General features: G+C 36.1%; 1 protein-coding gene across 1 annotated transcript; it reads right to left on the reverse strand.

The window, feature by feature from the left end:
- Positions 1 to 34,541: 34,541 nt before the first annotated feature.
- LOC135839045 (Kv channel-interacting protein 1-like) lies at positions 34,542 to 60,569 on the reverse strand. The gene is made up of 7 exons (XM_065354895.1): positions 59,891 to 60,569; positions 48,782 to 49,142; positions 47,075 to 47,199; positions 45,918 to 45,987; positions 45,583 to 45,653; positions 39,441 to 39,653; positions 34,542 to 38,435 (listed from the first exon to the last, which is right to left on the reverse strand). Exons 2-7 carry the CDS (start codon positions 49,056 to 49,058, stop codon positions 38,325 to 38,327), a joined length of 867 nt encoding a protein of 288 aa, XP_065210967.1. The 5' UTR covers positions 49,059 to 49,142; positions 59,891 to 60,569; the 3' UTR covers positions 34,542 to 38,324.
- Between the last annotated feature and the right edge of the window lie 2,887 nt (positions 60,570 to 63,456).

A 63,456-nucleotide genomic window follows, 5' to 3' on the forward strand; every position in this document is an offset into this window, starting at 1 on the left:
CCATATAACAGGTGAATATAGAGGTGCAGCTCATAGTCTTTGCAACTTGAATTACAATGTACCTAGTTTCATACCCGTCTTGTTTCACAACTTTTCTGGTTATGATTCCCACTTATTAGTCAAAGAATTTGCTGGAACTACAGATAATTTAAAACTAATTCCAAATAATGAGGAATCTTACATCAGCTTCTCAAAAGTTGTAAAGTTTCAATACTATTCAGGAAAAGAGGGTAAAATAGAACTTAGATTTTTAGATTCATACAAATTTCTATCTGAACCACTTTCTAAATTGGCTAAAAACTTGGAAATGTGTCATTTCAAAAATTTAAAGAAATGGTTTGATAATACAGTACCACCTGGAAATGATTCATTGTTCAATTTGTTGACTGAAAAATTGGCTTACCCTTACGATTATATGGACTCATTAGAAAAATATGATGAGGAAGAGTTACCATCTAGGGGAAATTTCTACAACTCCTTGAATGATGAACATGTAGATGAACAGGAATTTTTACGTGCTCAAAAAATTTGGGAACATTTCAACATTAAAAATCTAAAAGAGTTTACAATGTTGTACAATAAAATTGATGTACTCTTGCTAGCAGATGTGATTGAAAATTTCAGAAAAACTGCACTTGAAATTTACAAGTTAGATCCACTTTGGTATTATACTACCCCCGGATTTGCTTGGGATTGCATGTTGAAAACAACAAAACAAAAATTGGAATTGATAACTGATGTAGACATGTTGTACATGTTTGAAAATGCCAAGCGTGGTGGAATTTCCCAATGTTCAAATAGATATGAAAAAGCCAATCATAAGTACATGGGTGAAAAATTTGATAAAAATAAAGAATCAACATTCATTCAGTATTTGGATGCAAATAATTTATATGGATGGGCTATGAGTAAACATTTACCATATGGAGGGTTTTGGTGGGCAAATCCAAACGATTTTACTTACAGTAGAATTTTGAAAATGAGAGATAACCAAAGCAAAGGATATCTGTTTGAAGTTGATTTAAGCTATCCAGAAACATTACATGATTATCATTCTGATCTACCTTATTGTGCAGAAAATATTATTGATGAAAATAGACTTCCTAAATTATTCACAACATTATATGATAAGAAGAAATATGTTTTACATTATTTGAATCTTAGACAGGCTCTTGAAGCAGGTTTGAAATTGGAAAAAATTCACAGAGTTATTCAATTCAACCAATCAGATTGGATGAAAGTATATATTGATAAAAATACAAAGCATAGACAAAATGCAAAAAATGAATTTGAAAAAGACTTTTTTAAATTGATGAATAACTCGGTGTTTGGTAGAACAATGATGAATGTGCGAAATCATGTGGATATAAAATTGATTAGTGAAGGTAAAAAATATACAAAGTATGTTTCAAAACCAAATTTTGTAAAATCAACATTTTTTGCAGAAGATCTTGCAGCTGTTCACATGAAAAAAACTCACATCAATTTCAATCAACCAATTTATGTGGGTGTTTCTATTTTAGATATTTCAAAAACATTGATGTATGATTTCTATTATAGGTTGAAGAGAGAATATAAAAATGATGTTAAACTTTTGTATACTGATACAGACTCATTAATTTTGTCAATAAAAACGCCAGACTTTTACAGTGATATGAAAGGAATGATTGATGAATTTGACACATCAGACTATCCTGAGAATAATATATATGGTATTCCTCAAGTTAATAAAAAAGTTATTGGTAAATTCAAAGATGAAATGAAAGGAAAAAGTATTGAAGAATTCATAGGGTTAGCTTCTAAATTGTACTCCATCAAAGTATTTGAAGAAGATGAAAAGAAAAGAGCAAAAGGAGTGAAGAAACATGTAATCAAAAATCAAATCACCCATAATGATTATAAAGAATGCTTAGAGAAGAAAATAACAAAGAGTTTCAAGCAGAAAATTATACAAAGTAAAAATCATAATATTTACACATTTGAACAAGATAAAAGAGGTTTATCTCCATTTGATGACAAGAGATGTATATTTGACAATGAAACTTTACCTTGGGGACATTATAAACTAGAAGTAGAAAGACAGAATTTTATCACACATTTGAAAACTCTCTCTTCACTAATATAAATAACTTTGGTTAAAATTTTTTTTTCCTTATTATAAAATAATAATATGATCAATAATGAAAAGGGGCATCTTAAATTATTACTCTCTCATGTAAATTGGTATGATGTTTCAAGTAATCAGGAACTATCAGAAAATTTAATCAGAGAATTCAAAGACAAAGTATATTGGTTTGCAATTTCAGTTCATCAAAAACTGTCAGAAGATTTCATTAGGGAATTCAAAGACAAAGTATATTGGTTTGCAATTTCAGTTCATCAAAAACTGTCAGAAGATTTCATTAGGGAATTCAAAGACAAAGTAAATTGGGAAGAAATTTCACGTTATCAAAAACTATCAGAAAATTTCATAAGGGAATTCAAAGGCAAAGTAAATTGGGAAGAAATTTCACGTTATCAAAAACTATCAGAAGATTTCATCATGGAATTTAAAGATTGTGTAAATTGGCATTGGATTTCAGGTCATCAAAAACTGTCTGAACATTTCATTAGAGAATTCAAAGATCAAGTAAATTGGCATTGGATTTCATGCCATCAAAAACTGGCTGAAGATTTCATTAAAGAATTTAAAGACCAAGTATGCTGGGAATGTATTTCATGGAGTCAAAAACTGTCTGAACATTTCATTAGAGAATTCAAAGACAAAGTAGATTGGAAAGAAATCTTAGAAAATCAAGAACTATCAGAAGATTTCATATGTGAATTGAAAGATTGGGTATCTAGGAAAAAAATGCATTAGTTAAAAGAATTGTTTTCTATAATAAAATGAGTTCTATTATAGAATTGGATGAATTTATAACAAATACTTTAAGGAACAATATTCAATTATTTCAAGAATCTAAGCAAAGAGTGAAAACATACAACATTGAGGATGGAAATCTTTCTCCAGAAGTTGTGAATGATTTTAAAAACATGGACAAGTTTCAATTTTCAGAAAGCATATTGATGTTATATTTGAGAATGAGAGAAAACTTGATGAAAACAAATGTGAATACATATTTGAATGAAATGAAAAAAATCATTCCTTATGAGATTATGAAGGAAGCTTCACAGAGATTTGGTCTCATATGCAATGTATCAAAAAAAGAGTATTATCCATCCAAAAGGTGTCAAAACTGTGGAAGTACTCGAGAATTTTTCAAAGATCGAGATAATATTTTAATATGCAAAAAATGTTTTGCCGAGGTAATTCACTACAAACATAATTCTAAACCTCATTGCTTCAAGAAACAAAATTCAAACTACAATAGGTTAAGTAATTTCAAAAAGTGTTTGGAGAAATATCAAGGAAAACAAACTGATTTTATAAGTCCAGAGGTTTATATACATTTACAAGAAGCTTTATCTACATTTGGACAAGTGAAAAAATCAACTGTTTTTTATTTCTTGAAAGAACTAGGTTATCATAAACACTATGACGATTATATTCTAATTCATTCTAATTTAACAGGGCAGAAACCAAGTGATATTTCCCATTTAGAACAACAACTTCTAAATGATTTTGAAAAATTTTCCAATCAATTTGATTTGATAAATAGCCATAGAAAAAACTTTATAAATATGAAATTTCTTTTACATAAATTAATGTTGAAAGATGGTCACAATTTTGATCCAGAAGATTTCATTTCACTTGGCAACAAGAGGGAATGTGATGAAATATGCAGAAAAATATTCCTTTCTTTAGGATGGAAATATTCATCTAATTAACTGCTTTGTTCTTTTAGAACACTGTTCTAAAAGATATTACCACTTTTTATAATTTTTTGTAACCACTAAAGCTGTATAAAACTCATTGTTTGGACTCACACATCTGTACGCATTTTGATCTGTAAAAGTTAGATTTTTGATTTCAATAAACAAGTCTGTGGTACGAATTCGCTCATTAGAAATGATGGATTCATTGTTATAATTGAACCACTTATTATTTGACTGAAATTTCTCAAAATTATAAACACATTCAATTTTTGTATTGACTCCCTCTGTTTCCATAAGCAATTTTACCCAAGTTTTTGTCACCAAATGCTGTTGACTCTTTAAATTTTGCTGCGACACTACCAAATAATCATAGTAATAGTTACTTGAAGATTCACCAAATTTTTTTGTTCTAATTCGACACATGTATTGTCCTTCATTTATAACTTTCAAAAATGATACAACCTCAACCTTTTTCTTCGATGTTGAATTCAAATATTCAAATTTATTGATACTTAAACGTTCTGGAATGTCAAAAGGAACATCTTTAAGCCATTCCAGCTGATACACAAATTCTTGTTCTGAAAATGTAACGTTACAAAATAGTGTAACTCCCTCATTGTTGACTATTTTTTGAGATCTAAAGAATAAATCATGTTCTTGTAAAGTTGATACAAAAAGGGTAAACAGAATAATACCAGCACACTTCATTTTATAATAGGAAAAAAAATTTTTCTACTATAAATGAGCAATAATTACAATTTAGTAAATGAAAATGTTAATATAAGAAAGGAATTGAAGGCAATGTATCAGGCAAGTAAAGCAGGTAAAATTTATAAGCAAGAAGTATTAGAAGAACAGTTTAAACCAATCATTACACCACTAGAAAAAATTAGAAACCAAATAACTCAAAATGTTCCAGAAACCATCCAAATACCTTCCCAAAATCTTCCAGAAACCTTCCCACAACCTACCCAAAATATGCTTGAGTGGAATAGTTCTCATGAAAATGTTCTTGGCGAAATAGCAAAACAATATTTACAATTTTATGCTGCTGATGATAAAAAAGAAATTTGTGATACTACTTTTGGGATTCGATATGATCCAGACATTAATAAATGGATGATTGGCAATGAAGAAATTACTTTTAATGGTAATAACATCAAGTTTAAAGGTGGTATTGAATTTAAAGGAACTCATGGTTTATGGCAGTTGTTGACATTGAAAAATCCAGATCCAAATCAGTATGATTCTGAAGATTTAAAGGATTTTTGGGAAATTATTGATAAAACCAGTAGTTATAAACAAAATAATAATCCATCTTCCAGAGTGAAATCAAGTTGTGGAATCAAATACATTTCTGTAATAAAACCTTTGCTAGATAAATATCTGAAAAAGGGAGGAGGGTTGTATCAAATTGATGATATCATAGATAAATATCTGAAAAAGGGAGGAGGGTTGTATCAAATTGATGATATCATAGATATTTATCTAGAAAAATTTGTTACAACTTACTTAAAGATTCGAAATGGATCTTTAGATGCTAGTGCAATAGTACCAATTTTATATCTTCTCAAAAAAATTAATTTGTATGCCAACACATCTGGGGATAAATGTATTTATTGGGATAACTTGCCTGAATTGTTTGATAAATTAGTTGTTTTGTATGGTGAAAAGAAAGCTGGAAATTCCAACCCTCATATAAGAAATGAAATTGTTAGGATTTTGCAAGAACTTAAAGAACTTTGAAAAAAAAAAATTCCTATTATAAAATGAATAGTGACTCTCCATGTAGTAGTGAAGGAAATAATTCTAATACACAAAGTGGGAGAACAAGCTCCCAGCATCAAAATATGAAAACATGTATTTTCTTGATGAGGATTCTCTTGAAAAGTATTTGGAAATTTAGAAAAAAAGTGATTAGACGCAAAAAGAAGAAATGATATTTTTTTTTCTGTAATAAACATGAATAGTAACAACTTTAAAACTATATTGAATGACAAAATTCGACAAAGAATTCCCAAGGTGATGTTTGATGGTGAAGTGAAAGAAGGTAGTGGTATGTTGGGTACAGTTGCAAATTGGGCAATAAAGAAGCTTCCATTACCTCCCATGCATTTAGAAGATCATAATTTTACTGGACCCTGGACAAATCCAACTTTACAAATATTGAAAGGAGTTGAACCAAGAAATAAACTGGATTATGCATCTAGGAGACATGATGTTGCTTATGAATTGATGGAAGATCCTGCTGAACTTCATGAAGCTGATTATATATTACAGAGAGAAGCTTCAAATATTGCACGTGATAAAGATACAAGTAAAAAATTGGAAAAACAAGCTCAGCTTGTGGATGCTGCCATGGGTGTAAAAAGGTACTTTGGTACAGGTATGAAAAAGGAAAATTATGAAAAAATTCCTGTCAATTTAGATGAAAAAGAGCAACTGTTAATTCTAGAGGGAATAAAGTTAGGGAAACCAATTACTTTAAACTTGGATCACAAACAATTGATTCGAACAAAAAACAGTGTGATGAAAGAGACTTATTTACCAGTGACAACATATCAAAAGAAGGAAATCAGTAAAGCGCGTACTAAAAAGAAATCAGTCAAGATAAAGTTGTCTGCAAAACAATTGGAATTTATCAACACAAATAATAAAACTGGAGGTTTCTTACCTGCTCTAGTTGCTGCATTACCAGCTATAGCTGCAGCATCATCCATAATTAAAAATGGTTTTGATGCCTATAGCAATCATAGAGCAAACAATCAGTTAGTTGAAGAAGTTAAAAAAAGATATAAAGAAGAAAAACCTCTTCACAAACAACTAACTGATATACTAGAGGAACCAGTAAAGTCTGGTACAGGTTTGGAAAACAACGAAAAGGTTTTGCAATTTATAAATAATTCTAAAGATATCAAATTAGCTATGAAGAAAGTAGGAAAAGGATTATATTTGAATCCAGCTTCTCATCGAAAACCTGTTGAAGGTGAGGGGTTATATTTAAATCCAGCTTCTCATCGAAAACCTGTTGAAGGTGCTGGGGTTAATGTGAAAGCAAAAAAAAAAAAAGAGGAAGGGAGGTTAATAAAAATTCCTATTAAACCCTTATCCAATATGGAACTAGAATTATATGCAAAGGAATTGTGTATACCTTATTTTAGGGGAGTGTTTATGAAAGATCAACTACCAAAACAAATTGGAAGAAATGAAAGCATGATTATCAATTTAGATGATTCTATTGGACCTGGATCTCATTGGGTTTGTTTTTTCAAGAAAGATGATTATATAATTTATTTTGATTCTTTTGGTGAAAGACCTCCTAGTGAAGTACTAAACTATTTTCAAAAGAATGTATATTATAATGTTGACCAAAAGCAAAATTTCAATCAAGTTATTTGTGGACATCTTTGTTTGAAATTTTTAGCTGAGTTCTAAGTATTTTAAGAGAAATTCTCTTAAAATTACATTTCTCTAATATCCAATGCTACATAAATTTTTTCATCACCAAAATCCAACAGATTACCATCTTGATCTACAATCTGAACTACAATTTCCCTGAAAGAATGTGTATTTATTTCATAGTATAAGTAGTGATACGGGATTATCCAATATTTTTCACCTGTTGGAGCTGACCAGGGGTGGGAGTATATTACACCACCTCCTCCTTCTCCATTTTCATAATTTGTATTCACTAAATTACATTTTACTTGAATAGCAGTAAGAGGAAAAATGTCAATCATTCTATCTGAATGATGTGTTACATCTTTTTCTAAAACCCTTTCACTATAACCCAAAACTCTACAAATAGAGTTGGGTACACTAAAGTCAACTTTTTTACCTTCAGATATTATCTTTACTTTATGAGTATATGGTGTTAAATTCATTTTCAATTTATCTGCTGCACACCTTCTCTCTTTAATTGCTTGTAAGATATCTTCTACTTTGTACTTATCTCCAGGAATGTGAATGTAATGACGACACTCTTTATCTAATAACTTATCTAGATGTAAATCTTCCCTTTTTTGTATTATTGTACTTAGTTTATCAAATTCCTTTGCTTTGATTGTACTCTCTAGATTATCTACATCATAAATTCCTTCTGGAACTGGAATCATCTTCTTTTCATCTTCTGAAAGATCAAATCGTATATTTTTTCTCTCAACATTATATAAAGAGTTGAATTTTTTATCTCTTATAGCGTTGATAATATCCGTAACTTCGTAGGCACCTTCTGGAATATAAATTTCCTCGTGATTTCCTTGATCATCTACAAGATCAAGCCTGTTGTTATGTTTTCTTACATTCATTAAAGAATTAAAGAGACTAAGAATGAGTAAACAAACTCCATAGAGTTTATTAGAACACAGATTAACTCTATTTTTAAATATTGTGTGAATGTAAGAAGATAAAGTTTCTCCTTTACGTTCGCCTATTAAATCAAATCTCATATTTATAATACAAAAAAAAAAATCCTAATATAAATGAAGAAAAAACGTATTATAAAAGTAGTTAAAAGTGATATACCTATTGAAATTGAAAATTATGATTACAAGGAGGTGGGTCCACGATATAATAGAAATTTTCCAAATGTAATTCGAGCTGGTATATTTGGTCCATCAGGTTGTGGTAAAACCAATCTTTTAATTCAAATTCTAATGGAAATAAATACATATACCCATATTTATCTTTGCTCAAAAACATCTCATCAAGAAAAATATATTCGATTGAAAAACATAATAGATATTATCAACAGAACATCGCCAGAACAGAACATTGGTTTTAGTACTATATTACCTCAAGATTTGAAAGAACCTGAAGAAATGAAACCAAATTCAGTTATAATTTTTGACGATGTTTTGACAGACCCTCAAGATAAAATAGCAAATTTCTATCTGAGAGGAAGACATTACAATATTTCTTGCTTTTATCTAGCTCAATCCTATTCAAAATGTCCAAAACAATGTATAAGAGATAATTTTAATTTACTGGCAATTTTTATGCAAGATCTTAGAAATTCGAGACACATTTACGATAATCATGTCTCGCATTTAGTAACATTTGATGAATATTTGGAAATGTGCAATATTTGTTGGAAAACTAAGTATGGCTTTCTAGTAATTGATAAAGATTGTGATAATGTGAATGAAATTTTTAAACAAAGTTTTAAAGGATTTTTTTTATATACAATAAATAAATGGAAGAAGCTAAAGAATTACATGCACCTATTAGGAAAAAATTTTGTAAAAGAAGTATTGTAACCAAAGGTATTGACGATTTATGGGCAGCTGATTTATTAATTATGGACAAATATTCCAAAGAAAATGATGGTTTTAAATATATGCTCAATGTTGAAGATACATTTTCTAAATTTGTATGGATTGAACCTTTGAAGAATAAGTCAGGCAAAGCAGCTACAGATGCTTTTGAAAATATTTTGAAAATCTCGAAAAGAAAACCCAATTTACTTCATGTGGACAAAGGTGGGGAATTTGTAAATCAAACTTTCAAGACAATGTTGAAAAAACACAACATTAAAATGTATCATACCAATAATGAGGAAAAGTCTGCAATAATTGAACGTTTCAACAGAACATTAAATCAAAAGTTGAAAATTTATTTTGAGATGAGGAAGAATTTCAGATGGATTGATATTTTACCTAAAATACTAGAAGAATATAACACAAAAGATGTTCATAGAACTATTGGTATGCCACCTATTAAAGTTGATAAGGATAATGCAGAAGAAATTTTGATGAAATTTAACAAAAATAAACCCAAATGTAAATCGAATCAGAAATTTAAGCAGGGAGATAGAGTTAGAATTTTTGCATATAAAAAAGTTTTTGATAACAAGTACAAGAATAACTGGACTAAAGAAATTTTTGTAGTTGATGAAATATTTCACACAACTCCTGTAACTTATTCTATTAAAGATACTGATGGTGAAGAAATTGAAGGGAAATTCTATAATGAAGAACTTTTAAAATCCAAGTTTTAATAAAAAAAAATTTTTCCTATTATAAATATGATACAAAATTACATTGAAAGTGAAGACTTTGTAGTCTACAGACCCTCTCCACAAGATGATATAAATAAACCAAACAGTAAAATTCGTATAAGAACATACAATGAAGATGTCATTACCCATCCACATAGAAGTGGATTACTTGTGAAAGGAATTGTTACAGTGACTAAAAATTCTGACAAGAGTGCTGTAGCAGAACTTGATTTGAAAAAAATATCATTTGTTACTAATCCACTACCACATTTATTTTCAAAAATTGAATATTTGGAATGTGATAAAATAATAGATTCAGTTGAAGAGCCAGGTGTGGTTACTACTATGAAAGGAATTGTTTCATTTGGTTCTGATTCGATTTACAATGATGGAGGCTGGAATATCTCCTCTCCAAACTCAAATGTTCTGAACAAATCTGGGTATTTTACTTTGTATGATTCTTTAGAAACACTATTTGGTTATCATGAGGATCACAAGATTATGTATTTCACGTCCCACATGAATTAAGGTTAACAAAAACCCATCTCAATAATTATAATAATATGTTTCAAGTTGATAGTACTTTTGCAAATGAACATACTATTACTATAAAATTTACAGATGTTGCACTAATAATGTCACAGGTAAAATTGAGAAGAGAAATGGAAAACAAATGTCTAAAACAAATACTGGCTTCAAAAGATTTACCACAAATTTTTAGACATTGGGGATATGAGTTTAAAACTGGTATAACAACAAAAAAGTATACATGTGAATATACTTGTGATGGGAATCCAATATTTATTCTTATTGGGATGCAAAAAAATAGAAATGATAACATCAAAGTGGATAATAGTCAATTTGATTTATGTGGCCTTGAAAACGTTCAAGCTGTTCTCAACAATAATGAACATTATCCTAAAACTGAACTAAATATAAATAGTTCAGAAAATGATTATAATAAAATTTATCAAATGTTTAAAAATTTCAAACTAGCTTATTATGGTAATGAAGGGAAACCAATTTGTTCTATAAATGATTATGCCAACAAATATCCCATAATAGCTATTGATTGTACCTGCCAACCTGAAAGCATAAAGGAGAGTACCACAAACGTAAAATTAAAATTTAGATTCAAGGAAGCTCTTTCTGCTGATACAGTAATACACATTGTAACTATTTATAATGTTGTTTCTACTTATAACCCTTTCACAAATAGAGCTGTTGTAAATTAATCTTACATCTTTTATGAAAAATTTTTTTCATAAAAAAGTTTTTTATTCACATCATTAAAGTCTGACAATATGAATATTACTTGAGTCTAAGTTACATAAAATATGTTCAATTAAGCCTTTTGAAATATTGCGATTTACTATGTCTTTAAGTTCTTTTGGTAGTTTTTCATTTTCTGAAATTGCGCACTAATTTACTTTGTCTTTGAACTCTATTATGAAATTTCCTGATAAATATTGATACCTTGAAATTCTATACCAATCTACTTTGTCTTTAAATTCTCTTATGAAATCTTCAGATAGCATCTCATGCCATGAAATTCCTCTCCAATCTACTTTGTCTTTGAATTCCCTTATGAAATCTTCTGATAGTGCTTGATTTCCTGAAATCCTTTCCCCAATCAACTTGATCTTTGAATTCTCTTATAAAGTTTTCTGATAGTGTTTGATGTTTTGAAATCCATTTAAAATCTACTTTGTCTTTAAATTCTCTTATGAAATCTTCAGATAGCATCTCATACCATGAAATTCCTCTCCAATCTACTTTGTCTTTGAATTCCCTTATGAAATCTTCTGACAGTTTTTGATGAACTGAAATCCTTTCCCAATTTACTTGATCTTTGAATTCTCTTATGAAATACTCAGATAGATCTTGATATCTTGAAATCTTTTTCCAATGTACTTGATCTTTGAATTCTCTTATAAAGTTTTCTGATAGTGTTTGATATTTTGAAATTGCACTCCAATTTACTTTGCCTTTGAATTCCCTTATGAAATTTTCTGATAGTTTTTGATATTCTGAAATTCCCTCCCAATCAACATAATCTTTTATTAATTCAAGGTGGCTCTTTTCAATAGTGTTCATTATTTATTTTATAATAGAAAGAAAAAAAAATGTCAATTTGTTTTAATCAAATGCAAAAATTTCTCTTCAATAACAACCTCCACATCTGGTGGGTGCATTAGTTAAAAGAATCAGTTTCTATGATAAAGGTGTTGGTGTTTGTGTTACCGCTTTATTAGAGATAATGTTTTCTTTAACTAGTGGTATAATGGTAATGTTGTGATGAAATTTTTGCATTTGTTTGAAATGTTTAAGTTTTGAATGAATTTTTGCATTTCATTGAAATGTTTAAGTTTTGAATGAATTTTTGCATTTGTTTGAAATGTTTAAGTTTTGAAAGAATTTTTGCATTTGTTTGAAATGTTCAAGTTTTGATGAAATTTTTGCATTTCATTGAAATGTTTAAGTTTTGAATGAATTTTTGCATTTGTTTGAAATGTTTAGGTTTTGATGAAATTTTTGCATTTGTTTGAAATGTTTAAGTATTGCAAAAAATTTTGCATTTCATTTCAATATCTAAGTTTTGTAAATATTTTTGCATTTGATTGAATGAAAAACTATGTGAAGGTTTATGTGAAATTTTTCACATAAGTTTCCACATACTTTTGAATTTAAAAAGTATTGTAAGAATTCTTACTCCAGTGCCAGGAAATACATTTTATATCTACTCACGTATACTTTAGTCGCGTTTACAGTCATTTTTTTAAGTAGGTGAACAGCAAGATCAAACTTCAAGATTCCCTCGTTCCACTCAATACCATGAAGGTTATTCTTTAACCATTGGTTATATATCTGTACATCTTCATCCAGTTTCTCGAATTCGTAGGGTGGTAAAATGGTTATGTTTGTTACACTCTCTTTAGGGTTTCTGGACACAATCGCGATTTCTTTAATCACAAAATTGGAGTGATTGTCACGAAATGTCTACAAGTGAAAAAAAAACAGATTGAAATATTTCGTAGCTGATAGCAATTTGTATGTATGTAGATATGTTTTAATTAAAAATTATTTACCTGCATATCGACGATAAATTCCCTCTGTAGGATACTTGTAGGTGGTACAAATATTCTTGGCTTTGCTACTGGTCTGCTGTATGGAAGTACTGATGAATTGTCAGATGAACCAAAGCCTCTGGACCCTCTTTCAGTAGGTGGCAATTTCTATTTCAAAAAACATTAAAAATTTTAATTTTTCAAAAATGGGTAGGTAGGTACCTACTTATTTTGTTAATTTACAAAATAGATAAATTAAGTTTAACCAGTGTTGTCAGTTTAAAACAGTACCGTATGTTTAAAACGTTTAAAACACTGTTTTAAACGTCGAGAAAAAAACAGACAGTGTTTAAAACAAAATTCTGTTTAAAATGGTTTTTTTTGTTTTAAACAAGTTTTTTTTTCAACTCCAATTTCCTAAAAAAAAACACGTTTTTTTTCGATTTCTCGTTGAAAAAGTAGTGAAATTGAAGAAACTGAATTTTTAGATTTTCATTCTTCTTCCTAAACTTTTTTTAAAGGCAAATTTTGTTTTTTGATTTCAATTTTTTAATATTTCTTGAGCCTTATAGCTATTTTATGACGTCACATTTTGAAAGTTGATGACTGGATAACGTAAATTTGAAAAACTGAATCCAAAACAAATGAATTTCTGTTAAAAACGTGTTTAAAACACATTTTAAACATGTTTAAAACACATTTTAAACATGTTTAAAACACGTTTAAAACACATGAGAATCTAGCAGTTTAAAACCCTGTTTTAAACAAAAAAAAACGTTTTAAACAAAAAAACCGTTTGTTTTGTCTTTTTTTAAAAAAACCGTTTTTTTTCCAACACTGAGTTTAACTTACAATTGCCTGACATAATATCGGATGATAAATCCGTTCAACAATAAGTTGTGCTATTTTATCTCCCTTGTAAAAGGTAAGCAATTGATTGGAAAAATTAAACATGATGATGCAAACATTTCCTCGAAAGTCTGCGTCAATTACACCTCCTGTGTAAAAAAAAACAAAATTGATTTCTCAGATTTTCACGACAATTTTTTTTATATTTGAGTGAATTGGTGAAAAATTGTAGGGAAAAAAATTTAAGATTAAAAAAAAAATTGAATAACTCACCACCAACACCTATGAATTTATTCAGTGCGATACTAGATCACATAGCTATGCGACCATAGCTCCCCGCTGGAAGTTGGAGCTGAAGATCTGTTTTCACACAGACCTTATCTTGTAAAGGGAGGAATTGCGCCATTTTCCGTCGCTTAGGTGAGGGAAAATTGTTCTCCTTCTACCTTTCGCTCAGTTCTCTTACGTAACCACGCTATCTAGCGGTTTAGTTCGCGTCAGTGAAGTGTTTCACGTTATCCGATCACAACTTCAGTCAACCACGGACTCACTAAGCGAGAGCTTAGTTTCCATTCAATAGATAGGTCGAGGTGCGGAGCCCTATCAGTACGTTCGACGTATGGAGCATGTACTTTCCACCTAATAATTACTGGGATATGGAATATCTTTTACGTAATGGACTATTGGATCGGATCGTGGTTACTCAAGAGATGAACTGCAGCATCTTTAAATTCTCTTCTTAGAGTCATTTATGTCAGACCTGCCCTATCCGGCATAAATGCCCTTCTTCCCTGGGTGGTGTTTTTAACACACATTTGCGACTACTTGTACTCGCTTCCTTTATTCAAATCGTAATTCTATTTACGTAATATAATCAGACTATGTACAATACAGTGCTTAATTAACAATAAAGCTAATGTAACGTTATAGTCGACCGAGTATTCATTTTATTCATATTTCTCTATATGCATAATTTATATTTCATATTATCTCCGAAGAGTAGGTATACGAGGCGGTAAATCGCCAGTGCCTATCTGTGCTTAGCACTAGGTATAGGTCTAACTAGGTCGTTAGGGTGAAGTTAGACCATGTAAGACTTTAGCACATAGGTGCGAAGTAATAGAACAATACTGTCTTTACAATCTCTTGCAGGAATTTGGAAATCATGTGCACTAAAAAAAATATCAGTGGATAAATTTTTAGAAAAATTACAAAAAAAAATCTTCAGGTCAGATAGCTACACAAGTAGGTTGGTAGGTGTCAAAATGAATAAAAATCTTTGCTTACCTTCGTAAATCATACCCGGCGGAATACGGTGTTGCCTTTTCAGGCGGAAAAGCGTTTTCACTTAATTTTACGTATCTCAAAATTGTTGACATTTTTTATTGTTGAAAAAAAATGATCAAAGAATTTAAAAAAAAAATTGAAAATCACACAAAAAAGCACACGTTTTTTCACTTTTCAAGTTGATGTAGGTATAGGTATGTACGTACGTATTTGCAACTAGTTCACTGATGACACTGTGTTGCATTTGTATCTTATGGTTTTATTTATATTATGATTATTTTAGGGCAGAAGTATCTATTAGCGTAGGATGTAGGTATAAAATTTCTGCATTTTGTGATAATTTGTGGATGACGAGAAAAAAAGCATACTCAAATCACGCTAATTAATACAATCACAAGTGCAATAATACATTGTATGCATGTAATTATTGACGATTTTACTGGTTGCAAGATAAATGAAGGTAGATAAAATTCATCAGGAAATGAGCTGCTGTAAATTTTTTTTGGCAAACTTGTAGGTATGAGTACGTAGATACATTGTATTTAAAACTTGAAACGGAAATTCATCGGATGGGTTAGCTCAACAAGTTGATAGTGATAATAGTACCATTAAAAAATCAATGATCCCATTCCCCCCAATTTTGCGAATTGAAAAAAAAAAATAAATCAACTCATGTCAGTTGGACATCCCATCTCCTGTACCTGGAATAAATTTTAGAACTTTTTTTTCACTTCAACTATTTTTTTTTCCATCTATCGTAGATTCACTCATTGTTCGTTTATTCAGTATCAATTTTATCGCGACAGTACATACATTTGTTTGGTACTTACTTACCAAAAATGGAAAATTCAAACATTACATTCGTCGAGAACATCTTTAATACTTATCTTTGTCGACTCTTTGACACTGATGAGTTAGTATCGAAATTATTGTTACATATTCCCTTCTTTTCATCGGAGGTTGATGGAATAATTACTCGCTTCAACAATTTGCTTGCTGCGGATCAGATACCGTGGTGCATGGAGAGTGTGTTGGAAAACTGTCTGCTAAATATTATAAGAGATATGATCGGTAAGTTTTTTTGATTTTTTTCTTTCAAATAATCATTATTTTGATCGCATTTTTTCTTTAAAATTTTTCACCCAAAAAAAAACGTTCATTTTGATTACTTAGTCATTTTTTAAAAATTGATATTGACGATTAATTTACAATTTTTTTTTAAAGATGACGATCATGGAATCGAATTTCAGCTTAATCAAAGCTCTGAAGTTTTAATGTGTCAAGAAAACCGGACAGCATCGTTGGAAAACGATCATCAATATGAAATGGGTAAGTACTTACTTCAATATTTTATTTTTTGAATCACTTATTTTGTTTGTGTATTAAGAAAGAGTGTTTTTTCTTCAATTTGATTCGCATACCTATTTCAACATTTTTAGATTTTTTTTTGACGTGAATATTGAAATTTCATGCAATATTGATGAATATGTTTTTTTTATTTTATTTGTTTAGTGACTGTTGATTACGACGACGACGAAGATGAAATCAATGTTGATAAGGTGGAAAATGATGAAAATCAAAATGACGCGGAAAAACAAAATGATGAAGCTTTGGATTTATCTCGTACTGGCAAGAAATTTTAATGATCTCACTCGATATGTTTTTTTAATCACTATAAAGAAATTGAAAAATTTTCAATGATCTCACTCAAGATGTTTTTTTTTATCACTAGAAAAAAAAATGCAATTATTTATTGTAATTTATTTAATTTATTTTGTACACTTTTTTTTCACATTATACTTAATAAAAAAATCAAACTTCCTCGTATACAGTTGAATTCACTACTTGATGATTTTGCTGCTCTCTTAGATACGTTGCAGTTCTCGATTCGTCATATCCATAAATATTTTTGGTGAAATTATTCTGGAAAATTAATGATTTTTTGGTACCACGTCCTCGTCGTCTTCTTATGGTACTTGTATTTAAAATTGACAATGTTTGCGAAATAATTGTTGATGTGCTCGTAAAATTGGATGAATCAAAAGTTGACAATGTGGAGTAAGTACTTGAATAAATTGGTGTAGTGGCGGCGGTTTCATTGGTGGTGTTCATGACGGGTAAAAATGTCGTTGAAGATGGCGTCGATGTTTCGGGCATTAAAATTTTTGAGATGAAAAGAGTATTGTTGTTGGTGACCATAAAGGTTGAGGCGGAGGTGGTGTTCATGATGGGTAAAAATGTTGATGAAGATGACGTTGATTTTTCGGGTAAAAATTTCGATGAAGATGACGTTGATTTTTCAGGGTAAAAATTTCGATGAAGATGACGTTGATTTTTCGGGTATTGAAATTTTAGAGGTAGAGGTTGAGCCGGAGGTGGTAACAATATTCATTTTGTCGGACGTTGATAATGCTTGAGTTGATTTGGTAGATTGATCGGTGCTGGTTTTCGGTGTTGATAAGTTGAAATTATTGAAAACTTTTCGGGATTCGGTGGAGTAATTTTGATTGGTTGAAACATTATTTGACGGAACTTCTAACGTAAATTTGGTCACTAATAACATTATAATTAAACTAAAACCGCCGAACAAGATCTTCATAAAATTGATAAAATCACTCCCGATCATTTTTTTTTTTTAGTTAGATGATACGCGAACGAGTTTTAGATTTATGACTGATGTAGGTAGGTACTTGATTGTACATTTATATACACGTTCAAATGAATAGAAAAAAAATAATCAATCAATAATGTAAGTAATCGTGTTTATTAATTGGTTATCAATTCTGAAAAAAAATCATCGTGAAAAACAGTCCTGAGAAAGTTGACAAACTTATGAAATGAATCGTTATCAATTCTGAAGAAAAAAATCATCGTGAAAAATAGTCCTGAGAAAGTTGACAAACTTATAAAATGAATCATTGCAAACGAACACGATAAGAGAGAAATAAAACGTTATCTGAAATATCTATTAACTATCCGATGTACTTCCTTCGAATTTTCATTCAGTTTAATTAAAAATTTCAGACACATATGGCCACAATTAACAGAATTGATTCGTTGACTTGCCGTGTGATTAAAGATAATTTTTTTATTTCGAAAATAATTCAAAATTTCCAAGGGGGGTGGTACATTTCCTATAGGATCGTGCCATATAATAATGTTTCTATGTTTGAAATAGGCACACCAATGAGTACCTACACTTCGATAATTATCAAAATTAACAATTCCACACTCGATAAGTTTTGATTTTTTTGGTAACCGATCTCGACAAAAAATCCCTCTAAAGTTCTTGATTTTATGTTTTTTCACCAGATTCAGTAATTGATTCGAATCGAGTGGTTTATTAGAGGGGGGTAAATTTAGCTTTTTTAAACATTTTGATTTACGTATATTTTTTTTCATTTTGTAACTGATAACCCGTAACCTTTCTTATGAGGCTGAATTATTAAACCTTCACCAATGCTGTAAGGCCTAATGATACCAGATCCTTGCTGCGCTTTGTAATTATCACGAACTGATTTTATTGATTTGACTGCGTTCACAATGGATTTAACTCCACCTACGAGACTTCCAACGTGAGATAATGCGGTGAGTATGGGTATCAGTGGTATGAAGCCTCCTGTTTTGGGTATTCGAATGATCCGTTTTTTTCGGTTGGTTTTAACTTTGTATTTTTTCACAGCCGACAACGATTTTGATACCAATTCTCCGATATTTTTATTTCTATTATTGCCGCGAATGGCACGTCTGGCTTTTGAAACAAGTTGATTAAATGATATACCCTGACCTTTTAATTTTTGTTGCCTGAGAGTGGTGCGATGACGATTTTGACGTTTTTGCTTATAGGAGGACTTTTTTATACCAGCACCGAGTTTTCTCTTAGCTTTCATTCCGAGTACGGTGAGATAGGCAGGTAGCTTCTCTGAAAATTTTGCGTCACTACTTTTAACCCTGTCCCAAGCTTTGTGCTCCAATATTTTATCAGCAATGTGTCGATTTTTCAAGTCACTGTACTTTGAGTAGGCAATGTCGTGTTCTTTAGCAGCCTCGTCTAATTTATTTTTAGGCTGAATATTTTTTTCCAAATGATCCTCTAGCGGCGTTCCAGGCCCCAGATATTTATAACCACCAGGGAAATGAAGGGGAAAAGGTAATTTATCGATAACTGTATTAAGTAGTCCTTTACCAAGACAAGACTTAACGCGCCGTCGTCGTCGTCGCCCCTGCTGCTGCTGCTGTATGTTTCTACTTTTATTATTACTAGGAATCATGGACATTGAGCTCGAATTTGTGTATATAAATGAACAAAATACTCATTCATCCACTTGTATTTATAGTTTTTTCCAGTTAAATAAGTATTTCCTATCTTTCAAATAACCAACCAACCATCTAATCAACCAATCAAGAAATTTTGAATGGTGAAAGAAAAAAAATGTCCTCCGAAACGAATTTCAAAATAATTGAACAACCTACCAAACTACCTGTAGACAAAGCTGTCTTCGAAAATATCACCTCATCTGATTGTTCGCTGGAATCTAGGAAAATTCACGGACCATTATTTCCAAATTCTATCCGCGGACTGATTGTAGGCAGGTCAGGATGTGGAAAAACCAACCTGATAATTACCCTACTGCACCATAAAAATGGACTAAAATTTGAAAATGTCTACTTGATCAGTAAGAGTCTGTATCAAACTAAGTATGAAAAAATGAAAAAAGTCTTCAAGTTACTTCCAAAAATCAGATTTTATTCTTATTCAAATTGTGAAAATTTACCTAGTCCTGAAAATTGTAAAAGTTTCAGTGTAGTGATTTTTGATGATGTAAGTTCAACTTGTGAAGCCAATGAAAAATTGAGAGAATATTTTTCAATGGGTCGCCATAAACAGATTTCAACTTTTTTGCTTTGTCAAAGTTATTCTCGCATCAGTAAATCATTGATTCGAGATAATGCAAATTTTCTCATCATTTTCAAACAAGACGCATTAAATTTAAAGCATGTATTCGATGATCATCTCAGCACTGACAACATAACGTTCGAAAAATTTCATCAAATTTGCAAACATGCTTGGAATAAAATGTTCGGTTTTATAATTATTGATTCGGCCGATGGCAAAAATCTATATAATGGTAAATTACGCTCGTCATTTCATCATTTAATTATTTTACCTCGCTGAATTCGGACTAAGTTCTCAGTTTTTCATTTTTGTAAGTACGTACTTACTTACTCACTCACCTACCTACCTAACTACCTACCTATCTCCACATTTTGATATGGAGCCAAAAGATACCATGTCAAACATAAACCGTGAAATGAAAGAAAAAACTGAAATTTTAAGCGTTGCAAAAGATATTAAAGAAAAATTTGACGAGTTAAAATCCATCAAGGAGCAGTCAGCTCGACAAATTGATGAAAATCTTCAGCCAATTGTTAAACCGCTGACAAGTATTCATTCGCAGTTGAAAAATGTATTAGACAAGTCAACCTCTTTGAAAAAACAAAAAAAGTTGTCAATTTCAACCAATTCCGCTTTAACTGCTACAAGTAAAAAAAAATCAGTTGCTAGGCTCTTATCGATGCAAGAAAATGATAATGAGAATGAAAATGACTCGTCTATTGTGACCATTTCATCGCCACCACTCTCCCCTCAACCTCCCATTGTGGTTGAAGGATTACCAGCTCTCGCAGATACCGTTTATGGTTTAAAATACATCCCTGAAACTGAAGAATATTCTATTGGCAGAAATTTGGTGGCAGTAGTCGATGAGTTTCTAATCACTCATTATAACGAAGCATATTCACTCACACCAGGGTTGAAATATTTACTTACTTGCAGAACAGTCGATGAACAGAAGCAACTGTACACTGAAGATGATTTGAAAAAATATAGGCAAATAATGTATGCAACCAATGCTGCTAAAAAATCAACAGGAGCTTGGAAAAATGTACCCAACCGAGGCGAAAAATTTCAATTTATCAAGCACCTTGTTGAACACTAACCACACCACAGACATTACCTGTGCACCATTTGATGTACTATCCTCAAACAGATCAATATTTTGAAATGAGTGACACAGAAGAAGAAATCCCAATGAACATTCAAGCTCTTAACATAATAACTGACATATTGAAAAATCCTAATGCGGACCCCTTGGAAATGAACATGCTTACAGGGGCAATTATGGATTTTTCAAAGGCTAATAATCTGGCGGGAAACGAGAGTCATTAGGGGGCCGAGGGGCACCTCCTAATGAAATTGAAGCCCCACAGAATATGTTCACAGACTATATCTGGGCAGGCGATGGGATTGTACACTTTTTAAAGCGAGGCCAATCAATACTGACTGATATAATGCCAACATACTTACGTGATCAGCTGGGATTCGAAGACATGTATGAATGTCTTAAAAACACACAATTTCCGAAAAGGAAAAAATTCATTCTTGGAGCTGCACAACTTGAAATAAATTATTCGAAACGCTTATACGGGGTTTCGGAAGCAGACCTACGTAAAATAATAAATCTACTTTTAAATGAGAAGCAAGCTGAGTGCGTGATATTGGTATTTCCACTAGTAAAACCGAGAGCCCGCGGGGAAAGAGAAGTACCCATGGAAAAATACATAGCATTTAGAAAGCTATATGCACACCTAGAAGAAGATTGCGTAATTGTCTGGGAAACACCTTCATATAGGTACTTAAAAATGGAAAATTATGTAACCTTACAAGGTGAAAATCGCCAAATACCAAAAGCAAGCGATACACAATTAATACCAATTGCTGAAAAATTTCATTACGTGGAACCTTTGAACAGATACTTCCCCTTAATTTCAACATACCATGAAATGTTCGTATTAATGGCTTTAGAAATTCAAAAATTCGAGGAAAACAGAAGACAAAAAATGACAAATTAGATCGGAATCATGTCTTTGATACAACAAATAAATATGCCAACACGCAAAAGAAAACATCCAGTGCCATTAAATTTACCACGAACTACAACACAGAAAAAATGAACCCAGCGCAATAATCGAAATGGTTTTTCCAACTGCCAACGATCCAACGTGCATAATAGCAGCAACCATAGGCTCGGCAGATTTCACACTCCAACTGGATTCTGGAGCACTACCCAATGCGGTCTCGAGGAAAGTGTTAGAAATAATAATACAAAACGCTCATAATGCTGTGAGATTTGTTCCTTTGCAATAGAAAGCTGAATTAAAATTAGCTGACAATTCAGTAATTCAGTCAGAAAAACAACTCGCAGTCATTAGAATGAAATTTGGACCAGGAATAATTGAAATACCTTTCCATATACTGGAATCTCCAGGGAACACCTTTCTCATGGGAAGAACAACAATGGCCTTTTTAAGAATTAAATTGAATATACATGAAAGAGTAGCAGAATGCACTCCAGATTACGGTGAAAAATTCTTCATCCCATTCTTAAGCGTACAAGATGGGTATGGAACGTCGTCAATATGCTACTTAAAAGCAAAGGAAAATGCTTAAGAAATAGCTAAAGACATAATTGCGCATTCGACAACATGGAAAATGAGGACAAAATCGAAAAATGAACCAACAGCAGTCCTCACACACGATGATCAACTAAAACAAAACATCAAAGATGCGATTAAAAAATGCAAAAGAACAAGGGATGAAGCCAAAGTAGGCCCAATCAAAATTGGAGATTTCAAAGACATTTTCAAGGGAAATGAGAAAAAATTAAAAGCGGCTGAAACACAAAAAATACAACCTACAATAGACAAAGCTGCTCAAGAACTGGTAAACATGGAGAAAATAGTTCAAGAAAACAAAGTAACAAACATTCATAATGCTGAAAATTTTGAAAGAGAAAAATGGAATTTAAAACTTGATAAAGAACAGCCAAAAATTAATGCTTTCCAAGTAAAGGGGCAAATATATCAATTCTCAAGACTACCGTATGAGGTAAACAAACATCAAAAACAATCTATGAGCGAAACAACTGAAAGCTCAAAAACTCCAAGCAGTTCTGAATCTAAAACATCGTCAGAAGAAAAAGATGGAAAAATAACATTTTAAAAAAGAAAAAGAGGACGACCTAAAAGACTAATAGAGGATTTAGAAGATTCAGAAAATACTCAAACTCAAAAGTCTGAAGAAAACAATGATGAAATCTGTTGAAAACGAAAGAAAGAATCAATTGAAAAAACCCAAGATGATTCAGAAAATAATTCAAAAATTACAGGGGCATCTGAAGAACCCATAGTTATTCTGAATTGAAAAAGAAAAAATCTGAATGTAAAAATTGAAAATCAAAAAACAACAAAATGGGTACATTGGTTCTTCAAACAGAACGTTGCAATTAGAAAAGACATCGAAATAATATGAAAACAGAATCTAAGCATTCTAAAAAATACTCAAAAAACAAAATTTGTAAAGATTCTGCAAAAAAAAAAAAAGAGAGAGAGAAAAAATATAAAAAATCAAGAAAAACAGAAAAAGATTTTGATGAAAATCTTTTCTGATCCAATACAATAAAAATTTTATTTCTTGGACAAGAATTTCTCGAATGGAATTGTGCAGCAATCAACAACTCAAATTCTGATATGTGAAACCATTTCAAAAAGAAAAAATTGGGCTTAGAAAAAGATCAAAAATTGAAGACTCATGGAACCGCCTAATTAAGGACAAACAGGCAACCAGTTTCACATACGATAATTTATAAATGCGTTCCTGATTAGATAGGAAACATATTAAAAAATCTGCAAACCTTTCGGTTTTACGACTTTGTGAGGGTGACTATTACAATGTTATCACCTAGTCGAGGCAAGATTCAGAGAAAGTCGACAACAAAATTACGACCTATTTCATCATAATAAAAAAAACTAGACAGCTGCGCCTGGTGCAGCTGTAACAGTGTGCATAGCTTTTTTAGTTAGGAAAGCACAACGCAATTTTGGAAAAGAAGCACAACAAAATTTCAAAAAAAGGCGTAACTTCGAAAAAAGCACAATGAGATTTAGAAAAAAAGCACAACGCAACTTTAAAAAAAAGCACAATGCAACTTTTAAAAAAAGCGATTGGGATTTTGAAAGCAGAACGCAATCATGATTTTAAAAAAGAGCACAACGCAATTCGGGAAAAAAGCACAACGCAATTTTGGAAAAAAAACAACGCAATTTCAAAAAAAAGCACAACGCGATTTTGAAAAAAAAGGCACAACGCAAATTTTAGTAAAAAAAAGCACAACGCGAATTTTAGTAAAAAAAAAAGCACAACACAAATTTTAGTAAGAAAAAGCACAACGTGAATTTTAGTAAAAAAAAGCACAACACAATTTTGAAAAAAAGCACAATGCGAACTTTGAAAAAAGCTCAATGCGAATTCCGAAAAAAGCACAAGGCCAACTTTGAAAAAAAAGCACAACGTGATCTTCGAAAAAACACAATGCGAATTTTAGAAAAAAAATGACAACGTGATTTCAAAAAAAAAAGCACAACGTGATTTTAAAAAAAAAAGCGCAATGGGTACTTTGAATAAAAAGCACAACACGATTTCCAAAAAAACAACTCGATTATGAAAAAAAGCACAATGTGATTTCAAAAAAAAGCACAACACAATTTTGAAAAAAAAAGCACAACGTTATTCCAAATACACTATGCTATTCTGAAAGCTCCAGAGCACAATGCGATATATCAGGAAAGCATAAGCACTGCAGTACTGAGAGAGTGAGAGAACCTCTTGGGAGCACAGCAAAATCACAAATGACTGGAGGGTTTTGATTCAGAAAGGGTAACCACCTGCTTTCAGCGTCTACGTGTGTAAATGTAACACCTGCAGGTGTTTCACAAATGACTGGTAGGTTTTGATTCAGAAAGGGTAACCACCTGCTTTCGGTGTCTAGGTACTGAACGTGTGTAAATGAAACACCTGCAGGTGTTCTAAAATTGAACAATGGGAAAGATAACACTGTACATAAGAATATTTTGGGACCCCTGCAGTGTTACATTTTAAAACCGAAGTCGGCTTCGCTTTTGATACCTTTCTCATTGTTCAATTTTGAAAATTTAAAGTTTAGCTCCATGTGGAGCCCCAACATGCTCTTCAAAATTAAATTTTTACCACCTGTTGTGTTCGCTCAATTCAATAAAAACCGGCAGATAAGCGAACACAAAGGGAAAGGCCATATCAAAAGGGAAGCCAACCAAAGCGAAGCCGACTTTAAATTTTCAAAATTGAACAATGAGAAAGGTATCAAAAGTGGCGCCAACAGTCAGTTAAATTTCTAAATTTATGTACTACCACAGGGGTGATTTTTCAGAAATTAAACAATGGGAAATGTTCTTACAACCCCATGTGGTGTTACATAAATTTGGAAATTTAACTGACTGTCGGCGTCGCTTTTGATACCTTTCTCATTGTTCAACTTTGAAAATTTAAAGTTGGCTTCGCTTTTGTCGGCTTCCCTTTTGATATGGCCCTTTTCCCCTTTTTATTCTTTTTTTGGTACAAATTTTTGTAAATTAATTGCAATTACTCAAGAAGCTAATTGAGTAATTGCAATTATAATTATGGCGTTGAATGCCTCATGATGGAACACATCTAGGTATGGAAATTTCAAAAAAAATCGGCCCATCCATCTAAGAGAACATTTGTTCCAAAGAATTTTTTCACTTTCAGACCGAAACTAATAGTGTGCTACAAACACTAAAAAAAAGAACCAGACCAAGAGTTTGGAGTTGTGACGTGATATCGAACTAAAACCGATAAGCATCTGAGACAGTATTTCGACAAGAGACTATCGGGTTACAGTTAAAAGTGATAGAAATTAGAAAAATCTTCCTCATGATAGAAATTAGAAAAATCTTCCTCATACGGAGTATAATTTGGATCAGAAAATACAGATTTCGGTCAGCAGAAAAGAAGAAAAGTGAGTGAATTTATACATTTACACGCTATAAGATTATTGCATGGCCTAATAAATATTTCGTGAAAATGTGTGCTGAAGATACAACAAGACATATGTACAACGTAAAAAACAGGTACCTATATCAATTTTTTGGAAAACTCAACATGTCAAAAACAAACAGGTACCTAGAACAGGTACCTATATCAAGTTTTTGGAAAACTCAACATGTCAAAAACAAACAGGTACCTAGACAAGATGAAAAAGCAAACTTCAGCAGACATTTATACATGTAAACAAAAACCCTAACAACATTCTGTTTTGTGTTTCTTGAAAAATAGATGGAAAACAGCGGAGATGATCGAAACCAAAAATTCCAGCGACTCGAAGGATTCATCAGAGCTCTTGGTGGAATAAATGGTAAGAATCGGAGAAGCTATTAACATTTGAACTTATACATGAAAATTAACAAAATGGAATTTTCAGTAACAGTGGAGCCGGCAGAAGATTGGAATTTACCTGTAAAAATAAAAGCCAACACATTCGTTTCGCATGCAATATGGATACCGATTGCGCTGAGAATGCTGCGGAAAATGAAACGCTGAGAAGAAACTATTGTAAATAATTATTCTTAAATTTATTGATAAAATTTTCCACATCTTCCCATTCTGAAACCATCCCGTAAATACCACCAACGTAATTTTCCTACCATATACAAAATCCATAGTTTTCATTCAAAAGATCAACGTAGGCTGACTCAGGAAAAATTTAGTTACAGATCAGAACAAAATTTATAAATTTGTGAAAATCTCTGAAATTGTAGTTATAACTACTGAACTCGGGGTAATAGATGACCCAGCTAGCGACGTAGCTACAACATACCGAATTGCAATTACAGTAAAAGCTCGTTATAACGCTCTTCAAGGGACCGGAAAAAAAGAGCGTTATAAGCTGAAGCGTGTTATAACCCGAAAGTCTCGTTTTAATGCTGATTAGCGTTATACCGCGAATTCTCGTTTTAAAGTGACAAAAGCGTTATAAAGGAAGTCAAAACGATGTACACATAGGTAAACTTGTAATTAATATTTCGAATTCAAATGCACATCTACACGTATCAAAGTTTTGAGCTCACTAGTGATTCAAGGAGATGATCGGAGGTCCTCAAAGTGTAGGGTCATTTTTGGAAGAAACGTATTTTTTTTTTGCCATGTTATGGTAGTTTAACTTGTGCAGTCCTTCGGTCATCCTCCCTCAAAAGTTGCAATTTGAGCTAAATTTGAATTCTGGTGTTATTTTTTTGATTTGATTGAAGTTAGAGATGAGTGTTGATGTCGATTTGCGAATTCACGCAAAGTTTGTGATAAGACATTTTTATATTGTGAATATTTTTCAACTCAAATTTTTCATTCATTATTTTTCACATAAAAACATGTAAAAACTAGTCGTTGAATGCCTTAAATCAACGAAATTTAACGATAATTGTCGAAATTGTGATAAGTCATTTTTATATTGTAAATATTTTTCAATTCAAATTTTCCATTCGTTATTTTTTGCATAAAAACACGTAAGAAGTAGTCGTTGAATGCCTTAAATCAACAAAATTGAACGATAATTATCGAAATTTCGGAGCGTTAAAACGCGATTTTTAGATGCTCAAGAGCGTTACATCGCGATTAATTTTACATTGATTTAAATGGGGATGTCAAGGGACCGGAAGAAATCAGTGTTATAACGAAATCAGCGTTATATCCGAAAGCGTTATAACGAGCTTTTACTGTACGATGAAAATTGCAATTAATTCAGAGAAATACCTATATGAATCGTTGAACTCAGGGTTATGAATCACCCGGCTAGAGATACGAGGCAATATAGGAACCAAAATTTACTTTGAACAATAAAAATTAAAAATTTTAACTATCGTCAGCCCACTGTGAGAACTCAATAGTTAAAATAGAACGATGTAAATACTTCAAAGTCACGAAACAAAACAATAGAAAAAACCAGCGATAACACCTATCTTATAAGATCAGACTGAACTAAAAAGTCTGAATTTTTCAAGTTTTTATTTTTTTTCTTCTTGTTGTTAAAGTTAAGGTTACGTTTGTGTTATATTGAATTTCCTAATAAGAAGTTTTCCATTTATTTATAAAATGAGTCGAATAGTTTATTGCTGAATCCATGAATGAGGCAAGAACAGTAGAAGGGGATGAGAACATTCTTTTGTCTTTTCGTCTCACTTTCAAAACAATCAATCAATAGGGGTTTTTAAATTAAAAAAAAAAAATGATGAAACTGTCATCTGCTCGCCAACACACATCTCTTAATTCGACCACTGGTTTCTCTCAATACTCAGCCAAAAAAATGAACTAAACATATAACGATAACCTAACACATTTAACTAACTTAACAAGATTACGACTTTTCATGCCCAATTACTTAACGAACATTGAATTTAACATAACATAAAACAATACGATTAACAAAAATGAGAGTATTAAGAGAACAGTTAGGGGTAAAATTCGCGAAAACCACCAAAGATGCTTTAAAAAGTTGGAAAAAGGGGCTAGGGGGTAAAAAGGTGAGAAAAGCAAAATTAAAATGATGAGATTGAAAATGAAGATTCAGTTGACAATTTGTTCGCGACTAGAACGGTACTTCAAAAAGTAAATGATCAAAGGTGATGAAAAATTTATTGGATACTAATATACTTTAAACAGTTGTCAGTATACAGTGAAATAACTCGAGATCTAACGTGATGTTTTTTGGTATTAAATTACACAGAAGAAACCTTACAAGCAAGTGATGATATCAAGACTACAAACTGTAAGTACAAATTTGGAATTAATTCAAGATCCAGTGAAAAAGTGAAAATAATAGAAAAATTTTGGCCTTAAAAAGCACGAAACACAGTGATGAAATTTTTTTGATAAAAAATCCTTCTTTTGGCATAATGAAAACATCGATGCATGTAATAAAATTCATATCATCTAGAAGTACAATCGCTCTAAATTTTTAACAAAATTCCTGATTTCTGAAATTAAATGAGTCCAATGCGACAACAGATTTTTTTGGACAAATCCATTCGACCACAATGCTGGGGCACGTGTTAAACATCAACAAAAAATTACTCTAGAGTAAATTTCGAAATTTTATAAATTACAGATGGAAGTCAAAATCATATTATGCAGCAAATGCCTCCGACCATTAATGAATCCAGGTCAACACGCAAAAAAAGAGGATGACCCTCCATATGCCATGACATGCAGACATGTCTATCACTACTACTGTATTTTAAAAATGATGCAGGAATCAAGAAGAGCTGAAGATTTAGCATGTGTGTACTCAAAATGTAATCGAAAATTAACGATTTATGATTTTGCAAAATCAGACGTACCCATCTGTGTACAAACATTTCACCCAGTACCGATAAACGCGACCATGTTAAAAACTGAACTTCAGGAAAGTGAGAGAAAAATTTGTATGCAAGATGAGGTGATAGAAAGGATACAAAAGAAACTACATGAGATAAATAAGGTATTGACAAAAAGCAATGAAATGATAATAGAAAAAGACCACGAGCTGAAAGAACTTCAAGGATGGTACAATACCCTAATTGATCAAAAATTGGGAACCTTTATAAAGGGTCCTAAATAATCACCACAATCTCTAACTCCAAATTTGCCAGAAATTCAAATTACGAAAATTGAAACTCCGAAATTCGATATTAGCGATGATAACCGTTGTATGAAATTTGACCAACCTGCCATATTTTGTGAAAACAGCCCTGAACCAAAAAGGCAGAAGAAAACGGAGTATAGATCGCCTCTCAGTAACCTATATGATCAACACTCGGAATATGAAAATAGATACCATCCTGAAAACCATACCTATCGTACATACCGAGGGGGCAAACGCAGCCCAAGTGAAAAATATCACTACAAAACAATTGAGAGAAATACGAGACAATCTAGAAGCCATATGAGAAAACCATATCTGGAAAGATCGCCTAGAAGGGACAGGGCTCCTTCAAGGATGATAGACACGTTACAAGTACAAGAAAGACCAGCAATTGAATTAAGCAAATATCATCGGAGATATAAACAGAGAACCAGTGAACTGGTTTCAAAATATTGAACCAGTTTCAAAAAATTCATATCACGTTTTTGTCCCCTTGGGGTGTAGAATACATTGCGCCAATAAAAACCAATTTGAATTTTTTGACCAAACTGGTTTTTCAATTTGTGAACACCCTGAGTATAGGCCTGAAAATTTAAAGGTCACTTTTGAAAGCCCTTATTTTTTCCTACCCAACGCCGCTTCATTTGTCTCGCTAGCTCTTTCCACTTAGAAATAAAAGCCACCGGGCACTACTTCTGTGTCATACTGTATTAAAAAAAAAAAAAAATCAAATTGAAAAAAACAAAAATTCATATAAAATAAGGTGTACACATTGAAATGTAAAGGAAATCTGATAAGGGATATGGACTAGCAGCCTACATCCAGTAGACCTTGTTGGCCAAAAAGGTGGCTCACATCCAACAACCCGGATGTCCTCAAAAGCGGCCCACATCCAGTGACCCTAGTGGCCAAAAAGGTGGCATACATCCAACAACCCGGATGTCCTCAAAAGCGGCTCACATCCAGTGGACCCTGGTGGCAAAAAAGGTGGCTTACATCCACCAACCTGACAATCTCCAATGCGGCCTACATCCAGTAAACACTGCTAGCACCAACGCGGCCCACATCCATTAGCTTGGATGTCCTCTAAATTGGCCCACATCCAATGGACCCTGTTGGGCAAAGAAAAAGAAACCAGCCTACATTCACCAATCCAAGTTTTTTCCAAAGGTTATTCAAAATGGAATGACAAAATGACATGTCATAAAATTTGACTACACTTCACAGTTGGCCACAGAACCCCCTCCCCCCTTCAAAAACCCAATGATAAGTCAGATTCAACACTCATCGATGTGCAATACGTTGAATAATATGTTTTCGAGGTCGCAGAATTCGAATCTGCACTTATTTTTTTTGTAGGGGTGGGAGGTGAGGTGTGGGGAGCGGAAAAATTTCAAATGTTGCTTATATTATCTTGTAATATATCGATTAATTTATGTTTTCGAGGTCGTAGAGTTCGGATCTGGAGTTATTTTTTGGTAGGGGTGGACTTTGAGGCGTGGGGTGGTGGGAATTTCAAATTTTACTTATATTATTCTGTAATATGTCGATTGATATGTTTTCGAGGTCATAAAATTTGTATCTGCACTCATTTTTTAGTGGTGGGGGTGAGGCATGGGGAAGTGAAAAATTCCAAATTTACTTCTTGATCTTTTCTTATATCACTGGTTTTCACAGTTTACAGATTTTTACACAAAATCAGAACACATTTTGGAACAAAACTCATATAATTGCGCAAATTGTGTGTTCTCTTCTGCATAGTGATGTGTATTTGGGAGTAGTGTATACTACTATGTTTTAGCGATTTTTCACCCGAAATTGCCCCAGGTTCATTTTTTCATTAAAAATACATCAATTTTCTTCACAATTGCGGATATATCGCAATTTTAAGATCGAAACATTGAATTTTGATTGAAATACATTATTTGAGTTTTGAGATATAAAATGATTTTTTCAAATCAACGATGTAAACAAGCTTTTTTTTGGCTCACCGTAGTAACGCACCTTGTTTTATTTTCAATCGTTAACTATGGATCATCGCCACTCTTCTTAATTACAACTTAACTTTAATTAACATAAACAAAACATTCTTCTTCATAACTTAAAAACTAAAGGTAACTTCTTCTGTCTGGTTGGTTGGCAGCTCGGTTTCCTCTTCTTCCACTCCGCTGCCAGCATCCTCTTCGCTGGTGTCTGACTCATCCGGTGGTGTTGTCTTGATCGGGGTTTATGCAAGCTCCGCTTCCTATAACAAACTGCATATTACACAATATTAGATGCAAAATTTGAAATTCCCCCCCCTCTCCATGCCTCACCCCCCCACCACTACCAAAAAAATAACTCCAGATTCGAACTCTACGACCTCGAAAACCTATTAATCGATATATTACGCGATAATATAAGCAACATTTGAAATTTTCCCGCTCCCCACGCCTCACCCATACACCCGTACAAAAAAAATAAAAGCAGATTCGAATTCTACGACCTCGAAAACGTATTATTCGATGTACTGCACATCGATGAGGGTTGAATCCGAATTATCACCAGTTTTGGGGGGGGGGTCTGTGGCCCACTGTGTGCTTGCGCACAGTAGTAAATGTCGCCTCTGGTATTCATTTGATGACATTTTGTGGAAATAGGTACCTACATATGTAGGTATTGTATCAAGTTTCAAAAAATCGCCTGAGGGCTCCAGAACTGCTCAAAATGGTTTGAAACAGTTTCCAACTGGTTTGGCAGGTCTGTAGGAGACAGTTTGGTAAAATTTTGATGTTTCTTTCATTTTTGGTTTAAATTTACTTACCTATGTGTCATAAAATTACCAAAACTTGAAATATGCGCTTAAGCACTTGTGAAATTTTTGCAGATGATAAATTTCTGCATGTTCTTTGATTTGTCTTTTTGCGGTTAAAAAAATTGTGTGCGAGTCCTTGTATGTTGGAAAGCAAAATCTGCATGGCCACTATTTTGTAAGAAACCCATTACAAGCACAAATTTTACAAATATTTGGATTAGAGCTATATTGTTCTTTAAAACGATTCGATTCTTTTTATCAAAACAAATGATTAAAAGTGTTTCACAAATTACTTGATAAATATGTACTAGTAAATTATGCGTGGAAGAAAGGGGTAATTTTTGAGTAAGAATGATGTCATGTCGAATAAACTGCATAACTAGATTTGGAAGGAGTTTTTTTTAATGAACTGAAAATTTTTCATGAAATGACAATTCTTGAATTTTTACCTACACAAGAAAGTGCCTAAAAGATAAATGAAAATAAAATAGCGATTCAAATTTTAAATCAATTTTTTATGGTTGGAAAATATTTAAAAAATTAAAGTTTTCTGATCGTGAATAATTGATTTGAAACCCGAGTTTGTCAATTTGAAATATGTATACTTGATACAAAAATATCTCAAATCCAACAACCTACTGTTACAAAAAAATAAATCACGTTTCACTAATTATTTCATTTTTCTTCATTCTTTTCACGCAGCCCTTGGCTTGTTTCTAAAAATAAAAATTTTCTACAAAGAAAATTGAAATTCTATCGCTTGATGCATAAATTTTATACAATTCTCGAAGAAATCGAGACAGAGTGAGGGAGCGTTACTCTTAACATCTAGTAGGTAGGTGTATGTACTAAATTTCAGGAATGTCGAATGAGAATAAATGAAGTTACCTAGGTATTTTTCAATGCGGTCTCTTTCGAAAAAGTACAAGTTCAAGATCTACGAATTATTGCAACTGAAAGAATGAGATTACGGACAATTAAGGTGCAATTTCGATATTTTTTTTTTTTGCATTTTTATGACAAATTGGAAGGCTTTTAGGATCTTATTTTGAAAATTATTTTGTTGAGAAGAAAGTAGAGAATAGTTTATTTTTTTCCTTTATTACGAATAGTACAGCTATCACCTTGAAGGTTAAGTTTTGAGGTTTTCAAATTATAATTTTTGATTCGGAATCTTCTATTTTCATATTCGAAGGCCTGTTAACAGGCAGTGGGTATTGAGATAGAGCAGGAGTCTTCATATTTTGATGATTCGAACGGAACTCGTGAAAAAAAATCGATAGAAATCGGAGAACGTGTTTCCTGATTGATGGTTCAGTTCAATTTCAATTTTTTTGATTTTTTTGCTCTGTCAAATACCTATTGTGGCATCTGAAATCGATTGAAAGCGATTTCACGCCACGAAGTCGTTTTTCGTGCAATTACGAGAAATACACTTCTTCATTATCTATTACGAACTACATACCTATTAGGATCAAATTAAAAAATTTATCGGAGTTTTCCAAAACAGTTGAATAGGTACGTAAAAAATATGTGCATATTATGTGCCTTGAACTTGGAATGATTCTCGAGCACCTATAGATCACTTTTAATATTCACGTACCTACCTAGGTACCATGTAATATCTATCTGTTATGCGTGAGGTACCTATTCCTTAACAAGTGGCGTTTTTATCGATTTTAATCGAGTTTATTGCAAATTCGTGTACCATATTATTGATTTTTCGTCGATTAATGTTCGAATTTTTAGGGAAATTATCATGAATCTGGCTCACGAAGTAAATTTTACGTAAGTGGCCACCTATCGAGTAGGTACCTACTTTTCAAATTAAAATTACATGTTAGGTTCCCATATAAAGTGAAATGCATTTCTGAAAAATGTTTTCAGTTTTTTTTTTTGTTTTTTTATATATAAACACGTGGTGATTTTAATCGAGAATAAAACAAAAACGGCAATTAATCTGAAAAATATAGGTAGGTACATTATGCGAGCACTTATACCTAACTCTGATAATTAAATAATTAGCGTATCGCAGCTTTGAATTCTCAATTCGATACTTCATTACTTTTATAGGTACCTACCTATCTTACACACACTGCTCCTTTCTTCTGCGATCACATGCTGTACATTTGCGAAAGCATGAAATGATCTTTTCTAAAAAAAAAAGGAAAAACAAAACAATATATTTCAATATGTGGGTAAGAAATAAACAGGTAGTACATAAGTAATAACACGAATAAAAGAGCTACATTTACATGTTAACAGCATATAACTCACATTTTTTTTCTACATTTAATTCTAATAACAGCCAACTTTGCAAAGTTTACATGAGGAAAAAAATGAGGTGAAAAAGATATGTATACTTAGGTATAAATGAAAAAAACACTAAAATACATTGGTCAGAGATAATGTCTGGTAGAAAGAAGCAAACAATGAGAAAAGATGTTTATGGAGGATTCTCAGCCAGTAATCATCAAGCTACTGCGGACATCAACTATAGATTTTTCTTTTATGTACTCGTCATTTTTCATCTTCTTCAGTAGATAACAAAACAATTATTACCTAATTGGTCTCCACTCGAATGCCGCCCCCCCCCCACTGTTTATTCTCTGAAAACAACGGATTGTGATCCTACATTCCATAAGCAAAGCATCGCATTTACATGCTGCCAACTAGCAGTTCTTGTGAAATTTCCCAGAGTAGGACCACATTAAAATTGAGGCCACAGATGAAATCCATTTCAACGAGATTATGGAGAAAATGAGAGTGATATTCGTATACCTGTTGATCTACCTGTTTAGAAAAACATGAAGATGAAAATTTTGTACGTTGGTGTACCTACACTAACTTCAAAAACTCGTATGAAATACATGACATAGGTGTACCTACATATAAAATTGAATTTTGGAAAATGTGCAATTACACACTAGACACAGGCAGTATAGTGCTAAGGTAGGTAGCTAAATGATCCTCATTCTTCACTCCTTCTCTACCAATAATTACACTAAAAACAAGCCATCAGCTATTCGCTGATTACAAGAGAGTTTTTGCTGTTTTCAAATTTATTTAAATGGATTTAATCGGAAATTCACAAAACAAAATACGAACTATAGACATCAATACGGTTCAAACTTTAAAATTTTTACACTTCCAATTTTTGTCGATTCATCAACATTTTCTTCTTTGTCCTCAAGTAACTCGTCCTCATCCACCGTTCCAGCCATTATAACATCGTAAATTTTTCGCTTATATGTATACGTTTTCTTTTTGTTGCTAGCATTGCACTGTTCTCGTAAGAATTTAAACATAGCTCCAGTATTTCCATTTTCTATATCCATTTTTTTTTATTATGTCTAAGAAAGTGTTGCGCAGCTTCGTTTTTAAAGTAAAATCGGTTATCTGGTTGTAATGAGACTTCAACAATTCAAACAGTGGATCGTCGTCACCTGAAAGTGGTTCTTTATGAACCACTGACAATAATTGAGTCATTATTGGCGACTTTTGGGTCTCTTCGACGTCATTTTGGAAAGTGGTTTCCAAAAATTCGAAGAACCCGGCATCAGAATTTTTTGCATATTGCTTAGCATTTTAATAATTAAAATGCTACGACGACGACGACGACGTTGACGACTATGAAAAAGTGATTACAATAGAGTTTTTTCGCGCTTCGCGCAAAAACTCTAATGAGTATGTAGTTTTACCAGTAGAAAAAAAATTAAATAATGTCTAGATCTTCGAATCGCTTGTTTACCTACATAGCATGTTTAGATTGCAGAGTTGCAAGTATGTAAGTAATTTTTATACTAGCTAAACTACACACATAGTGTAGCTTAGGTAGGTACTACTGAAATATTTTTTTAACAACGAAAGCGGTAAAGAAATAATTGCAACGGAAAAAGTGTTTGGCTGAGTTTGATAAAACCAATATCTACCCGAGTCAAAGTTAGACATAACAATTCTTGGTAATGTAATGTAAAGATACACACATTGACAATATAAATAAGTAAATAAAGAAAAAAATAACAATCATGACACAATTAGTAGATAAGAAGTAATCAATTAGGCAAGTATGTCTTCGAAAGAGAAAGAAAGAAATGATACATTCAAATTAGGTAAAAATGTTGTAGTAAGTAGTAGGTAAGTACCAAAGCTCAAACCAATAAGAGTGTCAACTGTCAAGTACCTATTTATAATACTCTCGATAAGTTTTGGAAAAAATATAATTATCTCACGTCACTCCTACGCCTACCAGAAACATGTATACTGTACTCAACTGTACCTATTAGCATTTTTTGCAACAAACTCGTATCAACAGACTTCTTGATTCTACATTTCATAAATTACTCATTCATCGCACTCTGAATATCGTGTTTAGCAATGAGGTTACCACATACAGGGTGCCCAAAAATATCGAGTAGCTCGAAGAAAGTTTTACATTAAAAATATAGGTTGGCAACGTGAAATAGATGCCATCGGTCATTGGTAGAATGTTATCTCTCCAGTCCATCAACCAATCATATGCTATCATTATTACTCGTATCATTCACTGTGACCACTGACCAACCAAAGTATTTTAAAAGAAAACTTTTTTAGGGGTACCTACTCGATATTTCTGGGCATAGGTAATGATGAAACAGATAGGCAAGTAAAATCATAAAACAATGGAGGAGGTGAGAAATTGAAAAACAAATAAAAACACATTTACATAGAATAAAAGAAATAAAGTAGGAAAGGGATGAAAGAATGAATAAAATGTAAGTAAATGATAAACAAATAGATTGAAAAATAAATAGGTAAGCACGGACATTTCAGTAATTTCATACATTGATAGGTAAGTAATAGGTAAATAGATAGATAGGTAGGTAGACAAATATATGAAAAATAATAAATAGATAGATAGATAGATGATAGGTAGGTAGGTAAATAGATAGATAGACTCATAATTGATGTACTTGTGGCACCATTTTATATACTTTACACACGTTCAGGCACCAAAATTTACGTTGTGGCACCACCAAATGGTGCCACAACGTATTTTATTTAAAATCGTGTGGAATGTCATCAGGGCACTGCCAGGGGTCGTTAGGCAAATTTTCGTAATGGTGCCACAACGACATTTAAAAGTCCCTTTTAATATACTGGTAAAATTATATAGTCAACAGACGTTGTGGCACCATTTTCAGGTCTCATTGGTTTTCGATGTATTTTTTTGTAAAAATTCGTTGTAAAATGTTTCGATTAGATGGCGCTGTTGCTTATACCCGTAATCATCACTCTATACTCATATAATATAGAGGCACCAGTTGGTTTTTATTAATGAATAAACCGTTGCCAGAAAAACGCTCGCGTAAATGACTAAGTTTTCTTCACTTGCTACCTGGTGCCACAACGACGTTCAACTAAATGGTGCCATAACGTTACAAAAGTAGATATTGATATATATCATAGAGTAGAGATGCATATAAATATATTAGTAGGTACCTGGATAGAACTTGGTGTAAGGTACATTGTACAAGTAAATAAGCGAATGAAGGAAAAAATAAATTAACAAAACAAACGAACAAATTATTTAACAAGTCGATGAATCGGATAAAATCTGGTAACAATGAAAAAGCACGCTATCCCTCCAGGAACTACTTCAGGTGAAAATGGAGTACCAAATCAGAGAATCTCCGCAAGTACGCAATGATGATAACTCTCACACAGACCCTGCAAGTAGGTATACAAAGACAAACAAAACAAGTTTCACATACATATACGCTGCTCCGCGTAGGAAGAGTGCATTGTGGTCATGTACCACATGTTGGTAAAGATGTTAAACGTAGGTAGTGTTTCTGGTGGCAGGAAGGTAGGTACATTGGCATTTACAGCACAGGCAGTAGGGACCAGGCACCCATCCTCCATTCATCAACAGCTTGGTGTTGATAACAGTGATGAAAAAGCCCTCATAACACAGTGTCTAGAGTTTCTAGAGATCTAATGATTTGTTCATCTCGCAAACACCAATCAACCAATTCTTCAATAGTCACCACGCCATCGTTGTTCAGATCAATCAACTGAAAGCATACGTAAAAGTTTATTTCGACTTGTAAGACCTACTTATACCTACACTTCAGCCAAGTGTACAGGGGTACCCATAAGTCATCTAGCTGGCACCCTCAAAAACGGCGCATGCGTCAGTTCTCCTGTTCTCCTTTCGCTTTACTCTATACTACCTAGCAACACAACCAGCTGGGCATAAGTTAGCATGTCAGCAGACTTACAGACAGCAGTTTGCCACGTTTTTTGGCACTTGTTGCGTTTTTTTTTTTCACATTAACAAAGGTGTAGAGAATCGAATTTAATGTCGTTAGTTTTTTTCTGGAAAGCTTAGTTTTCGAGTTTTTCTCAAAAAACTGAAATTTTATGAAATGTGCAAATTCCATTTTACCGAAGTGTTCCATTTTTACCCGAGGACCACGTGATGCTCGCTCGTATCGTTAAATCCATCCGAATTTTGAAAAACGTTGTTGAAAGTGTATCGAGATCAACGGTGATCATTTCAAGCACTTGATCTACGAATTTTCGCGTTACAATCGAATAAAAGTTGAATTTTATAAACTCGCTTTTTCAAATTTTGAAATTTTTGAAAATTTGCCAGGTGACTTATGGGCAATTGGGCACCTCTGTATTTAGGTGGTATGTGCATGTGCTATAGTTACAAATGTACTTATTGTCCCTTAAATTTACCTAGTTGCACTAGTACATCATCAATCGATGTACATATATGTAGGTATAGACCAGCTGCTCATACCCATACATACGTAGGTATGTATATTATACGCCTGCTACATATATTGACCCGTCCATAAGTAAATTTTTATAACACTGACACGGCATACCTAGTATTACTTGAAAAGTTGGCACCAAGACCAAGCACCTTAGTGGCGCCCCATAGTGTGACCCAAGTGCACAATCTGAGAATTTGTAAACAATTTCCAAACTCCGAACTCTTATTCTGCGAGGAAAAGATTTTCCCACATTTCTGGCTTCGTCATTACATATTCCAAATGACAACTTACGTGAAATAATTTATCGACATGTTCCGTGGCCGAATGCTCATCTACTAGTGGTTGGGTGTGCCTGCCCAACATTTCATATATGGAATTCGCAACATCCACCATTTCTTTTTTAGTTATATGGCCATCTTTGTTGATGTCATAAAGGCCAAAGATCCACTGCAATTTTTCTTGAACACTCCCTCGTGATACCTTGGATAAGATTCCGAGAAAATCCTGCAACATACGCGCACTCTCAAAATGTGATAGAATAAGGTACCTAGTTACTTATATCTGTCTTCGTATGTATAGCAGACTCCGGATTATCTGTTATCTGAACGAAAAAATGTATTTCAACGAGGAGACCAAAAAAATCAGATCGCGTAGATACATTTATCATTATTAGAATAATGCTGAATTTTTGATCAAATCGACCTTATCATACTTGAGACTTTTTAATAAGGTTCCGATTATTTTTAGATAAAAGTTATCAACTTTTAGTCATTTTCAGCAATTTAATTTTCAATACCTATTCGACACATTTTTAAGGCCTCTCCTTTCAATTTTATAATATACCTACGTATTTTACCTTTTTTGGAAAGGCTATAGGTGGATAAGTATGGCGAATTTGCCCCCGAGAGCTTCAGGGTTGATATTTGCATGGAAGGTGGGTACCCTTGAGCACCCTCCGTCACGAAAGTTTCAGACCCCCAGACCCCCCAGCTTTTGAGAAACCCCCCTTTTATGAAATTACAATAGAAATTTTTTCCTCAGCCCCATATCAACCGATTTTTTCAATTTTTTGGTATGTTGTAAACATCTATAAGAGGTATCCCCACAAAAATTTTCACCCCCCCTCCCCCCATATTTACCCCCCAAAATGACGTTTTTTAGCTTTGTTTGCCCGTTTTAGCAATGATCATGATTCTGCACAAAAATGGGAATAGCATTTTTAAATTGTGTTTTCGACCCCCAAAAAACAAATATTTTTTTCAAAAAAAATTTTTTGGTGGGTCGTGGTCAAAAATTGAAAAAAAGTCGTAGCAGTCTGCCGCTACGTAAGAGCCAAATTTTTGTGCCAGAAACATTGAGGGCTCTTGAACTACTCGCAACCTCGCTTCGCTCCTGTGCTTCGCCTGTATTTGGGGGGACCTTGTCCCCCCTGCACCCCCCTTGGGCTTCGCCCAATTACCTCCTACTAATGTCTTTTTTTCGTGTTCTGCGCTTCGCTTGAACTACTCGCACCCTCGCTTCGCTCCTGTGCTTCGCTTGCATTTGGGGGGGACGTTGTACCCCCTGCACCCCCCATGGGCTTCGCCCAAATCACTCCTTCCGCGATTTCTTTCTTGTGTTAGCGGGGGGGACTTTGTCCCCCCTGCACCCCCCTTGGGCTTCGCCGAATTACCTCCTGCTGCTGTCTTTTTTTCGTGTTCTGCGCTTCGCTTGAAGGCACCTTGAACTACTCGCACCCTCGCTTCGCTCCTGTGCTTCGCCTGCGTTTGGGGGGACGTTGTCCCCCCTACCCCCCATGGGCTTCGCCCAAATCACTCCTTCCGCAATTTCTTTCTTATGTTAGCGGGAGGACTCTGTCCCCCCTGCACCCCCCCTTGGGCTTCGCCCAATTACCTCCTACTAATGTCTTTTTTTCGTGTTCTGCGCTTCGCTTGAACTACTCGCACCCTCGCTTCGCTCCTGTGCTTCGCTTGCATTTGGGGGGACGTTGTCCCCCCTGCACCCCCCATGGGCTTCGCCCAAATCACTCCTTCCGCGATTTCTTTCTTGTGTTAGCGGGGGGGACTTTGTCCCCCTGCACCCCCCTTGGGCTTCGCCTAATTACCTCCTGCTGCTGTCTTTTTTTCGTGTTCTGCGCTTCGCTTGAAGGCACCTTGAATTACTCGCACCCTCGCTTCGCTCCTGTGCTTCGCCTGCGTTTGGGGGGACGTTGTCCCCCCTACCCCCATGGGCTTCGCCCAAATCACTCCTTCCGCAATTTCTTTCTTATGTTAGCGGGAGGACTCTGTCCCCCCTGCACCCCCCTTGGGCTTCGCCCAACTCTGTCCTTCCACTGTTTCTTTCCTATATTCGCGGGGGGACTCCGTCCCCCCTGCACCCCCCTCGGGCTTCGCCCAACTCTCTCTTCTTCCTATCTTCCTCCTTCAAAAAATGTGGTAACAAACCTGTCTTGACCCTGAAACAGGTCAAATGGGGGTGGAAGGTTGAAACTGGCAAAAAGAACTTCGGGTACATCCTCCAACTGTACTGTGAAAATTTGAGCCATCTAGGTCAATTTGGAGGGGCTATAGGCTTTCCTAAATGTCAAAAAAACACATTTGACCCTAGAAAGAGGTCAAATGGGGTTGGAAGGTTGAAACCTGCAAAAGGCACTTCCGATACATCCTCCCAATGTACTGTGAAAATTTGGACCCTCTAGGTCAATTTGGAGGGGCTGTAGGCTTGGCTAAAGGTCAAAATTTTCAAAAAACACGTAAAATCGATGAAAAAATCCACTTTTTTGACCCTGGAGAGGAGTCAAATTGGGTTGGAAGGTTCAAACCAGCAAAAGGCACTTCAGGTACACCCTCCCAATGTACTGTGAAAATTTGGACCCTCTAGGTCAATTTGGAGGGGCTGTAGGTCTGGCTAAACGTCAAAAAACACGCAAAAGTCCACTTTTTTGACCCTGGAGAGGGGTCAAATGGGGTTGGAAGGTTGAATCCTGCAAAAAGCATTCAAGGGGCACCCTCTTATTGTATGCTGAGAATTTGGACCCCCTAGCTCAATTTTAGGGGTGAGGGGGTCAAAAATAGGGGTAAAATGTGGTTTTTCCCAACTAAAATGGAGTGGGGATGACCTAGGAAGCTGAAATTTGGATATGTTGATTACAATGGAGGTAGTGACCTATGGTATGATTTTGGACCCTTTTCGTTCATTTGGGGCCTTTTTATGCCCCTCCAAAAAAATGACCTTTCTGTAATTTTCAACTTTGACCCTTGAAACTTCGGGGGTCAATTCTAGGTCTTAAATGAACCCCATTTCCCAAGTTTGACCTTATTTGATCAATTAGAACAGGTTCCAGGTCATAAAATGTAAAAATTCAAGTTTCGGTGAAACTTATATCTATATAAATATATATCTATATATATATATATAAAAACTGACACACCGGGAATCGTCTAGTTTGAGCTCAAAACGTCGAGAACTATCAAAATTTTTGACCCCCGACCTTTTTATCCAAAGTTGGGCCTACCGCAATAGCCATCATTTTTTACAAAAATTTGGCTAAAAACTAACAGAGGGGGTAAAAATGAATTCTGGTGTACATTATTGTTTTTGATGAACGAGGTGTCGTTTCCTTATGAATCGAACCCCCCGAACACGAATATGACGTCCAATTTAATGCTACCCTCAACCACACCCCTGCAGCGCCTCTGCCCCCACCTCAATTTTTACTATTATACTAAAAATTGAGCTATATAATAATATTGGTGTCGTTCTCATATGAATCAAACACCTCGAACACGAATATGAAGTCAAATTTTATGCTATCCTCATCCACACCCCTGAGGTGCCTCTGCCCCCAACTAAATTTTTACTGTATTAAAGGTTGAGCTATTTTCATAATGTTGGTGTCATTTTCATGTTACTCGAATACCCCGAACACGAATATGAAGTCAAATTTTATGCTACCCTCAACCACACCCTCCAGTGCCTCTGCCCCCACCTCAATTTTTACTATTATATTAAAAATTGAGCTATATAATAATATTGGTGTCGTTTTCATATAAATCAAACACCCCTAACATGAATATGAAGTCCAATTTAGGTCTACTCGCATCTATCCTCTTTCAGGCTACAGCCAGCTCCTCGAGAATGTTAAAGTTTGACCCTTGCGATGTCGTTGAGTTTTCAACCTTCGCGAAACATACTTTTAATAGTAATTGATTTGATTTGAAGTAATTATTGGTCGAGGATTAATCGGAGTTAGCTAAAAAATTTATTGTTTAGGTGGGGGCAGAGGCACTGTAGGAGTGTGAATGAGGGTAGCGTAAAATTGGATGTCATATTCGTGTTCGGGGTATTCGAGTCACATGAACATTATGAAAATAGCTCAACCTTTAATACAGTAAAAATTGAGGAGGGGGCAGAAGCACCGGAGGGGTGTGGATGAGAATAGCATAAAATTTGACTTCATATTCGTGTTCGGGGTTTTGATTCATAAGAGAACGACACCAATATTATTATATAGCTCAATTTTTAGTATAATAGTAAAAATTGAGATGGGGGCAGAGGCGCTGGAGGGGTGTAGTTGAGGGTAGCATTAAATTGGACGTCATATTCGTGTTCGGGGGGTTCGATTCATATGGAAACGACACCTCGTTTATCAAAAACAATAATTTACACCAGAATTCATTTTTACCCCCTCTGTTAGTTTTTTCAATTTTTGACCACGACCCACCAAAAAATTTTTTTTGAAAAATTTGTTTTTTGGGGGTCGAAAACACATTTAAAAATGCTATTCCCATTTTTGTGCAGAATCATGATCATTGCTAAAACGGGCAAACAAAGCTAAAAAAACGTCATTTTGGGGGGTAAATATGGGGGGAGGGGGGTGAAAATTTTTGTGGGGATACCTCTTATAGATGTTTACAACATACCAAAAAATTGAAAAAATCGGTTGATATGGGGCTGAGGAAAAAATTTCTATTGTAATTTCATAAAAGGGGGGTTTCTCAAAAACTGGGAGGTCTGGGGGTCTGAAACTTTCGTGACGGAAGGTGCTCAAGGGTACCCACCTTCCATGCAAATATCAACCCTGAAGCTCTCGGGGGCAAATTCGCCATACTTATCCACCTATAGCCTTTTCACCAATTTTATCTAATCTAATTTTAATATAGCTTCTTCGCCACATTTCAACGCTCTTTGAACCTTTTTTCAAGTCGCAACTTTTACACTTTGAATTTTTGTAAAAAAAAAATGAGAAAGATAGTAAATACCCACTTTCCACCGCAATTGATTCGAGATAATTGGGTCTCTCGGCTTAGGTACCTACCTATTTCAATTGTCAACTCCAAATAGCAAGTGGAGTTTACATGTTGGGTCAAGCTGGTTTCAAGACTACGTACCTACGAGTAGTACCTGCATAAGCGGTACATTCGGTGCACAGTGAATCACACCTTCGCAACATCTCGTTGCGGAGAACCAACAGATAATCGAGAGAAGCGAATAAAAATCAAAATGACAGATAAATTGCGATTAGGCGATACAAACGCCTTCTGCGTTTTTTTCATTTTTGTCCTCCAATTTTTGAAAATTTTGAAGCAATCCGCAGTTAAGAATCATTTTGTAGAAGCCGCAAATCACGACTTAGGGCCAAATGTATCGATGCTTCCAACTCTCGCGTAAGTACATAATAAGTAATACTCAGCGCGCGAGTCGCGATGAAAAATAAAAATAAAAATCACATTTCAGCGCTACCCATCACTGGGTTACAACGATGCGTAGGTACCGCCAGGTAGGTAATTTGAATTCGTAGTCAATTCTCAATTCCGACGTAAGTACATAATAAGTATCGAGTATTACTTATCAAAGAGAAAGATGCTGCGCAGCATTACAAAATTTCATATTCTCGATGCTGTAAAATTCAGTTTGTCAAATTTCCAATATTTTTTTGATCAGTGACACCAGCTCTGATAATAGATACCTACATATAATAGCTCGAAACACATTTTGAAAATTTTTTGTTGAATGATAAAGAACTTGTTAGCCGAAATCTTGTACTAGCACATTTTCACTCGTGTAAATAATACTCGGTACCTACTGGGATCGACTACGAATAGAAATTTAGTGAGTACTGGCGAGCAGCGAGTTGAAGTTGACTTATTGTTACAAATATTATACGTAGGGTAATTATGATTTTTTTTTCAATGGAAGAGGTAAGGGAGGTAGTATGTGTAATTGTGTATTGTATGTCCTGCGCAAGTTAAACGAGAGAGCGTTGGATTGGGATTTGGCACAATTCTAACGCAAGTATGCAATCTCACGCGTTGCAACAGAGCCAATTAGGCACTGGAAAGTGAGAATTTGAAATGAAATAAAAATTAGTCTACAAAGTACCTAGGTAGGTATAACTAGATGTTTGGTTTAATTTCAAAGTACGTAATCTCACCTCGAAACTAATTTTACCAGAAGGATTTCGTTTCATAGTGCCAAACACATAATGAGCATACTGAGTGGCATCTGAAACAAACAACAATAGCGATCAATTTCACATGTACGAGTAGAAGTAGGGTGAGTAAGGTAGCTGCAACCTAGACACCTATTATCTACGTATTACTATTGATCGAGATCAGCATCAGCCCTGGAAAGACGATTGAAATAGTTAAGAGACCAAAATGTACCTACCAAAGTAGATACGGATTACTTAGGTACCTACATATTTTTTGCGTTTCTCTGCCTCAAAAAATAACAAACGCATCCGACCGACGCGAATGCGACACTTACCTCCTTGAGGGAAAAATTGCGAAAATATATGTTTGAACGAATCTTCATCCACTAAACCAGAAGGGCATTCCTATCGGGACAAAAAACGAATTAACAAAAATTTTATAAATAGGTACCTACTCGACACTCGGTAGATACTAAACTGTCAACGAAGGTAAGTAAGTAAAAAGCACTATTTACTTATAGGTATGTACGTATAGTACATGTACATATCTACAGGAATTTCTCAGACGTTATCTATGGCTAAATCATAAATAGAAGAGTTGACGCGGGATTTGCAGCGAGAATACCTAGTCGAGATACGGAGGCCATCAAATTATCGATGATTTGTAGAACGCCTTCGAGGTAGCAGTTTGAGCGAGCCAAAAGGAAAAAAAAAACGAATAAAAATTGAAATTTATCGTCGACGTATCATTTTTTAAGAACGAAAGCGCAAAATTTATTATCGCAACGGTAAATCGCGTATTGATTCGAGATGGTCACATCCCCAATCATACGTAGATAGGTAGGCGCCAGACGGTACCCCGAACACAGCTTTTTGTTTTAAGAATACGAGTTAACAACTTGAAATACGAGTAGATGCGTGTGATTGGCGGAGTGTCATCATCTCAGTCATGCATCGATCACGCGCCACGCCATCATTACTGTATTCACTACGAGCTACGAGCTACGACCAACCGAAACATTTACCTATAACACTAAATGTCTCGGGTGGTATAGGTACGTAGATATGTACTTGATATCGCTGCGTGCCCTGTACACATAGCTAGGTAGGTGTTCGCCGTTCGGTGAAAGGAATACCTAGATGTTATTCCTGGTACGGGAACACGCGTAAGTATATTTTTGCGATTGAAATAATCGCGAGAAGAGAGAGATAAATGTGGTTTATGTAGATGTAGATGGAGATGGAGATGGAGTACATCTGTGCTGGTGACTGGTGAGGCACGAACGTTAATAGATTTGCATAAACAGTCCGCCGTAAATACAAAAGGATTCGGTAATGAGATATGTACCTACCTACGATGCACCTACGTGTATGACGGTATGTACTACCTACGCCATCGCGCTCACTTTTTTTCTTCTTTTTTTCTCGTCATAGCGCGAATGTGTATGCTTCGAAATAGTGAGCCAGGTGTGGCTGGGTAGTGGGTACCAACCTGTTTGAATCCGCGATAAATTAGTCGAATTTCTTTCTTGTTGAATCTTGTAACTTTGGTCAACTTGGTGAGTTCTTCCGGACGATATCTAACAACGTGTACATTTGATTCATCTACATCTTCTTCTGTAAACCGAAAACAAATGAAACGAATACGATATTATAACATCCTGTTACAAAATACGAGTATGTACGTATGTACATGTAATACGAGTAAAACAACGTTGCGCGGTCGTCCGCGCATTTAAAAAAATTATACCTACAGGATTTTTGCCGGCTCATTTGTTCAGCGCCAATAGGACTAAGTACGATTACTTAGCTACTTAATAATACCTATTATTGGATTTGATTATTAGGTACCTATACAATACATATACCTACATAGTAGGTACATAATAAGGATACCTTTCTGCTTTCTCAGCGCTGACAGCTAATAAGTGTTTTGTTAGCCGCGAATATCACGCATGCCGTTTCATCGCTTATAGGCATACGTAAATAGATGCGTACGTACTACGTAGGTAATTAACTAATTACATAAAATTACGCGTAGCCAACATGTACAATGTACATACGAGTAGTATTGCATACCAACGAGTACCATACATAGTAGGTTCGTATCTACGATGTCGAATTGCGGACAATGCACCTGATAAATACTGCCGCATCACGCGTAAGCGAGCTCATTACGAATAGAATCACTGTACCATACATAGGTACATATCGGATAAGTGCAACGCGATATGAGCTACCTATGTAGTATCTCTTCTCTTCTCTTCTCTTATCGTCCAACCCTCAATCGCGATTAAAAATGCCGGCAAATTTGAAAATTTCGAAAATAATGGGTCAAACAATTTGATCTAGATTTAAGAGCTCGTAGGTCTAGTCCAGGTACCCACATCATATCTTAATTCGATCTAGCTGTTAAATTTTGAAAATTCCACGTTTACGCGATAAAATCCGACGACGCGACGCGACGGACAGACCTGATGGGTTAGGGTGAGAGTGAGGGTGAGGGTGATTGGAAGCAGCGCATAATCGCGTACCGCGTACGTGTACGTGGGTAGGTACACACGATTTGGTGGCGATGACGATGGCGATGGCGATGGCGATGGCGCTCTCCGGTGGAAAATTCGAAAACCACAACAGGTACGATAACATTGAAAGGGAAATTTTGTACCAATTCTTTATTTGAGATATGGTATAGCGAGGCACTTTGAAAATTGAAATAAATAGACGTATGTACATTGTACATCAGTATCGTATTTGTACGCTATACGCTGTACGCTGTATGCTGTTCAATGTCGGCGTCAATTTTTTACCTCCCACTTTTCACCGTTCTACGTACCTACCCACACCACCACCACCACCACTACTATCACTACTCAAAATGCGTGTCGTCAGCGCCGATTTGCTTCCAACCGACATTCTGACAGGTGCATATCGGTGTACGAGTTAGACTAAATGGTCATTCACGAGCTGATAACGCACTCGTTGAACTTATTCAATTTTCCTCGGTGGGCTCGCACGAGTACCTATACATTTTGTAGGTAGCCACTAGGCGAGTACCATAAGGAAGTGGGAGAGAAGCTGGAGCTGGAGCTGGAAGTAAATATGCTCAATGCCCAATGCCCAACGCCCATTGCGTGTGATAATCGACGCTCGAGTAGGTGATAGGTAAATACAAGGCGTATTATCGATAGGTACGTACCGACTACGGGTTTGAATCTGTTTTTGATGTAGTTGAAAAATCTCAGCGTCAAAGGTTCACGATGTCTGTTGCGACAGCCGCGTCGTTTGTTGGACAAGCTGAAATTGCTGGCGGATTGCAATTGTAATTGCGAGCCACCGTGACCGTGACCGTGACCGTGACCGTGACCATGTTGATGCGGATTTTGCTGATGCTGTGCATTTTGAGACTGTTGTTGCCGATTAGGATGACGTCGATCTGCACGTCCGTATGTATGATGACCCACAACACTGTACATACTCCTCGTCGTCGTCGTCGTCTTCGTATCGCGTACTATTTATAAGTGCCATTCGCCCGCGCCCGCGTCCGCGTCCGCGCCACGCTGAAACAAGCGCAAATTTCGCGTGCTAGGTAATGGCAAATAAAATTCCGATTCTAATCAATTAAGTAATCTACGTACGGTCGTACGTATATTTGTACCTGCTGGGCTAATGATGAACAGCGCTGAGCGCACTGCATGCCGCGGCCGCGCCGCGCCGTGGCGTGGCGTAGACCGTACGAGTATCGAGTAGGTAGCGATAATACTCGTAGGTAGATATATGTGTACCTACCTACGTATTATTGATAAGACGCGATTGGTTGTTGGAATTTGGATCGCGATTAGTGTGGGTAGGTTATAGGTACCTACTCGTACGCGTATTTGAACGTGATAAATTTTTCATTTTCGCAAGACGCTTTGTTCGGGGTGCTCGAATGCTCAAGCGACAAGCATTGGTCTACTTTGGCTCTCCGTTCGTCGTGCACACAGACACGCGTACTCGTACTTTAAGATAGTTTATCTGCCTAGGTGTACCTATAGCATACCTATACAAATGTCGCGGAAAGGCCGAGACATGTGTCAAAACACCGCGACCCAGTAACAAATACTGGCACGTACATACCTACCTACCTATTTTAGCCAACGCAAGATACGAGGCGCAGTATGAAGCGGCGCGGCGCGGCGGCCAGACCCAACGGAATAAAGAACGCGCATAAAAAATTCACTCCAACTTCTTTCGAGCGCGTGCATTTTTTATTGGCTGAATTATTTAGAAAATCTCGTTACTCGTTTAACAACAAAGCGTAAATTATAAATCGCAGAATACGAGATGCGAAGGCACCGCATAGTAGGTACTTACCTACTAGGTATACGAGTACCTACGTAGGTAGTAGGTACATAATATTATAGACGACTGCGACAGACGTAGGTACTAGGTACTAGGTACTCGATACTCGTATAGTATAGCCTACAGTACATACCTACATACCTACGACTACGAGTTGGTTCACGTTCAGTAATCTTGCCAAGAAACAGGCGCTGTTTTTGGCAATTTTCACAAAAAGTGAACATTTTTTGATAATTTTGCATTAAAATAGGAATTTATAAAATTTTGGCCTACAACAGAGGTTTTCTGTTCATTTTTACAAAAAATATTACGACTTTTTTGATAACGTCAGAAAAAAATCGCATGTATTTTTCAACAATTACGAGGGTACATTTCCCCCTACCCACCCATTTTGAGAGGGGCGGTAAAAAGCACCTAGAAGGATAGTGCTAGGTTAGTGCTGGTTAGTGCATGCATCCCCGACGTTAGTGCATGCCCCCTTCACCCCCATTTTTTAAAAAATATGTGGGGGGTACAGGGAAACGTGGTACCCACCCATTCACGGAAGGGGGTTAAAAACCACCTAGAAGGTTAGTGCTAGGTTAGTGCTGGATAGTGCACGCATCCTCGACGTTAGTGCACGCCCCCTTCACCCCCATTTTTTAAAAAACATGTGGGGGGGTACAGGGAAACGTGGTACCCACCCATTCACGGAAGGGGGTTAAAAACCACCTAGAAGGTTAGTGCTAGGTTAGTGCTGGATAGTGCACGCATTCCCGACGTTAGTGCACGCCCCCTTCACCCCCATTTTTTAAAAAATATGTGGGGGGGGGTACGGAGAAATGATTTACGAAAAAAGGGGAAGAACGTCGTTGAAATGGTTAAAACCCACATAGTTCGACTCAGTTTCGTTAGTGCTGGTTAGTGCACACACCTACACAATCACTCCTCCCCCCCTCCTCTAACTTCCCCTCACCCTCACTATTACACGAAATGTTGGCATCTGGAAAAATGTGTGCTGTGTAAATATCGATGCTTCATTATCTGTAAAACCACATACTTACGAGTAGGTATACCATAAGTTTCAATCAGTACAGATTCAATTTTGACTTCTTTATTACAGATACCCTATAAGAGGGCTAAAATTATTTTTTCGGCAAAAAGTTCAACTGGGATATTCTGAAACATCACTCAAAAAAAACTTTTCACCTTTCAAGCCGAATCACATTCTCGTACGTACCTACCTACTCGACAACTCATTTTTTGAAATAAGTTCAAAACTAGATTTTTTACCAGAGACTAAGAGAGAGGAAACATTTAAAAAAAAAAAAAGTTCAATTTGGAAAGTTCATGCATCATTCAACCACTAAAAACAGTAGAAAATTAATCAACTTCTTGAAAATCCCACTTCGAGCCAATGGGCAGTGGGCGCGCACCCTTCCCCCTCCCGCCCGCCCTTATGGGGCGAATAAATTGACAATATGCGTATTGCGTATCGTTTTCATATGAATTGAACCCGCTAAACACGAATATGAAATTGGATTTGTAGTTGCATCCCCCTAAGGAGTTTCTTCGAATGTAGCTTTTATAGAAGGGTTAAAAATGACTTCATATTCGTGTTCAGTGGGATTCTTCGCAAATATTTTGCATTAATGATGCCAAATACACTAAATGAAAGAATCATTGGGTGGGTCCCCTGAAATGGCTCCCCCACTCGTGACATGAAACTGAATGAAACCCACATAGATTGATTGTCCACGTTAGCGCAGGTTAGTGAAGCTGCGTATTTCTGACGTTAGTGCAGCCACCCTCTCACTTTTTTGAAAAAAAAAATGTGTGGTGAATCATGAGGAATGATTTACGAAATACGTGTAAAAAAATTATTGAAGCATCCAATTAGTTCGATTCATTTTTATTAGTGTTGGTTATAGAGCTTAGCGCACGCAATTACACAATTATTCCTCCTTCCTCTGATCCTCTCCTTCTCCCAATCATCAACTAGTTTATTTGCAGCCCAGTTACTATGTACATGAAAAATTTACCTCACAAAAAATTTTCAACTTTTTTCTTAAAGGGGGAGTCCGAAGAAACATTCCTTGCCCTTGTACTGAAAAAAAAGTGGCCCTACCTAAATGGCGGCCATTTTGATTGACATGGCAGCCGAAATCGCAGATTTTGCGTTCCAAAACGTAGGACTTTCACGAAAATTTAAACCAAGACAAAGGTAGATCGAAAGAGCAGGCAAAAATTTATCAGCTGTCAAAATTTCAAAAGCTAAAGTGCCTTTTTCGATTTTTGGTGAATTTTTGAAAATCTAATTTAAGATCATTTGTTAAACAATGCACTTGAAATTAATTACGTAGTATTGCAACATTGCAACTTGCAACATGTAAGCTAAGAAGCAGTGTTGCCAACTTAAAAACATGTTCTACGAATTACAAAACTGGTTGATTTCAGAACGAGTGCACTACTTCTAACCAGTTCACTTAACATACTGTAGGAGCGCTAAGTGCATCTACTTTTTTACCGAGCTTCCACTATCCAGTATTGAAAAAAGCGTTTTTTTCTTCTTTTTTTTTAAAAAAAACGTTTTTTTGTGTTAAAACAAATTTTCTGTTTTAAACCCAATTTTCAAGTGTAAAATTTCGCCTGTTTTAAACGAGTTTTAAATGTATTTTAAAGGTTTTTGAAACAAAAAATTTTGGCTAATCAATATATATGATAGTTTTCGATTCAGTTTTTAAATTTTTTTTTAGACTTTTTTGGTAATTTGTACTTCCGTTTTATTTTGTTGTTCTTGTCTTATCAAAAAATGTAAATAAAATTTGAAAAATTTTAGTTTGACAGATTTCTTGATAATTCTACAATCAAACATGCCAAAATGATTTTTAAAAAAATAGGTCTGAAAAAAAAACATGTTTTAAATAATAAAAACGGTTTTAATATAGATAAAAATCATGTTTTAAACACCGATGTTTTTTTTCTCGGCGCTTGAAATAGCTGTTTTAGACAAAATTTGTTTTAAACGATTGAGTTTTAAACAACCAACACTGTCCCAACCTTGGTTCTACCTATAATTAGAGATTATGAATTTCCAGACAGTTAAATGTATTATGGAATCCTGCAAAAAATTTTCAGAAAGTTTCTGAAAATTTCTATTTCTTTAAATTATGAGGTACGCCATATTTACTTACCCATTTAAAAAAAAAAGTCAGTTTGAAAATGTAATTTATCAACAACCTACAACTAATACTTTCTTTTTTTGAAATTTTCCTTTATTTTAAACAATTTTATGTGTACCTACCTACCTACCTACCAATTTACCTACCTACCCATTTTGCAGAAATTAAACGTTTCTTTATTTTTTTTTACAATTTTCTCGTCAATTACAACTCAGTGGAGTCGTTTGCAAATATTTCGCATTAACGATGGCAAAATTTTGAAGGATAGGTATCATTCTCAAAACCGAGGGAATATTTTGGAACGAAACGGTGCCAAAGCTTCTGATTTTAAAAATTCGAGAAAATTTGCCAAAAATTAAGGAATTTTTTCAATTTTTCAAAGTTGGCAATAATCACCAAAGCATTGGACACACGTGCGTTCCAAAATATTTCTTCAGTCTTCTGAATGATATCTTTCAGTATATCCACAAATAATATGAAGTCATTTTTAACCCTTCTATAAAAGCTACATTCGAAGAAACTCCTTAGGGGGATGCAACTACAAATCCAATTTCATATTCGTGTTTAGCGGGTTCAATTCATATGAAAACGATACGCAATACGCATATTGTCAATTTATTCGCCCCATAAGGGCGGGCGGGAGGGGGAAGGGTGCGCGCCCACTGCCCATTGGCTCGAAGTGGGATTTTCAAGAAGTTGATTAATTTTCTACTGTTTTTAGTGGTTGAATGATGCATGAACTTTCCAAATTGAACTTTTTTTTTTTTTAAATGTTTCCTCTCTCTTAGTCTCTGGTAAAAAATCTAGTTTTGAACTTATTTCAAAAAATGAGTTGTCGAGTAGGTAGGTACGTACGAGAATGTGATTCGGCTTGAAAGGTGAAAAGTTTTTTTTGAGTGATGTTTCAGAATATCCCAGTTGAACTTTTTGCCGAAAAAATAATTTTAGCCCTCTTATAGGGTATCTGTAATAAAGAAGTCAAAATTGAATCTGTACTGATTGAAACTTATGGTATACCTACTCGTAAGTATGTGGTTTTACAGATAATGAAGCATCGATATTTACACAGCACACATTTTTCCAGATGCCAACATTTCGTGTAATAGTGAGGGTGAGGGGAAGTTAGAGGAGGGGGGGGAGGAGTGATTGTGTAGGTGTGTGCACTAACCAGCACTAACGAAACTGAGTCGAACTATGTGGGTTTTAACCATTTCAACGACGTTCTTCCCCTTTTTTCGTAAATCATTTCTCCGTACCCCCCCCCACATATTTTTTAAAAAATGGGGGTGAAGGGGGCGTGCACTAACGTCGGGAATGCGTGCACTATCCAGCACTAACCTAGCACTAACCTTCTAGGTGGTTTTTAACCCCCTTCCGTGAATGGGTGGGTACCACGTTTCCCTGTACCCCCCCACATGTTTTTTAAAAAATGGGGGTGAAGGGGGCGTGCACTAACGTCGAGGATGCGTGCACTAACCAGCACTAACCTAGCACTATCCTTCTAGGTGCTTTTTACCGCCCCTCTCAAAATGGGTGGGTAGGGGGAAATGTACCCCAATTACGACTAAGAACAGTGCTTTTGTTGAAAATTTCAACAAAAGTTAGGATTTTTTATATGTAAATTTACTTCATCTCATGATTTTGCTACAAAGATGCGGTGTGTTTGCGCGCTTAGCTCAGTCGATGAGCGTTTTGACAACCTTTTGAACACGTTTTCTAGGGTAAAATTTGACGCTCAACATTTTGTGTTCTATACATTTTTCGCATATTTCGCATAATTTGACAAAAAAAAACCGCGAAAAACGCATATTTTTCAGGGTTTTTTGCAAATATGAGCTTTTTGCAGACAAAATTTCAATTTTATGGATTGGTAGGAAGAAAGTAGGTACTTGTAAAAAGACACATTTTGGCGAAAACAGTTTTAGTGCCCAACCCTTCAATTCGGAGCTGTGGCGGTTCAAAGTTTTCTTTTGTCAATTTTACCCCCACCACTGCGATAAAAATTTTTGAAAAAAATCACGTTGAAAGGCCCACCGTTCCCCTACACTTTCCGTGTGGTACCAAAATTTTCTCCCCACTACTCGTGGATACAGAATTTTTCTCGCAAAAAACGCGTTTTTTGGCTATACTGACCAAGGGGGGGGGGTTGGGGGGGGGGCGGAAATTCCGCTCGAAAATTTTTATCGGAGGTACCCAACAATAATCCATCATGATTTTCCAAATCTGGGAACAGGGCCATTTCACCTATCTTAACCGGGAATACCCTTTAAAGAATAGGTACCTAGTAATATTACGAGTAGGTAATGTAATTAATAAGCGTTCCGCTGGGGTTTTAATTTCAAGTGTACGGTACGTACTCGTACTACAGGTGGGTAGTCGGGTATTCGTATTTACGCGTACAAGATACTCGTATTTGCGGCGAACCGGTTATGCAAATCTATTGACGTACGCGTGTTTGTAGGCGTTGCGATTTTTTAAACGTTGCCGAACCCCTAACGGTACGTCGCGTCCGTCATAGGACTACGTCGAGTATGTACTCGTAGATGATTCGCGTTTGTACATACAGGCTATTCTCGTATTACCGGTGATGAACCGGAAGCGATGGCGATGGCGATGGCGATTGCGTAATCCTCCTCCCTTGCCACCCCGGCACCCCCCCGCCACTCTGGCACTAAAAAGCGATTTATTCGCCACGTTGCTGTTCGCAAATACTTACGTAAAAAGTACCCAACTACTTTTACAGCGCGGCCGCGGGCCGTGGTGTCGGCATTCGGCAACCGCACATTCCCGAAACAGAATATACTCGTAGCGTGGAAATCGCATTCATTTTTTTAACGTCGATTTTCACTACCATTGCCATTTGCCACCATCGCGTCGCCCCATCTCAACAATCAACAGATACGAGAAGATACCAAATCTACAACTACATGATTATGAGACCGGTCTCGCGCGTACCAATTTTTACATAAAGTAAGTAACTACATAAGCATAGATACGAATACGAGTACGACGACGAGTACATACGCTGCACTGTACACTGTACACTTACAGTATACACGTAGGTAATAATATGTACTTACTGTAAAAGTAGAGACGCACTTGGTACGCCATCGCCACCGCCATCGCCATTACGTCATAGGCTACGATTTTATGCGCAGCATAATCCAACGTAAGAAAAACGTTGTCGTTTGCGAGAAAATTTCAAAAAATAACGACTCGACGTGCTTGCGCGAGTCAGTGAATAACTAGGTAGGTAGGTAGATAGGTTGGCGGGTGGATGAATGGACGGACGCGGTACCGCGTTATTATAATTGGGAGCACGTTTGTTTCACAAGCACTGCAGCGGCGGCGGCGGCACAGTGAAGATAGAGAGAATTTTGTTTCGAGTAAGCGCTAAGTAAATTCGAGAAAAGAATACGTAATAAGTTTTTAGTGTTTTGGGCATTCGTGCGCTTCGAGTCGTCATCGACGGGCGACGGGCGACGGCCGACGGCCGATGAACGTTTAATTCATTTTCTACGACTTATTCCGTCGCAACTCCACTCCAATAGGTACCTATATCTATACATACATACATATATGTACATTCGCAAAGCGTAGTGTTTCAGTTTTCACGAGTAAGATGCGCACTTGGGGTCGCCGTCGCGTCGTAAGCTCGTAGCACAGACAAGAACCGAAAGCGACACGCTGACGCTGACGCTGACGCTGACGAGTATAGGTACATATTTTTTATCAATGCGAATGCGGGTATTTTCATTTTGACCATTTTGCGACCTACACCTGTGTCGTGTTCACTGTTCCTCTACCTATGAACTAACTAGCGTATTTCACTCCTTCTCGTACTCGTATTTAGGCGGCTTTATACGCCTCGATATTATTGGGCGGCAGCGCGGCGGCGGGGGCAGTAGCACACTGTATAGGTAGAGGTAGAGGTACAGGTACAGGTACGGAACCTAATAATAGGTATGTACATAGTTCAGTGTATGTCGCATGTATGTACGTAGGCTACCTATCTTATTTATTGTAGCCGGGAGCCGGTAGATACCTGTACGGCTATACAACTACCACTATACCACTATTCGTATTTCGGGCAATTTCCGTTACCGGTCGCAGGTCGCTTTTTCGTTTTTCGTTTACTCGTAGTCTCGTACTCGTACATTGTCGACTGGTGGTACATACGAGTAATCGTATTTGTAGCGAATAGCGAATAGCGAAACCCAAAGCGAATACCGCTCGTAATTCATCTTTCTACCTCCGTCCATCCGTCCGTCCATCCGTCCGTCCGTCCGTTCGTTCGTTCGTTCGTTCGTCCTCGTTTTTTGCGCGTTTTTATTCACCCACCCACCACCACCTGCGGTTATGTACAGTTTTTTTTGAACGGCGTACACCGCCACCGCCACCGTGACCATTTAACATTTACAACGCAGACAAAAATGTGTGCAGCCAAAGCCAATGGTGGTGGTGGTGGTGGTGGCAGTACTGACACAGCATACACCGCCCGTACACGTGCAGATATTATATGTAGTGTAAAGTTATGTACTACCGGTTAACATTGGCATTAGGTAGGTAGAGGTACCTACTCGTAAGTAAGACTCGTATAGTTACAACACGAGTGAAAAGTCAACTGTGCTGTATAGTATACGATAAACGCGGTAGACGGTAGACGGTAGACAGTAGAGGTAGCTATATTTTATCCAGTACGGTACGGTACGGTACAGCACAGCAGAACACAACACAAAAATGATGCTGCAGCTGCACTACTGCCGTAACCCTAAGCGGCTAACTGGCTAAGCGTAAGCGTAAGCATCGAGCAAACGGAAACGGCAAAGTAACCTAACCGCGAGTCGAGTAAGTATATCATTTTTCGCTAGAAGCTTTCGGCTTCGGCTTTTTATTAATACCGGCATATACGTATCTATACTGGTACATATTTCGCTAACGCTAAACAACTCGCTGACCGCGTACCGCACCGCACCACACCGCATCGTACCGCATTTTGCGGATTGCGCTCCGAGTCGCAACGTAAAATTTATCGCCGCGCATTATACCCTATTTTTCGGTCGATTGCTGTTTTTAATTTTTCTACGCTCGACGCTCGACGCCCGTCTTTCGCAAACAAATCTTCCATAATTTACTCGCACAAGACCACGACTACTACACGACTAATGCGTCGCGCATACGGCATTTTACCATATAGTCGTAGTCGTAGTCGTAGTCGCAACCGCAACATTTTCATTCTACTTAAGTACTTACGTTAGTTACATTGTATGTATTTCGTATTCTTTATTCTTACGCGACGCGACGTTAGCTCTTCTTACTTACACATTCACATACCTACCCGTAGTTGGTCCTACTCACCCACCTAACTTACTCGTACTCACTACTTACGAATTACGATCGTTACGAATGCGATACGAATATGGTTATACGAGTACCTATTTACCTATACAATTTAAGACGGCTATACATCTGAAAGGTACATACAAAAATACGAGTAGCTATACATACTCGTATGTTGGGCAGGGGCAGACATGCATAGGCGACGCGCAATGTACCTACGAGTAGCTATAGGAGTATACGAGCTACCGACATTCACGACGCGGCGCGGCGCGGCGCGGCGCGGCGGATAACCTGATAACTGATAAGCAGCTACGCGTATAGGTAGGCCTATGTATGTACGAGTACCTGAAAGTACCTACCTCTACATACTGTACGTCATCACACTCGTAATGCGGGTAACTGTAACTGGGTATTAAGCCTCGGCCTTTGCCCTTTTCTTCATTACATGACGTATCGTACACACGCGCGCCCTGCCATGCCACCATCCAAGGACAGAAGTGATTTTCGAATCAGCGCGGCGCGGCGCTGCAGCTGGCAAGATCTCTCTTTTCGCTGGACCGCGCCGTCCTAACTAAAAGAGCGAAATAATGCGGATGCGGATACGGATACGGATGTGACGGCCGTTTCACACATACAGATACCTACGCGCGAACCGCCAAAACATAGACAAACAATAAACATTCGCGTTCGCAATCGCCGCCGCCGCCGCCGACGCCGCGCCGTCATCTCATACAGTCGATCACAGTCACGTTTGACAAAGAATTGCGCTTCGCCATCGCCATTCTACATTCACCTTACTTACTTACTTACTTACTTACTTAGGTACTTACTTGTACTACTGTGGACTGTGGATTTGGACAGAAATGGGCGAGCAAGTGGAAGGCAATTTAGTAAAAAATTAATTTCGGAGTAAGTACCTTTTACCTTGGCTGAACCGGAACGCTGAACAGGATGAGCCGCTCAACGTTTCTTAGCGGTAGGGGTAGAGGTACCCAGTCTGCCACTCGAAATAAACTTGCTCGCTAGTCGCTAGTCGCTAGTTGTTGTCAACGTTTCCCGCCCCGCGCCTCGCGCCCCGCCATCACCCTCAAGTAAGTACCTACTACCTAGTATCTACGATAAACAAGCGCATACATACTCGTATATAGGTAATACCTATTTACAGCGCCGCCGTACAGAAAACAGAAATAAGATACGGGTAGGTATAATTATGTACATACAGGGTGCCCAGAAATATCGAGTACCCCTAAAAAAGTTTTCTACTAAAATACGAGTACTTTGGTTGGTCACAGTGAATGATACGAGTACGCGTAATAATGATAGCGCGTAATTGGTTGTTGGACTGGAACCAAATGCATCTATTTCAGGTTGCCAACCTACGCGTATATTTTTAATGAAAAACTTTCTTCGGGGTACTCGATATTTCTGGCCACCCTGTACAAATAGGTAGGTACTGTACTTACTGGTGCAATGTCATCGGCACTTGGTCTCGTGTGTACCTAAGTAGGTATCTGTTGTAAAACAAAAACTCGGCACAATATTACGCACACACTTGCACTGATACGGTATGTACTTGCACGAGCACGAGCACGAGCACGAGTTGGAGTAGGTGCTTGGGTACGCGTAGGCAAGTACAAATACGAATACGAGTACGAGTACTCGTAGTTAGGCCGTTGCGAGAAATTTGAAATTTCGGTAGTGGTTAGGGTTAGCGCGCGCACAGTTTACGACAATATCTTCTTACGTTCCGTACCGTCACGTTGGCGTTCTTACTACGTATAAGTGCGAGTTAGCAGTTAGTCTGCAGTGTTTACCACGTGCGTTAATACGCAAAACTGAAACGCAACACGACCCAACACAACGCAACGCAACACAACGCAGGATGGAGTAAAAGGCGCGGCGGCACGCGGCACGCGGCAGGCGGTGCGAGTTTCAGGCAAGACCCGCAGTCTCTCATCTCAAAGGCGCAAAGGCCAAAGCTGTACCACACACACACACACACACACACACACACAACATCCACCCAATCACCCTGCAGTTTGCGAGACGTTGAGGAGACGACGCCTGACTAGTGGCTGTATAGCGTATATATGTACTAGCGACTAGCGTCAAGCGTGTTGAGTAGCCGAGTACTCGTACTTTTATTACCGCCGCCACGCCATGCCATACGCAGTACGCCAAGTTACCCTATATTACCGCGCTGCGCCGCACCCCCGCCTCCTGCACTTTAACCAATGGTCCGACCCTCCGACCCTTTTTGTTTTCCTACCTCTACATTTTCCTTTACGCGAGTAGTACACCTACGCCGCCGCGTACGCCACATCTCATCTCATCGCATCGCATCGCATCGCATCGCATCGCATCGCACCGAACCGAACCGAACCGAACCGAACTGTAAGTTCGATGGGTCAAGTCGAGCCAGCTGTCGAAATTACGCTTACACTTACGCTTTCGCAAAGTTTTTAAAACTCGCCGCCACGCCGCGCCGCGCCGTCTCGTTTTATTGCGCTTTGAGCAAACCGGACGCGCGGCGCGGAGCGACGCGGCGTAACCTAAAATTTTTATCTTTGAAACTAGCGTCAAGTTTAAGTTGCGCCGCGCCGCGCCAACGTACAATTTACTCTTTCACTTTTACTTTTCACCTTCCCCTTTCGCTTCCCCTTTCCCTTACTCTTGCTCTTGCTTTTGCTCGTAGTTGCGTGGGAACTCGGGTAATTGTATACAGTAACTTGTAACCTGCAACCTGCAACCTACAACCCTCAACCCTTTTCGCTCTGTAACTTGGTAGGTCTAGGTACATACGCATTACGTACTCGTATGCATGTCCGACAAAACAGCTGTCTGTACACGTACTACATACAAGTACATACGAGTATACCTACCACTATCTACCTACCTACCTACCTACCTACCTATACGTACGTACGTACGTACTTTCATACCAGACTTATTTAGATGAAGGTTTGCCTTTATACGTATAGGAAACTGGAAACAGCATATGCTGAAAATGGGACGTGGATGTGGCGCAGCGCCACAAAGTTGACGAATTTACCAAACGATTACCAAGTACAACTTTTAAAAGCTCCCGCCATCCCCACTGCGCTGCGCTGCGCTGGTTGGCGGCTGGTGGTTGGCGTGGCGCGGCGCGGCGGGGCGTACCGAATTTTTGGCGCTTTCGCAGCGTTTAATTTATATCGAATTTCGCAATTTGAAATTGTGCCAACAAATGCGGCGAATAATTCGTTTGTTTTGAACCAACTCTCGAAATAATTTTCGATGGTATATTTGGGTATTGGTATCTTGCGGTACGAGGGGTGTCTGTAAAGTAAGGTGCGCAGAGCTGTAGAAAAGCGACAAATGTATATTTTGAAAAAGTGGCGCGTACGCCTTAAAATAGGTATAGACTTTCTACTGTTTCTTGACGTATTCACCCCCCCCTCGTTTCTTCAATTTCAAAATTTCATCATTGGTAACCTGTACACGCCAATTTTGGAAGAATTCTACGACCACTGTCTGCGGCTCTTCGTCGCTATCGAACTTCCGACCACCCAGGTGTTGCTTATTTACATCACCCAGGTTTCATCTTCTGTTATGATTTGTTCCAAAAAATTCTCCGCATACGCCTAAAATTGAGGAGCTTGGTTACAAAGTTAGACAAACGCCACAGGGTTGATTTTGAGAAAATCTACGTTTTTTGTTACAAAAATATACAGCATTGTGAAGTTGGGGGATATTTTTTGACAAATTGTAGCGATGATACTGAGTAACAAAAATACAAAAAATATCCTTCCACCATCAACCCCCACCACTAATAAAAAGAACCTGAAAATGCACTCGTCTGATTTTGAAACCAAGATGAAGATAATTTGAAATTGAAGCTGTCTAGATCGGTTTAGGTTGTGATACGTGTAGGATTTTTAACCCTCTTTCCATTTCTGAGGTCCCTTAGTTTCAAAATAGGTAGTACATAAAAGGTCAAAAAACGCGATCAAAGTTGCGCCTTAGTTTCAAACACGGACATGCGAACATTATCTTAGTTTCAAAAACAGACATATCCTGGATATGATAGTCTGTTTTTGAAACTAAGGCAATTTGCACAATGTCTGCGTTTGAAACTAAGGCAAAACTTCGAGCGCGTTTTTTACCCTTTTACGTACTACCTATTTTGAAACTAAGGGACCTCGGCAATGAAAAGAGCGTTAAAAATTCTATAAGAATCAATATCTAACTCGATTTTTGTACAAGTGGCGTTTGTCTAACTTTTTGTAACCAACCTCCTCAAATATAAACTGTTCTGACTGGGATCTGATGAGATTACGCTGAAAGAGAATTAAATTCTCTACAATTTTGTTAACATGAAATTTTCGTAGGACGCTTCGTTTCAAAACTGCACGCCTTTAAAGTTTGAGTAAAAAAATGTTGCTGCAACTTTTTTTTAAGGTGCACCGGGGGAAGTTGGAATTCGGGGTAAGTTAGAAAACTTGCTCTAGCACCTAAAGGTTTATATCTGGCCAAGTGCCACTAAAGGTGACTTGAGGGTACTACCCCTACTTCATCATGGCATAAAAATTTTCGCGATTCAGTTTCATTTTAGATGTCTTTGGTTCAATTGTATTTTGTTGTTGTTTTGAACTTGTTTTGAATTTGGTGTAAAATACAGACTTTCTATTTCTTAGTTTTTCGCAAATAGCGGACAAACCTTGCGTCCTAGTAAAAATCTGATGAGAGTGATCTCAAAGAGAATTAAATTCTCTACAATTTTGTTTCTATGCAATTTTTCTAGGACGCTCCGTTTGTGATCTACGCTTCTGCAAAGTTAAGCCTGTTCTGACTTCCACCAATTGGGGGAAGTCAGAACAGTTTATATTTCATTCCACTGAGCGAAAGCTACTGTGGCAATCGCGCTCAAATTTTCACCATACGTTAAGAACCCTTATGGGAACCTACATAATAAATTTGATCCATATTGGTTCATTAGAAAGGGAGTAACAGCTGCTCAAAGTTGAAATTGCGAAAAATCATTCTGACT

Source organism: Planococcus citri, chromosome 3, assembly GCF_950023065.1.
Source record: "Planococcus citri chromosome 3, ihPlaCitr1.1, whole genome shotgun sequence".
Taxonomy (NCBI): Eukaryota; Metazoa; Arthropoda; class Insecta; order Hemiptera; family Pseudococcidae; genus Planococcus; species Planococcus citri.

Excerpts from the sequence above, each read along its gene's own strand:
- LOC135839045 (XM_065354895.1), bottom strand. The coding sequence starts at position 49,058 with ATGTACAGTGTTGTGGGTCATCATACATACGGACGTGCAGATCGACGT. Across the intron at positions 47,200-48,781 it reads CAGATTCAAACCCGTAGTCG|AAGAAGATGTAGATGAATCA; the intron begins GTACGTACCTAT and ends TTCGGTTTACAG. Across the intron at positions 38,436-39,440 it reads ATGTCGATAAATTATTTCAC|TTGATTGATCTGAACAACGA; the intron begins GTAAGTTGTCAT and ends GTATGCTTTCAG.